Below are 50,505 nucleotides of genomic sequence, written 5' to 3' on the forward strand. Positions count from 1 at the left end.
AATATCCAAAAATCACACATAGGCTTCTATTTATGTGATAGATTAATACTAAGTCCCAGAAGTAATAAGAATGATTTTTTTTTTTAAAAAATCAGGGAAAGATCATAATGTTTTACATATTCAAATGGTAAAACTAAACAAAAAAAAAATCCACGGCACGTTCCCCAAAATGGCTAAAAGAATTTTTTTCTTAGCAACAACACTAAACAACACTATGTGGACCAACTGGAACTCCTATGAATGATCGATGGGAGTTTAAAACATTATAACCATTTATGAAAAAGATCCACCACTTTCTCGTAAAACTAAATATACATTTACCCTTTGACCCAGCAATTCTGCTTCTACTCAGTTACCCAAGAGAAAGGAAAATATATGTCCACAAAAAGACTTGTACAAGAATGTTCACAGTAACTTTATTCATAATAATCCAAAACTAGAAATAGCTTATATGTTCATCAACAGGTAAATGAATAAAAAACGGTGGTATATCTATACAATGAAATACTACTCTATAATAAAATAAGATGTTAATTAATTAATATATGCTACAACATGGATGAATCTCAAAAACATTATGCTGAGTGAAAGAAATCAGCACTAAAAAAGAACATGGTGTATGATCCCATTTATATGAAGTTTTAGAACAGATAAAACTAATCTATGGTGAAAAAATAATACAGTGGTTGCCCCTGGGATTGGTGGTAAGTATGCATGAAAAAGAGGTATGAAACAACCTTCTAGGGCAAGAATAATTTTATATATGTTGGGAAGCTGGGATTACACAAGTATATGCATTTGTCAAAATATATGGAATGATACATTTAAGATTTGTGCATTACATTTATGTAAATAACCTTTAAAAAGAATTTAAGTGCAATAAACAAATATTGAACCATAGTTAATGATATGTAGGTTGAAATGGCTAGAGGTATGGTGTACTCTGTCTGCAATTTATTTTAAAATTTATCCAAAATATGTTGGAATGATAGATGGATGGATTTAGGAGATGAAGACAATAGAATTATATATATTAGTCACAGTATTTAGTGAGTGTATGTGTTTACTGTACAATTGTTTCAATGTTTCTATATTTTGAAAACTTTTATAATAAAATGTTAGAGAAACAAACTAAAGATGAAAAGGAAAGAAATGGACCTAATTATTTGTCAAATTGATATTATAACAGAGAAAAAAACTTATTTCAAGTGATTTTTTAACACAAAAGTTTGTAAAAAGTTGATAACTTTTAATAAAAACTTGGTGGGAGATAGGCTAAGGACAAATAAACTTAAAAAAATGATAAACTACATTTAATGGTTTTATTGTTAGTAGTAATATTACTACTATTATTTTAAAACTATTTTATATATACAATACTGTGAGGTGCATAGATAAAACAAGTAAGTAAGCAAGCAAGTATTTTTGTTGTTGCCGTTATGAAAAAAGATTATCAGCATAACATGAAAGAGATCAAAACTAAAATCCAAGAAGTTAAGTATAAATTCTGTGATATTAAATTTTATTAGAAATCTCAATGTGAACCCATACATGTTAGAAATATATTTCCTAGTTCTTCCCCTCTGGAAGGTATTAGAAGTAGTGACACCTAGTTGCAACGAGTAGCTTAGAACTCAGATGTTGCTTTCCGCATATCACCGCCCTCTACCCCAACAGAATATGGCTTCTTGGGAAAATAGCTGATAGGTCTGACACAAAGTACAAGGTCAACCTGGGACATCTTGTTGCAGAAAACAAGGGATGCTCAAAGACTAGTGGGCACAGGTCAAAAGGGCACAAATTTAGGATCATACGGGCTCCACAAAGAGTAAATGATTATGACACTTTGAATAAATTAAAATCCATACTATATTGAAAGAGGAAGGAAAACACACATTTGCTGTCCTTGGCAGTTACTTATCACACCAAATCCTTACTCTGCAAAATGGTTACATTTTTCTAGCTATGGATAATCCTCAGGGCCTGAGGGAAAGCTCTTCTTTACAGAAGAATTTCAGCTAATAAATGTAGAAGGAACAATAGGAGATTTTTAACCACCAAAGAAATAGTTGACTCAGGGAAATGTCATTCATGGATGAAAAACTATTATACTAGGTAAAATCATGATGGGGAACAGGATATTTGCATGATGTCAAAGTGTCACTCTGAGGATTAGTTACTATTTGCAGTGGGAAGAACCTCCCTTACAACGCAGAGATCCGGCCGTCAGCATCTTACCCAAGTGATCAAATTAGCATCACTAATTATGGGCCAAACTGGCATTATGTGCCTTGTGAGGCAAAGCATAGCATACAATGCAGACCTCGCCTATAAAATTATGTCAGAAAATCTGACTTGAATCTACTCAGCTTTTGGACTTAACTTACAGTTTGAGGAAAATATGGAGAACAGAGAAAAAATTAAATTAAAAAATTAAATTAAATCATCAAATGCAGAATGTGAGATTTGACAAAACAAATACCTCTCCAAAAACGCAATGTCATTAGAAAATAAACAATTAAGGAAGTCTAGTGCAATTTCTAGATTAAAAGAGATGTAACTAACAAGTACATTGGTAAGCCTTTGTTGGGACCTAATTTGGAAGGGAAAAGAAGAGCTAGAAAGACGTGTGGAGCACAGTTTTGGGAATTGTCATATGGATTAGCCATTAGATATATTATAGAAAGATTGTTAGTTTTATTTGACAGCTTGATTGTGGAGGAGAATTTCTTGTCTTTAGGAGACTCAGGCTAAATTCTTAGAGGTGAGGTAACATCATGTCTGCAGCTAACTTTCAACAGTTCAGCTAAATAATCCAGAGAGAGAGCAAGAGTGAGAGACCAATGTGGCAAAAGGTTTGTAAGTATTGGAGCTGGTGGGTGGGTAAACCGTGCTCATTGTACCAGCCTTTCCACTTTTCCGTCTGCTCAAAAATTTTTATAGTAAAACATTTTAACAAAAAAAAGAATGGATAGTAATGGGTAAAATCGTCTTTTGTAAATGCATAATAGAGAGTGTGATTTAAAAATAAGACAGTACCAAACCAAAATGCATTTAAAACAAAATGATAAACAGGACCTTGGTTCCATTCACCATGAGTAACACAAGTGTATCTGGCTTCTAGTCCTTGTCTTCTCTAACCCATCTTATGCCTTACAGCTGAAATAACTTCTCAAAAAAAAGATCAGATCATGTTAGTCGTTCTTCAGTGGTTTAGGATCAAATCCTAACTTCCTTTGGAAGACTCCTGACACACTCCTGTTCACATTCCGCAACAGTTGGACTACTGACTCTGCCCGACTTCATAAAAATGCCCTTCATACCAAAGGTTCCTTTGTTCTCCCGGTGCGATAGATAGTGCAGACAGGCTCACTCAACCTCCATTCTACCTTTCTTCTAACTGGAGAGGTTGCACAGCTAAAAGCAACATTTTGCAAATTGCCTTTCAGCTAGAGTTTGGGATCTGAATCAGGATCTGTCTATTAGATGAACTAGTTCAAGATTTGGAATGCAGAAATGAGGCATGGTCATCATTACATCTCTTTTCTCTGGTTCTTTCTACCTGGCATCCATGCAATATGAGGTTTTTCCACTATCAGTCCACATCCATCTTTAACTTCAAGGGTAACAAGGCATTTGGGCCCCTTGATGAGGCTTTCTGACCCCTGGATCACAGTTATGGGTGTCCAGTCCCCAGTTTTTTGATCGTCTAGGGATGGTTGACATGGTAGTCACAGTGCCACCACTGCAATTGGTGATTCCAATCGGTATTCTTGATTGCACCATAGCTCCCATAGTGGGTCAGTTCTTTATGGACCTAGAATTATTCCTAAGGGCCCTACTTTGAAACAGTTCCTTCAGCACTTCCAACCATTTTCTAAGGCCTGATTTCCTGTATTAAATCCCTTCTTGATTAAAATACCTAGAGTGGTTTTCATTTTCTGCACTGAATGGTCATAAAGTTTTGTGAATCTAACAAACAAATACCTTTAAAAGATGATACTTTGAAATAATAGGAATTTACACTTGGGCGGGGATTCCAAAACCTAGAACATCAAACCACCTTGGAACTTGAGAAAGAAATAGATTGCCTAACTCCACCTCAGACCTATAAGGAAGAGTCTTGAGGTGGAGCCTAGGATACATCTTTTAAAATCCCCAGGTTGTTATGATGCAAGCTGCCTAGCACAGAAATCCACAGACTGGTATGTAAGATTTTAAGGTGTAAAGACCCGCAGACGTCATGAAACTCAACCTGCCACCTGATGCAAGAATCTCAAGGCTGCTATTTTGTTATTTCCCAACTTCCTCTCCTACAGATTACAAATTATTGTCTGCAGTAATCTATCAACCTGGCAGGAATTCTACTAATGACAGCCTCCTTCGCAGAAAGAATGAAATCATTTCTTTCAAACTATACAATGAAGGAAATGCCAAGTTAAATTGTGACTTAAAAATCCACATTTTAATTTACAAAACACATATCAAACTTATTGTAGTATGTGATACACAACTAAGGTCTTTAAAGATATTTGTATTAGCTAAAAGCACATTCCAGCTATTGTTAATATGCGAAAACAGGATCTCAAAGTAGTATATCATGGAAATGTGGTGTTGCAACATTAGAAGCAACCTTAAAGGTAGTTGTTTTACAACGAAGATTTATAGTGGGAGGCACGATCTGAAAATGAGGTGAATCCAGAGCCCTTACCTTGGTCTTTTACACAGTAGCTGGTTGAGCAGCAAGCAATGTACTCAATGGGGCATTCAAGGCTCTTTTCAAATAAATGCTGACATATGCTCACTTTTCTACTTAATTATTCTTTAATTTCGCTGAAATCTGACCTTGAGATGTTCATTAACCTAAGCCTGTCTGTGAATCCCTCTCTAACGTAAACAATTGGAAAGCTGACCAAAGATGGACAAGAAAACAAAGCAAAACAAAATAACAAAAAAGCAATAAAAATCTGTAATTTTGAAAGAGATAGTGATTATGGAAATGGATACAAAGTACTTAAATCAGAAAATGAAGGTGGAGGGGAAAAGTTTCCTCCAAGATCACCTTTGAAAGCCTGAGAAATAAATGAGAATGGAAGCCCATCCACTCCCCCAGATTCTGACTCTGACAGTAACACCATGGGGCATTGCGTTCTGTTACTTACAGGAGTGGACCATGGCTGTGCCCAAATTCCTTTTCATTTCTCATCCCCCCTCTGGTTATCAACTATATTGAGTTCCTTGAAAATTGTAAGACCGTATGGATAAATGTTAGTTCAATATCACAGGAATAGTCTGACCTGACTTTCAGGGTAGAGAATTTACATTAGTAAGTAAATAAACATAAGACACATTTAAAAACCCATCTAGGTCTGTTCAGAAGCAAGTTCATGGTTAATGACTTCATATACATTCTACATCTGATAAATAGGGCATCAGGATCTCAGAGTTTAGGGTTGAAACTGAACCCTGCTTCCTAGAATAGTGGTTGCCAATAAGGACTAAGTGAGCTCACAGAAGAAAACAAAAAACTTAATTTAGTTGTTCAAAATACATAAAGAAAATCACACATGTGTTGTAGTTGAGCAGGTGGACTCAAGATCATTCATTAATTTAGCAGATATTTACTGGGTACGTAGCCTGGGACAGGCACTCTGTCCAGCCTGGGATAGAGTGCTGAACAGGCTCCTGGTTCTTACGGAGCTTGCATTCTGTGTGCATTGCGTGTGCCTGGAATTTTACCAAGCATCTGATGATCTCACTCTGTTCTGAAGCTCTCAAGGCATGGGTTTTGGAGCCAAGCTGACCTGGGCTTGATTCCCGGCATCACTTCTTGCTGAGCATGAGATCCTGGACGCTTGTCCCACCTGCTACCTCACCTCTTCTCCTGGTCCCCAGGGTGGACATGTCCATCAACATGGCACCACCCATGCCCTTCAGATGAGGAAGGCCAGCCTTGGAGGAAGAAAACAAAAATTTCCCTCTTAATCACCTTTCCTGCTTAGGAGGCCGATCCAGATAAAACCTCTTTTGGCTGATCTTGACCTTTGTACAGATAAGCAAACCTGTTCCCTCTCTCATGAACTTTGACCGGAAACCAAACTCACCTAACCGTGAGAATCACCTGAGCACTTGTAGAAGTACAGATTCTTGGACCCTACATCTACTAAGTCAGAATCTTCAAAAATTTCTATTTTTAACAAGCAATATGGAAAAACACTATTTCAGGATCATAGCCCTGGATAAAATCTAATTAAGAGATGAAACCAGGTGGCTTGTTAACCGCAGGAAGGATTTTTCTCCCAAGGTGCTAATAGAAAAGGTAGTCATCTAATTTCTTTTAATGCCACCAGGATTAGCCCATTTTTTTTTTAATTGGAGCAGACAAATAAAGAGGGATGGCATGTGGTACCTTGTTAAAACTGTCCCTGGTGCTTGAGTTTTCTCTGAAATTGAACATTTCTGTCCTCTTAGATTCAAAAATATTTCTCCAGGCATCCTAGAATTTTACTAAATCTAAATATTACATCAAAATTTTAGATAGCATTCTCTTCTTGAAGACTTTTTTCTGATTATGAAATTAATATATGTACACAGAACAGAATTGTATAAAAAGAAAAACATGTTAAGAAGAAAACAAAATTTGTCCATTATCCAAAATCCTAGAAATAAAAAAAATTCTTTGATTGATGTTTCCCTTTCAATTTTTTTCTGTGCCTATACATGTGTATTTTTCTAAAATACTTAAAATCATGCTATAAATACTGGTTATGTAGCTTGTAGATTTTCTCTGTATATATGTACATATATTGTAAATACTTCTTATTAGTATCTTACTGAATAGTTTCGTTTACTTTTTACATATGGAACACCCTCTGTGTGCAGACACTGTCTTAGGTGCTGGGGATAAGTGGTGGGCAAAGAGGAACAGACATGTGTCTTAGTGAACTTACATTATGGTAGAGGGAGATGGTCAGAGGCCAGCTAACCGATAAATAAGTGAATAAAATAATTACAGAAAGCGGAAGTATCCAGAATGATAACATCTGTGTGCCTCCTAGGTGACAAAAATGGTTCCAAATAAAAACTTATTTAATCTTCATAACAACCTTACAGGACAAGTACTAGAATGACCCCCATTTTTCAAAAGTGAAAACAAAGGAACAAATAGATTGCTTACTAAGGTGTCTAACTACTACCAAGGTGTTATGAAATAAATAACTGGGAGGACCACCTGAGATTACGTGGCCAGGAAAGTCCTCTCTGGGGCAATGATAATTTTTAGAGAGCTGCAATTTAGAGGGCAGGAAGGGGGCAGTAGTATATAACCTGAGCAGTGTAAAACCACGGATAACAGAGCTATTTCCTGTCACTATGCACAGAATCCTGTCGCTTGGGTTAATGCCCCCTTTAGTATCAGGATTGTAGAAAAATCTGGGTGTTCAGGGAGGGCATTGGGATGGACATTGTAGGTTCAAGGCTATATAACTTTACTGATCAGTAGAGAAGTATTCCAATAATTTTAACAACCATAGGTGACACCAGCTAAAAAAAAATGCATGTATATGCTGAGTATGCATGGTTATAAAGTCATGTGTATTAAAATAATTCCTCTTGGTTGGATATTTTGATTGTTCTTTTTAAAAAACTGTTACAAACAAGCAACACTGTCGTGAGCATCTTAAGCCATACATATTTACTCTCTTATGCAATTATTTTCTTAGGATAAATTCTCAAGCTCCGGTGTTTGTTGGAAGCCTTCTGCAAGCACCAGGCAGAACTCACGGCCTTTCCCTTAACTTCTACAGCATTTCTATTCCAGACAGTGCTTTTGTGAACCTTTGTTTTTAAAAAAAGTTTCTTCCTCTTTCTCAATTGTAGATTCAAATACGGGACTTAGGATTTTTTGTGATTGAGTTTCTTTATTGTTTTTGGAGGAAGACTTTTACCCACCTTGGTTGTAAGATGGAAAACACCCCTTTATGGTAACAGACATTGCCACCCAGACGGCCTCATTTGCAGGCAGATGTCACCGTGTGGAGAGAGGCGGGCTGGTTTTTACAGCAGGGCAGGAAGGAGGGGCAGCCAGGCAAGCCCAGACAAGGTCAGCACTGCTCCGGAGCAGAGCGGTGGCGGCAGGAAGTGAGGGCAAGCCCTGCCCTGGGAGCCCTGAAGGTAGAAACCGGGGAAATGGAATCCTCTCAACAAGTGAAACACAACATCCCCAATCCAGGGAGCCACGGGAACTGGGTCACTGCAGTTGCCTTAGAGTTGATTTTATTAAAGGGGACAGACACCACGTGACCTTTCTACTTCGACACTCTACTCCACCTGCGTTTGACAAAAGGCCAAGGGCAGGCCACAGGCTTACTGCAGAACAGAAAAAAGAGCATACTGCCTCTCCTGTTAGGGGGATGGAGGAGTGGCATGGGGGGACCCAATGACAGCCTTTACGCTTTTGGGGGAGAATCACGTGTGTCAAGCTTCTGCCTTGAGATGTGAATTAATTGCTACCAAATAAATCAAGTAATATGGGACATTCATTAATTAAGAAGTTTTGCCAGAACTATTCCACTGGATGAACTTAGGTCCATCCCCAAACCAGGGCTAAGATTGATATAAGAAGGCTTCTGTGGCAGAAGAATTCACGTGAAGGAACTGATCTTGTGTAAACATGTAGTGTTGGTGGGCGATGTTAGAAATGAATTTGTGAATACACGCGAGAAATCCCAGAGGACCCGGGATCAGCCTCCACTTGCTTTTCTCGGTCTCTTAAGTCTTTAGGTCCGATGCCTACCTAAGCCTGCCTCTAAATGTCAACACTCAGGAAGGAGCGCTTCTCTTCTTCCCTGGATTTGGGCTCTGAAGCACTAAACTCATTATAGCCTGCGTCTGAATGGGTCTAAATTCAACACTTTCCTCATCACCTGGAATTTAGGTAAATTTAAACTGAATATATTTCTGTTAAGATTATTGTTATTCAGAGGGAGGGGGAGGGGAGCAGGAACAAGAAAAATGAAAAGAAAAAATAAAAACATTTTCACACTAGCCTTTCAAGCTCGTGGCCATTTCCTGCTAGAAATGCCTTGATGCTGATCATGAAAGGATTGGAGACTGTGTTGCGCCATTCTGGAATATGGGCTGTGCTTTCTATAACCACATTATTGTACCAGATTTATTCATAAACATACATTGCTTATCTGTTTTAGTTGAGTCAGAGCCATAAAAAGAACATAAATTTGCCAAACCACCAAACCCGATGGATGTCAATGCTGCTGTGTGCTAATGAAATCATCAAATCACAGTTTGGGGATGCATTTGAGTTTTCCTAACTTGAGTGAGCCCCAGTTGGAGGTTGGACACTTGACAAAAAGTCAACCCAGTGAAGAATATTTTATACTCTTGGGGATTCTAAGTTATGATCTGCCCGTTCAGTCAGAGTACACCAAGCTCTAGTACAACCGTCCTCCACAGACCTATATGATCTCAGAAAACGAAGACCACACTCTCAGGAAGGTTTCATCCGATATGTCTTCCTTGCCGCATCCAGGTTCCTTTCTCAGCCCAGGGGAAAACACGGATTTTGTTTCTGAGCAAACGAGAGTAAGAGCCCTGTGACAGGCTCTACACAGATATGGAGAAGTTCTCCATTCCTACCCCATCCCCACTCCCTGTCCCTTTACCCAACTCTATTTTCCCTTCGTGTCATACGTCTGTTTGGTTACTTGTGTTGTCCACGCCCCTCCCCAGGCGACAGACCACATGAAAGCAGCAGATTTATCCTACTTACCCCCGGTGACTGGAACAGTGCCTGACACATAGCAGCTGCTCAATAAATATCTCTTGGTCGAATGAATGAATGAGCAAATGAGTAGCAAATATAACTTTTATTCAATAAGCCACCAACAGATGTAACAAGGAAGAAAAGTGCAACACTGTGGTATGTGTCCCACGTGCTGGGAAAGAAGGTGGCCACATGGCAACAGAAGGTTACTCCTTAAACAAACTTTTTAAATGGAAGCCTTTTTGATACAAAAAAAAAGAGTCTAAAACGTTCTAAGACTTTGATGATACCTTCTAAAACAGCTGAGCACACAGAGGGCTGCAAAGACTGCAAGAGCCAGTATCCAGGCGCGGCTGCCACCACAGGAGCTGCTGTCTTCGTTGACAGGGAAACACCCCTAAGCCAGAGGCCTGGTCGGATCCTTGAGACCAACGAATTCCACGGTGTCACTAAAGACCGTGTGGCCCTGAGTACGTTTCCTAATTCCCCTGACTCTCAGTTTATTTATCCAAAAAAAAAAAAAAAAAAAAATGGGCATGAAAATGGAGTGCCTACCTCATGTTTGAATGAGGTACATTAGCAACCTTAGCAATGACATCAGCACATAAGTGTTTAAACGGTCTAGGCATTATGAATGGCGGGATGACTACCCAAATCCCAGCGCTCATCTCTGCTTTCTCCTGCCTCTCGTGCTTCCATCCCAGCTCTGTTTGGTGCCTCCCACTCAGCTCCACCATGTCCCCTCCCGCCTGTCCCCCACCTGGGCTGGCAGCTTTTCTCCATTGTAAAGCAACTTCCCTGTCCCTCCACCTTTCACTCCTCCATCTCCTTCTTTCGGTTGAATCCTGAGTTTACAGCCAGAACACTACTTCCCCCGGGGGTCTTCTCAAGACGAAGGGGCTCTTCTCCCTGTCCCTCCCACCGCAGGGCCCGGAGTGGGTGGAGACCAGGCTGCTCTGCGGGCATTTCCCTGCTGGCGCTTCGTTCTTCCTGCTCTCTTTTCTCATCGCCTCCTGTGAAGCACGCAGATGCCATTAGACCCGTACTTCCCTCCCTCTGCCTGTCTAATTGAAGGTCTTGATCAGTTCTTCACAGTCCTGGAGGACTTTGGCACAGGCTCAGTGTGTCCTGTCACTCCTGTTGATGGCGTCAATTCAGGGGACATTGTACTGGTGTGGCACAACGCCAATTACGCAGCAGCCCGTCCCCCCCGGCACCCTAGTCACAATTCAATCCGACCCAGCCTCTACTTCCAGGTAGGGCTCAAAGAACATGCTGAATGACACTCACAGGAATGCAATTGACAAAATCCAGAAGGTGGAAAACTACAGAACAAATTTCCTGGTTTCTCCAAAACAAATTGCAAAGAAAAGGGTGAGGGATGGTGAGGAACTTACAGATTAAAAATAAAACAAATACAGTATGAGGATCTTATTTGGATCTTCAAATAAAAAAAACTACTATTTTTTTTAACAAAGAGGCAAATGTGAACATGGACTGGATATTGGATGATATTAGGAAATTAGTGTTGAATTTTAAATCTATGATAATGAAGTGTGCTTTTAAAAGTTCTTATATATACATAAAATATTAATAGACAAAACAATTTGATGTTTGGGAATAGCGTCAAAGCAATCCAGGGGATATAGGTGGGAAGGAATGAGCTAGGTGGTATGGAGGAAACAAGATTGACCATTACTTGGTTGCAGGTTGGTGGTGAGTAGATGGGGGTTTCTTACATGATTCTCTCTGCATTTGTATTTTCCCTAATAAGAAGTCAGGTGGGGGGAGTCAATAGGGATTACTCAGCCACCCTGGGAGCCTTCCAACCCCTTTGTTAGAGCCGCACACCCACAGCCACACCCCTGGACCTTGGCTCTTGGAGCTGCTCCAGCTCCTCCAGCCACCGACTCCCCTGCTCTTTGACCGCATCAAGGCCTTTTATCCAAGGGCCTTTCCATTTTCTTCCAGTGTCTCAGACACCTCTGGGCTTCATCTCCTGTGTCTGGTGTAGACCACATGGTTCAGCACTGCAGTCCCTCTCTGGACCCCCATCGCTGACTCTCTTGCCTTCTTGTCCTCGCACCACAGCTAGATGTAGAGCTTGAGCCCGAATGAGCCTCACTCAGCACTGCTCTATTCTTACACTCACTGCAGGAGGCACCTGGCTCACGCCAGTGGGAGCCACAGGAGCTTATTCGTCCCCAACCTCAGTGTCCCTGTGTCCTTCACTGACTATCCCAAAGCTTCTCCTTGCATCTCAAAGCCCCAGCCCTCAACATTCACACATCACTCTCAAAAGATAGCGAGTCTTTTGCCAAGAAAAGCAAGACCACCAGAGTCTCCATCAACTTCCTGCATCCCAAATTGTAAAATGTTCCCCATTTTCTCCCATTCTCTCCTCAGCATATCTTGTTCCAAAGGAAGAGATACCTCAATTGACTTGTGTTCTAGAAACCACTTCTCCCACCTCTTGAGGGAAGTTGAGCCACCATTTATCACCCTTTCAGAATCTCCAACTCTCTATAGTATCTTCAGTCTCTAATCTCTCTTGCTCTCTCTGTCTCTCTGCTTTTACGATACGTTTCTATCTAAAAAAAGAAAGAAAAGAAAAAAAAAAAAAAACAGACTCCCCTTCCACTTTTATTTCCACTTCCTTTCATCACCAAGCCAACTCCCACTCTTCATTCTCCAACTCGCTGACATCGGGAGTTTCTCCGCTACTGTTTCACTGAATACTCCTAAAATTGCCCATGACCTACAGATTGCCAGAGTCAAGACCTTATTCCATCCTTATCTTATTTGATCTCCTAAGGACAACTGACACCAATGGAAGGCACAGGGGAGGCCCTGAAGAAATTTAGAGGTCACACTGAGAATACAGAGTTAGAGCCACACGTAGAGGCTATGGCAGTCTTACACGAGAGACTTTTGGGAAAAGCGTGTGACCAAAAACATCAGAAACATTCACATGATCAGAGAGTAATTCCAGGAGACAGGGTAGACTCTGATAATGAATGAGTGGTGGATGGCTGCATTCTCAGGAAGACTATACAAACGGCTACCTGGCCTAAGAGAGCACAAAGGCATCCTGTGCCCCAGAGAGTCAGGGGGCTTGAAGGAAGTTTAAAGGAGACCTTCACTGTTTCACTCTTGCTTGAATCTAAGAAGGAGAATGAGTTCATGAATTACTCATGCAGTTAAAAATAAGTTAAAAGACAGAAGATTCTAGTAAAAGGAGTCAGATACTGAAGCACACATTCTGTACAGTTCCATATATGAGAAATGATGAAGGCAAACTAATCTATTGAGAAACAGGTCAGAACACCTGTTACCCTTGGGTTGTACAGATGGAAAGGGCAGGAGGGAGCCTTCCTCAGGGGTGCTAAAAACCTTTAATATCTTGAAGGAGGCAGGGTTGTTACACAGGTATGTACATATACAAAAATTCACCAAGCTGTACACTTAAGATTTGTGTATTTTGCTGCATGTAAATCACACCTCAATTAAAAATGAAATATATACACTTTCTAAAGTGAAAAAAAAAATGTCTGTGGATTGGGAGTGACATCCCTAATCCAAGAACATGGTTAGTCCAGTGAAACTAGTGCATTAACTATTCAAATTACTCGCTGGGGCTTGGCACTTCAATCCCAGGCTAAACAAACCAGCTTTGTGATTCCAACTGAAGTCCTCAGATGACTTACTCACCTAAGCTACCCATGTGATTATGCCCACGTGTTTGACACTTGCATGCTTTCATTGCAGATTAATAAATTGGCACTCTGGCCTGGAGAGTTCAGTCTCCAGAAACCCACTTAATAGTTATTAGTAGTCCTGGCCTTAAAAGATTCAGACACCTTCAAAGTGCTAACAAAATTTGCTCCTTTTCTGACTGTCCAAGGCTTACCTGGTGGGGCCTTTCAGCAGTCAGCCAAATCTGCTGTCCTGTGACAATGCCTGTCTTTGGCTGTGCTGTTCCAAGAAAGAGTGACTGGTGAAGGTGGCCGGGAGGGGTGTCTAGGATGACTCTCAGGCTGCACACCCTCAGGTCTTCCACACCTTTCCTTTCGCCATGACTCTAACAGAGGTGTCATCATTTCTCACCTTACTTGTTGCAGCTGTCTCTGGTATCTCTGTGTTCCATCTGCCTCACCTCCCCTTCCTCTGCCATGCAGAGACCACACCTGCTTTGACCCTTGAAGTGGTTCTCCAGGGCTCCCATGGTCAAGCTCAAACCACTACACTTAGTTGAGGTAACAGTTTTACTTAATCTGCAGCTACTCCACCCGCACTCCCCTTGCATACTTTCCACTTCATCGGTGTTGCTCAGTGGTGGCGTGATGAGCAGTCTAAGTGGGACAATTCATTGTGCAGACCTATCCTATGCATTCCAGTAGGTTTGGCATCCCTGCCTCCTGCCCACTGAATGCCTGCAGTATGCCACCCTCAGATATTGTGACAACTAAACATGCCCCTAGATATTTCCCAGCACTCCTTGCTGCCCCTTTTCCAACTGGCTACCTAATCCTGGTCCTTCATACCTCAAGTATTGGGCTCAACCTTAAGAAATTGCCATCTTTTTTGGGTCAAGAGGATCAAATATTGGCTAGTTAAAATGATTCAACTAGGTGTTATTTCTTCTGCAAGCCCTCACTAATGATGCCCGATAGCACCCCATGAGTTTCTTTATTAAAGTTCTTACCGCCATGTGTTGTCATTGCTGGTGTACCTGTCATTCCTCCCTCTTGCAGCATCACTCAGCCTTAATTGTCTAGGAGCAAGTGACCAAGTCTTAAATCACTTTATCTGTCTAGCACTTGGCACTATGCCTGACACATATTAGGTAACTTAACCTATGTTTGATGAATCAACGAACAGGATATTGAGCATACTTTCCCTGATGACTCAATGTTACTATTTGTGGGCACAGAGATGCTTTCGGGGCATGTTGAGCCTCTTACTCTTTTTTGGCTCTACGTAAATGACCCGTCACTGCCCTGCTTTATGCATTTACGTGTCCGAACTTTGCGTCTTCTCCTCAGGGTGTCCACCTCCTGAGACGCTTCGGAGAATCTGAGGCAGACTGTCTGGAGTGCGGGATGGAGGCACTCTGGGAACTGTGATGCATGAATGTTGTGACAGTAACTCTGTTGGTTCAGGTTTTTTCATCCTACTGCTGGATTCTTGCTAGATTTCACACGTTTGAAGTCTCCCCTCTGGTTAGAGTGAAGTCAATTTCTAAGAACCCTTTGAGTAGTCATTTTCCTTTTGGAAACTGCTTAAAGATGACTTGGGAGGACTTTAAAGTAGAGAAATGTCCCTATGCTCAGGTTACTGTCCCTGGGACCCTGACAGTGGTGGACTAAGTGATTTCTCAAGGTATTTTCTAAATGTTTATTGTGTCCCTGTAGTGACAAAGTATATTGGGACACTTTTTTTATTTTAAAAAAAGTTTTTTTATCAATAATCACTGGGCTATAGATCTCAGATATAGGACTTTTTTAAAAATTTTTGGTTTGGATGACTTTAAACACACACACACACAAAAAAACCCAACCTTTCCATTATACTTCAGGTAGAATCAAGTTCAGGACCATGAGGGACAGAGATAGAGGGAATAGACAGACAGAAGTAAACAGAGAATGCAATTTTTCAGAAAATTTTTATATTTTCTGTACCTTTAAATGTTTTCAATACACATGACAATAAATGACATATAACTCAATCAACAAACAACTTTTCGGTTCTTTCTTTTATTTTTGATATCTGTTTCATCATCATTTTTCTCTTTTATAAGATAATTACAACAATGTAAGAGACAAAACTATATAAACAGAAGAATGTTAAATAGTTTTTTAAAAAAAATAGCTGTTGCTTGCAAGAAAGCCCATATGATCTTATCCCCCCAAACATAATTCTATACTTGACTAAACCAAATAGCTTATAGGAAATTAGTATTAAATAGCTAAACACAGAAGACGCACAGCTATAAATAATTTAACATAAAATAGAGTTTGACTTTAAGGGGATGCTTAAACAAAGCAAACTATGATGCAATATGAATCAACTTCATTAATTGGACAAGTCCAGTGAGGCACAAATCAGGTAAGTGTTAAACCCTCAACGTTGTACAAATGAAACCTCCAACCCCGGCTAGGTTCTTCTTCCTGGGCTGTGTCCAATTCCATTCCAGAAGAGCATGAGTGTTTACATTCTCTTGACTCTTTGGCTGTAAAAGTGAAAAAGAAGAAAGTGTTAAGCAGAGACAAAGTGACTGGATGGTAGGAATGGCTTTGGTACCTAAAGGTTGCTTCACATGTCCTTAATCTCATCTCTGGAGGCCAAGCAGCTCACTCCATATGAGGAAATTGAGGTTTACAGAGGCTGGGCCTTGCCCAACATAACTCAGCTAGTTAATGACAGACACAGGATGTAAACACTTATCTTGTATTTCCAAGTTCAATGTTTATGGCACACTGGTGTTACCTGCTTTCTGTTCATTGATAAAATGTTACTCTCTCTCATCATCAATGTAATCAGAACCACTGATCTCGCTTTTTAACTAATGTTATTTTTCAGGTTTTGACAAACAACCAAACATCAGGTAATCTTTAAATTATGTGAATAGGAGGCATCTTTGCAATAAGAATCAAGCAGCTGATGACTATCTAATGTGTAGGGAAATCTAATACTTCATGTGAAAAATCACTAAATTAAAATAGTAACGATAATGATCTATAAATAGAAAAATATTCATTTTTTATTTTCATGGTCCAATTCAAATTTCTCCTTTAAAAATTCCACAACACTTAGACAAAAAACAAAAAAAACCTAGCAAGCCTGTGGTCCACCACTTTGCACGCTCTTCTTTCCTCAAACATTTGGAGAGAGGTTAATGGATCATCAGTGTTCCATACCTGACGATACGCACAGCTTGTTTCACCCAAATCTTCTTTGGATCTGCACACACAGCTAATCTTTTCTTTGTGTAAAAGCTGAAAAATCAGAAAATTTGATTTGTGTTTAATGAGCTTTTAAATGTTTTTTTTTTTCACAGAACATGCAATGGAAATTTTATATTCTAGTTAATTGCTCTACATGCTAGACATTTCAGCTAAAGAAGTGAAATAAAATGCAAAAAAAATATTTCTGATAAAGCTTAATGCAAAATGAAAGTGATTCTCCCTGACTTTCTCTGCAGGATAACAAATGACTGTACAATGGCAGGAAGATAAAGTCCCAGAATTATACAATTTTGCTGCTGATGGTTACATGAAATATGTATGCATCTAACCAATAACTTACATAATTCTAAAATATAAGATCCTATATGAATCAAGAATATTATATGTGATAGTACAAATTAGTCTGAGATTTTACTGTCAGCCCCAACAATTTTCTGTAGATGCTCATTTCAAAATATATGTCTTCCTTATGTTCCTGACATAGCATTTTGACAGCCTATAAGTCTATCTTAGAAAGTGGTTTTTGCCTTATGTTACATTCCTTTTTACAAAAATAACTAAGCTTTTGCATTGTCCCAGTGCTATTTAAAGTGAACTTTGAAGTAAATGTGTATTACTAAAACAAAGCTCTCTTTGCCACATCAGTTATTTCTTAATGAAACTCCAAAAATCAAAACATTTTTATACCTGAAATTCCCATGCATTCATGACACAGTTGAATTAAAATCAATTAATAACTCACATGATAGCATTGATGTCACAAGCTTCGTTGGCCAGCTGCTGTGTGAAGCCCACAATTAATTTAGGATGAAGGACACGTTCTGTGTATCGGAGGCAGCAGTCAAAGTTGCTTGCTGCTGAAAGAGAAATGAAAGATATTGAGTCCATATGAATGAACTCATCCTGTGATCGCTATTACAAAACTACCAGAAGTTGTGAAAAATCTAGTAAATTTAACCTACATTGTAAATAAAGTACTTAGTGGAAGAGTTTCAATGTCTTTGAAACCTGTATAAGGTCTTTGAGATCCTTTTTAACATAGTTTCCAGTTCTCTTAAAAAATAGTTTGTGCGCTGGGAAGTTTTGATTCAATAACAGTTCATAAACACGTGACTTCTCATAAGTGGAATATCTTTGGTAGGAAACACAAATTGACAATATTTCATTTCAGTTTACTACAATCACTCAAGAATATGGGCACCCCTCCCTCACCACTTGAAGAAACTCTTACAGAAAACCCTCCAATTCAGAAAATGAATAAATTGGCAGGTTTTAATTTATTATTTGTCTACTGAGTATTGAGAAGTGGGATTACAAAGGAAAATGTCATTTATAGGAACTAAAGCACTTTGAAATTGTAATATTAGTTAACGAGAATGTTTAATTTTGTTTGTAAAAGTTCAACATGTGCATTTTCAGGAATGCACTTGCTCCTAAAAGTAACGTACTCTTCAGTAACAACACAATGGTTGGACACGCCCCTGAGTTAAATTACAACCTGCTGTAAAGCAAGTGATTAATATTATCTCAAAGTTGGCAAGCAATGTCCCCAAGACCTTGTGAGAATGATGAGGTCAGGTGTCAACTAATTAGTTGGGAGGTAAGAAAGTTGGAGAAGTGGGACTATCCTCTACATTTCAGAATGACCCCATTTATTGGTAATGTTACACAATTTACATCCTGCCCAGAAACAGCATTTTGGCTTTATTCTGAAGTTCAGGGGTCTCTAAGAGCTTGAGACCCAAATCTGCTAGGATTGACAGCAGAGCTAAGCCTGATTGGCAGCATTAACCCTTCTCTCCTCCACTCACCAATGAGCTGACAACTCCCATCACTCCCTCTTGTATACTTTCTTACAGGCTTCCATCCCTTACAGACCCCCAGTTGAGATCAAGACTTAGAGGAAAATGAAAATTGTTCTTCCTTCTGTGGTAGCTGAAAGAACACTTACCATCTGATTCACTGCAGAGGTGGAGCAGCAGCACTGTGATCAAAGCAGCCAGGAGCAAACTCTTGCTACTGCACATCATTTTCAGCTCGAAGAGTAGTTCTGCTCAGTGTTGGGTACCCAGTGCTTTGGGAGTGCTGCTGTGTTCTGATAGCAGCCAAGGAGGCTCTACTTATAGCAAAATTGGGAATGTACACAGAAGGCGTGTTCTCACATGGGGTTTTCCCCATTGATCAACCTGCCCCATCATGTCATCACAAATAAAACCCACAAGGAAAACTTCCTGCCTTTCCCTGATGTTGGGAAGGTGTGAAGGTCAAGGCAGGGGCGGGGGCATTTTGAACGGAAGAATCCTATTAAATCCTTTGGATTTGCAAAGAGGAAAAGCAGCTCAGCCCTGTGATCCAGAAAAGGATTCTGTCCAATTTTAATTTAATCTCTTTTCTCTGAAAACAGTGTATTAACAGTGATACAAAGGTCAGCCCCACACAGGAACATTCCAGCACTCCTATCGTTACCCACTATTTGCTTTCCAGAGCCAGTCAGGGAGGGGAAGGATGAGGAGAGACGCCAGGCATACTCAAGCACACATTTACAATTGTGTGGTTGATATTCACCTGTCACAAAGAAGGCCCTGAATTTCTAAACTAGCATTCAGAGCAGGGAACATAACAATGCTATCGTAGTGTGCCCAATTATAGTGAAAAATACCAACTCTGAAGTATGACTTAAGCTTCAGCTTCACCTTGATTTGATGCCAGCTCTTCTAAGATCTTATACATTTACATGGCTGTAATCGATATTGCAGCCCAGAAAATAATCCCAACCTTCCTGTAACTCTTCATAATGATGTACTTACATAATTTAATACAGAGCCTCAGAAGGGTTGAAGAAAAAAAAAACCTATCAGTGGTAGTTAATCAGCAAAACAAATGTCAAATAATGATAATAATGTAATGTAAATCTCTAACCTAAGGTGGTATAATAAGAACTGTTCACTAGACCCAAAGAAGTAGAAAGCAGAAGGATCAAAAAAGATATACCAAAGGTAAACAAAAGAGAACTGAAGTTTCAATGTCTGTACCAGACAAAATGAATTTTAAAACAAAAAACTGTTATTAGAGATAAAGAGAGACTTTTATAATTATAAAGAAACAATCTATTACGAAGATGTAAAACTTGTGACCATATATACACCTAACAGCAGCACCCCAAAATATATAAAGTAAAAACTGACAGAATCAAAGACACAAATATAAAATTCAACAACAGAAATTGAAAGTTTTAATACCACACTTTCAATAACTAATATTAATAGAAAAACTAGACATAAGATTCACAAGAAACAGGAGACTTGAACAATGCTATGAGCTGACTAGATTAACAAGACATCTATAGAATATTCCACCCAACTACAACAGAGTAAGCATTCTTCTCAAGTGCAAATGCAACAATCTCCAGGATAAATCATATGCTAGGCCATAGAACAAGTCTCAATAAATTCAAAAGGATTGAAATCATATAAAGTATCTTTTTAAACTACAATGAAATTAAATCAGAAATAAATAACAGAAGGGAACTTCACAAATATGTGGAAATTAAACAACACACTCCTAAATAACCAATGTGTCAAAGAAAAAAATCACTAGGGAAAGCAGGAAAAATTTGAGATGAATGAAAACAAAAATGCAACATACCAAAACTTATGGGATGTGGCAAAAGCAGTGCTCAGAGGGAAACTTATAGCTATAAACAGAGTTGTAAATACCTTAAAAAAATGAGAAATATCTCAAATCAATAAATAACCTTCTACCCTAAGAAACCAGAAAAAAACAGAGCAAGGTAAACTCAAGGAATGCAGAAGGGAGGAAAATACAAAGATTAGAGCAGGGATAAATGAAATAGAGAATAGCAAAACAATAGAGGAAATCTATGGACCCAAAAGTTGGTCTTTGAAAAGATCAACAAAATTAACAAGCTTTAACCAAACTAACCAAGGGGAAAATAAAAGGAAACAGAAGGCAAAAAAAAAACCCAAAAACCAAATTCCTAAACTCTGGAATGAAAAAGGAGACATTACTGCCAACCTTAAGGAAATAAAAGGAATTATAAGAGAATACTACTAACAACTATATGCCAATAAATTATATGACATGGATGAAAGACACAATTATTGACACTGATTCAAGAAGAAAAATAGAAAATTTAAATACATCTATAATACGTAAAGATATCAAATAGATAACTAAAAAATTTTCCACAAAGAAAATCCCAGCACCAGATCACTTCACTGGTAAATTCTGCCAAATATTCAAAGAAGAATTAATGCCAATCCTTCACAAACTGTTTCTAAAAGTAGAAGAGAGAACACTTTTCAACTCATTCTATAAGGAAAGCATTATACTGATACCAAAATACAATAAAGATATCACATGAAAAGAAAACTACAGACCAATGTCCCTTATAAATACAAACACAAAAATCCACAAGAAAATGCTAGAAAACTGCATCTAACAGCATATAAAAGGAATCATACACCATAATCAGTGGGATTTATTCCAGGAGCTATAATATAACATATTAATAGATTAAAAATCAAAAACCATATGAAAAGCAATTGAAAAAAATCCAACACCTCATGATAAAAACACTCAACAAACTAGGAATAATAGGGAACTTCCTCAACTGGGTAAAGATTATCTAAGAACACTTCACAGCTCATATCATATTAAATGTTGAAAGACTTAATGTGTTCCCCCTGAGATCAAGAACAAGACAAGGATGGCTGCTTTCACCAATTCTATTCAGCATAACTCCTAGTAGAATCCCAGCCAGCTTCTTTGCAGAAATGGAAAAGCCAATACTCAAATTCATATGGAATTGCAAGGGACCCTGAATAGCCAAAACAATCTTGACAAGGAAGAATAAAGTTGGAGGATTTGATTTCAAAACTTACTATCAAACTACACTAATCAAGACATGTGGTACTGGAATAAGTGTAGACTTATAGATCAATGACATAATTGATTGAGAAATAAATCCCCACGTCTATGGCTAACTTAATTTTATTAGAGTGGCAAGACCATTCAAATGATTCCAACATCATTTACCAAAAATGTTGTTGGAATCACTGTATATTCACATGCAAAAGAATGAAGTTAGACCCTTACCTCACACCATATACAAAAATTAATTCAAAATGGATCATAGACCTAAATATAAGAGTTAAAACTATGATACTCTTAAAAGAAAACATGGGAATCAATCATCATGACCTTGGATGGGACAATGATTTTTCAGATACAACACCAAAAGCTCAAGCAACAAAATAAAAAATAAACTAGACTATATCAAAACTGAATAATTTTGTGTTTCAGAAGATACTATAAATAATGTGAAAAGCCAACCCATAGGAAGGAAGACAATACTTGCAAATTATATATCTGATAAGGGACTTTTGTTTATATCTAGAGTATAAAAAGAACTCTTACAACTCAATAATAAGATAAATAACCCAATCAAAAATGAAAAAAATAGCTAAATAGACATTTCTTCAAAGAATATATGCAACTGTCCAACAAACACATGAAAAGATGCTCAATATCTTTAGTCATTAGGTAAATACAAATCAAAACCACCATGACATGCCAATTCACACCCACTAGGATGGCTACAATCGAAAAGACAAATAATAAGTGTTGGCAATGATGTAGATAAATTGAAATCCTCATATGTTATTGATGGGAATCAAAAATGGTGCAGTCACTTTGGAAAACAGTTTAACAAATTTTCTAATGGTTAATCATAGAGCTACCATATGAGACAGCAATTCTACTCCCAGCTATACATCCAAGAGGAATGAAAATGCATGCCCACATAAAAACTTGTACATGAATGTTTATAGCAGCATTATTCATAAGAACGAAAAAGTAGAAACAACCCATATGTTTCCAACTGTTGAACAGATAAATAAAATATGGCAAATGGAATATTATTCAGTGGTAAAAAGTAATGAAGTACTGATAGAGACTATGAATTGGATGAATCTTGAGAAAACTATGCTAAGTGAAAAAAAAAACAAGCACAAGAGGCCATATATTGTATGATTCTATTTATACGAAATGTTTAGAATTGGCAAATCTATAGATAGGAGAAATAGAATAGTGATTGTCCGAGGAAGAAAGGGGGATGGGGTGTGACTGCTAATAGGTGTGTAGCTTCTTTTTTAAATCTAAAAATAGATACTGGTGATAGTCGTACAACCCTGTGAATACACTAAAACATATTGTATTGTGTAAGTTAAAGGGTGAATTTTATGGTATGTCAATTATATTCAATAAAGCTGATAACAACAATAACAAAAGGAACTTTCCATCTACGTAGGCCTAACACTCACCCACCCCAGATCCTTTTTTTTAAATCTATTACTACTCATGGTAGCTTGCAATCTATGTTCATTTCTCCTCCTTCCTCCATTTCTGTCATCTCTCCTCTTCTCCTCCCTCTCTCTCTCATATCTTAATCACATTTTTCTTCTCCCTTTAGAAGCCATAAAAAGGACAGATTTTTTTCAATGTTTTCATATTCATTGAAATTGTATTTCCCTGTGCTTATTTTGATAGATGTATCATTCCCTATTTGTTACTTAAAAACTTTCTAAAATGCAACCTTCAAGTGCTCTTTTTTCTTTTTTTTCTTTTTCCTTTCTTTTTTTGGTCAGTCAATAGTCAGTGAATGTACTGATAAGAAGGTTAACATAAAAAATTATTTAAAACCTAATCTAATAAAGATTGCTATTCATTGAACAAGTAATTTAAACTGAATCTCAGATCCTTTTCTCATAAATGGAGATAGTAAAACATTTTACAGCACATAGTAGGTTTTTAACAAATCTTATTCTTCTCTTCTACCCTTCCCCCTTTCAAGTCTCAGACTCAACACATTCTTTATGCTTACTTTCAACTATATAAACAGTATTTCCTTTCATTCATCTTAAAACAACTGACTTCAGCTTCAAGAGATGTCCTTTAAAAATAGTGTTCCAGTACCTTCTGGAATCTTTCCCTGTCTGCTTTGAAACAAAACAAATGTGGCTAGAATAATATACACTATAGTTTATGCCTAAAAGGTATATACTGAACAGCAACGCTGAAACACATTGTTACCTCACAGAATTGTGCATATATTAATAGTTTTTATATTTTTTGTCTCTAAAATAATGATGTCACTGAACAATATTCATGTGTTTTCTGTCTCTGAAAATGCAGCCTTTTGCCAATGTGGATGTTTTACCATCTCTCCCCCTTTTGCCACAGTAGTCTTCATGTGTTAATACTTTCTCTCCTTTAGCAGTGAAATCATTCATATGTACACTGTTATTTTTTATATACATATATTTTCCAATTAGTAGAGAGATATACATTTGCTGTAGAAAATACAAAACAAACAAAAGAATAAGAAAAAATGGGCCAGGCGCAGTGGCTCACGCCTGTAATCCTAGCCCTCTGGGAGGCGGAGGCGGGTGGATCGCTCGAGGTCAGGAGTTCGAGACCAGCTTGAGTGAGACCCCGTCTCTACTAAAAATAGAAATAAAAATTATCTGGACAACTAAAAATATATGTAGAAAAAATTAGGCGGGCATGGTGGCGCTTGCCTGTAGTCCCAGCTACTCGGGAGGCTGAGGCAGGAGGATCGCTTCAGCCCAGGAGTTTGAGGTTGCTGTGAGCTAGGCTGACGCCACGGCACTCACTCTAGCCAGGGCAACAAAGTGAGACTCTGTCTCAAAAAAAAAAAAGAGAAAAGAAAAACTGTCCACCAATCCCACCCCACTCCAGGACTTCTCAACCTTGGCACTATTAGCATTTTATTCTGGATAATTCTGTTGTCAGAGCTGTACCGTGCGAGTACAGGATGTTTAGCAGCATTCCTGGTCTCTATTCTCTAGATGGCAATAGCAACCACTGCCTCTCTGACCCCTAGCAGTGACAAACAAAAATGTCTCCAGACATTGTCAAATGTCCAATGGAGGACAGAATTGAGAACCACTGTCTCAAAAGAATCACAATTGATACTTTGTTGCACTGCTAGCTAATTATTTTCAAAGATACAGCTTCTTTAAAAACAAAAAAACCTGTATATCCTATTTGTTTATTAACAATATATTGTGAGCATTTTATCAAACATTAAATATTCTTTAAATCAAGGGTCCACAAACCACAGCCAACACGCAAGCCAGATGCAGTTTTATTGGAACACAACCACACTCTCTTGCCACATGTTGTCTGTGGCCACTTCAGCACAACATGATGAAACTAAATAGTTGCGACAGACTGTGTGGCCTAAAATGTCTAAAATACTATTAATATATAGTCTTTTACCAAAAATGTTTCCCAACCCCTCTTCTAGAATGTGATTATTAATGATTACACAGCATTCCCTTGTTTAGAGAAACTACAGTTTATTCAATTTGTAACATTTTAAATTGTTTCTAGTTTTTGCTATCACGAAACAGTTTTTTGATGAGCATGTACCTTTGTGTGCCTTTCATCATTCACACTTTGGGACACATGTATGTTCTCTTTCATTCATGTCAAATACATACTGTTTTGAAAATACTCGAGGGTTTCTCTTGTTCAGAATCTCAAACGTAATTTCCTTGACACACATCATTATTTGTTTATACACAAATATCTCATACCTGCTTTCAGCAGCAACATCCATACCTGTGTGTATGTATATGAGACGGTTAAAAATCACATCATGATAGGACCCAGGTGTATTTCAAAGAAATGTGGGTGCTGTAAGCAGTCCCAGAATAAAAGAGGTCTTATAGCTAGAATACCTCTTTAAATCCCTACCAAAGGTATTTGAAAGCTAATTTCTGCCCTCAGTGTCAGGTGGGGAAAAGACATTTTCCGTGCAGAGGGAAGACGACGACGCTATCAGATGCTATACCGAGATAGCATAACTTATTGTCCTGATGGTGAAAACTTATGAAAGATGAAGTTATGTACTACATCCTGCACAAGCTGAAATTCAATGATTTTCAAGTCATTAGTGAGGAGTGGTTATCAGTTTGACCTGGGCAAATTCAGAGGCAACAAATCTGTAAGCTCACACCCTAGAAAAACTTAAAGTAAGCGTCTCGGAGAGTATCAGGACACAGAAACCAACAAGGTTAAAATCTTTAGAATATATAAGGTATTGTACCTGAGATTATATCAGAAACATGAACTTCATCATTAACTCTAAAAAATTCTCCAGATTCTTCAATAAAACTATGCTTACATATAATTATAATTTTTTAAAAATTTTAATTCAGTAGGGATTCCATATAATAAACATATTTTTAAAGCCACCTTCAATTTCAAATATCCATCCATTACACACTGGAAACAAACGTTCAATGAGTGTCTTTAATTAAATTTTTAAAAGCCTGGGGTGAGAGTTTACATAAACTAGCACACTGCTACTATTCTCACAGGATTATTTTTTCTATTACTTTAATAAATGTAGAAACAGGGTATCTCTGGCCTATTATCATGGCTGTTTCCATATATCATTTATTCCAATAACTCTCCAATACATTTTTTGTTATATTCCTAACCCAACATTAATGCATTTTATTGTCTTTCCCATGTTTTTTGTAGAGTGACAAATTATACAATTCCTAAAATAGAAAAGCTTGGAAACCATCTAGTTCAATTTCTTAATTTTAAAGACACTGAAGCCAGAGAGACGTAGCCAGTATCAAACCATGAGGACTGGAGTGAAATCAGGCCTCCTCCCTACGTCACTGTATTCTTCCTCGTTTCCTCCTCAAGAGTTTATTGTCTAATTATTGAATGGATTGCATCACATATCAGCAGCCTACACTCTTTAGTGTCTTTCAGATAGTAATGCAAGCTGTAGGTTCCATACAGGTTTAATCATACTGAGGTTATAGAGATTCACTAAATAATAATAATAATAAACCACAACTTTGATGGAGGATAGCAACAGTATGGATTCTCACAAAACTACTCAAATCAAGCATCTTGTTTCTTAGCATCTTAGTTTGGTTCCTCTGAAAGCAGATCCTCAAATGTAGATAGTTTATTCATGAGATAATCTCAGGAGCCAGGAATGAGGCCGGGAGGTGGAGGGAGGGATAGTTTTAAAGGTCACTCCGTGGGTAATGGGAAATTGATTCCACTAGCACCGCCTGAGAAACCAACAGTTATGTTCCAGAATTTTCCACCCAAAGGGTGAGACAGAGAGCATGTATCAGCTGGCTTACATCTCTCATTAGTTGAAGACTATCCCCAGGGACATTAATCCCCTCTAGCTTTAAGCTGTGCTTGGGTGATGGGAGCGGCCCAACATCCTCCTGCAGTTCCGAGAAGGCCCTGAGCAGAAAGACGAGCAGAGCGTGCAAGTGTGTCATTGCCAGTGTGACGCAACCTAAGCTTGCTTGGAACTGTCCACTACAGCTAGGGCTGATATCCAGGGATGGAAAGGGGGTGAAAGAAGGTGACATGGGTTTCCAGAGATACCTGCTACAGATGGCTTAAGGAGGCTATTTTAGAAACAGCAGTTTTAAGTAGACAATTAAGAAAATAACCACCATGTGTGCTAAGGCCAGATGACCCTCCCACGTACCCAAGGAACACAACTCAATTCTTTGGTTTTGTAAAAAGTCTTCTCCAGAACACACTGCATATCCATAGGACTTGCTTTGTGTGTGTGTGTGTGTGTGTGTGTGTGTGTGTGTGTGTGTGTGTGTGTGTGTGTGTGTCTAATTCTCTCCAGGCAGACACTTGGCACCATATCCCCCCCAGGATAGGTACCCCATACTAGGTATGCTGGTCTTCTTTCTCTCTCCTCCAGACACACCTTAAAGGAGCTGGTTTCCCACAGTGGAGTCTGCCATTATGCTCAAGCCCAATTCCTGAATGGTTTTGTTAATGTGTGTTTTCTTTTTCTTTTTCTTTTGCCTAACTGTTCATATTAGTTAGCAGGCAAAAGGCTGCTAAAAATTGTGAGTTTTCTCTTACCGTCAAAGTTCCCATCACTATATTATCTTGCACTACATAACCTGAGATACTTTTGAAGTTGGCAGGTTGAAGGGTCCCATTTAGCACAACATCTGCAGAGAGACCACTGGGATCCTTCCTTGCAGCCAAGATGCCCAGCAAGGTGGATTTGCCTCCACCAGAGGTCACAGGACAGCATTAAGACCAGGTTTATCACTCACTGACATTCTTCAGTATCTCCTTCTCAGCTGTTTTAACCAACTAGGAAATCAGTCTTCACCTTCACTTGATGGTGAATATTATGAAAACTTAACACAAGTCCACCAGATAATGTTTCTAAGTCTTTGCGGGGGGGGCCCATCAGGTAAACTACTGGCCCTTGTTTTTGACATTGGGAAAATGGAAACATTCTTTGGGACATCTAGAAAATGTTTTTTTCTCCACTATGCTACCATGGGGTGAAAGTAATCTTTCACATGAAATTCTAAATGGAACTCTGATTTATGAAACTGCTCAAGCCACTTCTTTTCTGCTGTGGAAAATCTCTGCCTAGTCTTGAGTTTTGAAACATGTACATGCATACACTCCCACACAAATACACACACGTATGTATACAAGGGACAAAATAAGGAGAGGACAGATAAAGGACATGAATTATTATCACCCAAATGATGATTCATTTACATGGACTCTACTGTTCACTGAAGAGGAAGGATAGACATTCACTCATTAATTTAACAAAGATTTATTGTGCAACTAATTTGTACTTGAGACTGTTTTGGGCACCAAAAATAAAGTGGTAAGTACAAAAAAGTCTCTACCCTCATGCAACATAGGTTGTAGTAGATGAGACAAAAATAAGGACAGTAAGGCCAGTGTGCTGGAGTAGATGGGGTGAGGGGAGGAGTGGTAGGAAATGAATGAAGCCAAGGACAGCAGGTTAGGTAGGGTCCATGCACCTTGGTAGGGAGTTTGCTTACTCTTCTAAGTGACAGGGGATAGGCTAGCACTGGACGAATATGTGCAGGGGAACAATGTGCCTTGATTTCAGATTTTAAAAGGATCCCTAACTGCTATGAGAGGAGCAGAAGAGAAGCAGGGAGAGCAGTGAGGAGGCTTGTTTAGCCTAGAGTGGAGCTGATGGTGATGGTCAGAAGTAGTGGAATTGGGAATGTATTATGTTAATATTTTAAAGTTAAAAACAGTAATTTCATATGAATTGGATATTGGCTATAAAAAAAGAAGAGTTGGGAATAACTCAGATGTTTGGTTTGAATAACTGAGGGAATGGTGGTGCAACTGAATCAGCTGGAGAGTACTCAAGGAGGAGAAGATTATCTGGGGAAGAAGACAACCAAAGTCCCGTGTAAAGCCCGCCATGTCTACAACGCCTAAGGCACGTCCCAATGAAGAGATTCCTCTCTCCCCCAGATGCCAGTCTAAACTTGATTCTGATCTTCATCGCTCAGGTACAGCTGAAACCAGACACAATCTTAAGGACCACCAATATTTGTTTGAAATCCCATATAAAATCACTTCAGAGACCACTCAGCCATTTTTTAACATTACGTTATAATTAGTTCAGCTAAAAATCAAACATACTAACAAAAACCTGACCTTAAATGTAAGTGGGACAGATGATTTTGTTTCATGTTTTTCTATTAACACACATAACAGAATCTTCACTGTTAGCATCACACAGTTTATTACTAGGATAGGAAAAAGAATAGAAAAAAAATGAAAAACATTCCAGTGGTAAATGTTTTATATAATTCAAAACTATTTTTTGAAATCCCAGTTTTTTCAAGATATAAAAGAGTCAGAGTCATTGCTTAATTCCTTCTTTATGCCTGAAATAAAATATGACATATCTACGAGAAACAGAAACTACAAAAAGTCTTATTGGAAAGGTTATGCTACCCTGGGGGAGATGTGTTACAGCCATATAATATAACATAAAATTTCTCTTACACGTGTGAAAGTAAGCCACGTTATTTTAAAATACTTTAAAATGCAAATTCATCTTTCTTTTATTTTAATTTTCAGGTTCAACGGTTTTGTTTATTATTAGATACTATAAAATAAAAAGAGATTATTCCTGATTATTCCAGATTACCGCTTCTATTGCATGAGGAAGTCAGGCACTTGGCTGCCTCTCAAAGAACCTTTCATCATGGTGAAAGCAATCCTAATTAACAATATACATAAGAGCTCAAAGGTTTTAGTAGGAATTTCCCAAGATAAATTTGTAAGCCAATTAGTCTTCCTTACCACCTCAAAATAATTTGCATAATGAAGCCAGTCAATTCCCTATCACTAAATTTCCCTTGGAATAGAAAAAATTGGCCCCGCTGAGACGACATTATCCCTTCAAGATAACTGATTGTTTTTTTTTAATTTTCAAGTCTTAGGAAATATGAGCTTTTCAAATTTTAGTATTATCCAACCAACTCTGCGTTTCTTTGCTCAATCATATTTGAGAGTACCCCAAGCCCAGCTGGTTCAACCAAGATCTGTGCCTTGAAATCTAGGCACAGATGGGTTGAAGAAGGGTTAAAATTCTAAACAAAACATCATGGGATTAAAATTCCCCTAAGAAACAAGATAAGTGCTATAGAAGATCCTGAAACATTCATTGGCCACGCTGGATGTCTGTATGTGTGCATGGTATAACCAGGAGAAGACATCTAGATTTTCTAGGTGTACACTGTTAACACTTGTACACTGACAGATTTGTTGTACCTCAGAAACATTCTTGATGTTCTCTATTTGCAACATTGAGTTTAAAATTCTTTACACTAAAATTAGGTTTTACTTTTTTCTTTAAATATTTTGAAGCATTCATTATATTTTTCTTAAAGGGAAACACTATGCTCCTTGGTTTAGAAGAGCTTCCTTATACAGTATTCCATGGAAAATGCAAAAAATACTCTTTAACAGTTTTCTAATTGATTTTAGTATGATAATTTCCTGTGGTGGCAAAGAGATACCGACTTTTTACGAAATGTTGCGTTGAGAAGGATTCTGAGGCAAAGCATAGGACATTGAGGAAAGAGTGGAATGGCTGCTTTGAGGCAGGGAGAATGATATCATGAGGGTCTCATGTTTGTAGACCCTAGAATCATATCTGCTCCTGAATATTTTCAATGGTTTTAATATAATTATTGATATTTAGTCTTTTCCTTACAAGGAGATTTTATCACAAAGTCAAAATGTGGAGCATAAATCTTCTCTTGAAGTTTGAAGAAACCCCATGAGGCACACAACAGAAAGAACAGAATTTTAAATCTCCTTCTGCACTTTTTAAAAAAATTACCATAATACATACTCTATTGAAAGAATAAAATAAGTCAAAAGAGGAACACAAAGATTAATCATAAACTCACCATCTAGAGAATTAGTGTTAAATTTTTGATAACTTCAAGACTTATTTCTATTCACACATTTAACATACATAAGATCATAGTGTACATTTTTTAAACTTGCCCTTTTCATTTAAGGATGTGGATGCAGTCTTTTGTCCATCTAAAAAAATGCACTTTCTGTGCGGTTGTACAGTTTTCTATTGCATGGTTATTCATCATTTAATTCCCTAGGTTGTTTCCAACTTTTCAACTATTATAAATAGTACTATGAAGAACACTTATGAATGAATCTTTGTACATATTCCTAATTTCTTTCTTAAGATAAATTCAAGAAATGAAATTTTGAGTATTTTTTGTATATTTTTAATAGTTTTGAAATTATAAAACTACTTTCCAGAAATCTCTGATTGGGCAGACCCATTTCTCTGCACATTACACAATGATCAAAAATAGATGAATTTACTTAGGAATTTGTGAAAGCACTTATACCTTCTCATAAATATCAGTCTAAAATGTGACAAATGCCTCAGCATTATCAGTTAGTGTGCCTGGTCCTAGCCTCTACTTCAATAACCACTAGAGAATTTTATCTTTTTTCCTGGCACAAAGAGAATATGCCCTGTAAAGTATATACGCCACACCCTGAACTCTTAAAGTAAATATTTTGCCAGGGAAATCGAAGAACTGGAAGAAGAGAACTAGCAGAAGGGGGAGGGCAGTTCCCATCACTCCCGTACTTTCCAAAGGAGCCTCTGAGTACTGAGTATATTTGTTTAACAGACCAAAGGTTTTAAATATGTAACTGAGTTATTGCTCTGGTGATGAAATCTTGGTAGCTCCCTATTGTAAGTCTGAAAATTCCCCTGCATGTTTTCTCAAAGTTGGCATGAAGAAGCCAGCTATAATAACCATCTGACTAGGTGGAGAGTAATTTGCTAAGGAATGCTGCTCGGCCAAGGCACAGATCCTGAGTGAGGCCCGTGTTCCTTCTGGGCATACAACTTCGGGTTAGAGCCAAGAATTCCCCTTTGGCCCTTAAGAATGGCATCAGCTAAAGAGCCAGAATGTTGGCATGTTCCAAGCTCCACTGTGTGATGCGTGAATACTCCAATTTTATGTACATTTAAGTTGACTGTGCTTCTGTAGAAAAGGGTTCAACTGTCTATTGTTGTATGTTTCCACAGTTATTCTAGGACAGTCTAAGCCTAATCATTCATTTAAAGCAATCTGTATCTATTAAGAATATAATCAGAAATGTATGCAAAAATTACATACAAAACTGTTCATTGCATCACGACTGGAATAGGAAAGAAACTGAAAAATACCCAAATATTTAATAATAGAGTAGTGATTAAAATTATTGTAGGATATCCACAGGGTTAAATAGTATGCTGCCATTTCATAATTTTTTAAGTATTTTATGCAAGAGATAAATACTAATGACATAATGAGAGTGAGACTATTAGGACATGAAATTATAAAAGGTGTATTAACTCATTATGGAAAATTGTGTATATTTAAATTCATGCACTTTTTAAAAGACTAGAAGGAAATTCACCAAAATGAAAATAAAAATGATCTCTGATAGTGGGAGGCTCCCCCTTTTTTCACATTTTTTTATCAATTTTTTACAATAAACACATATTGCTTATAATAAGAAAAGAACAAACTATTTCTAAAACCACATATAGAAAGAATCCCAGTTCCTAGCATATGAAGTAAACTGAATTTGGAAATATGACTTTAAAGAGTGACTTTTATTTATAGATTTCATACTATCCGGTAAAAATTTCCACTGGGAGAGAAAGAAGGACCATATTTCTTGTAATACCCCATGCCAGGCTTCCAAAAGAATGTTACAGTAAGACTTGTGAAATTTCCACTCTCCTCCTAACTTTGTGGATGGCTCTAGAAAAACCATAACTCTGCCAGGAAAACATCAATAAGATATTATATCTTGTATTGGGAAATTTATGGAATAAAATAAGTGAAAGCTAACTGGAAACAATTCACATGGCAAGTAAGCTTTTTGGGAATTTAATTGTGAAGTTTCTTTATCAGATTAGAAAACTCTGTCCATAGGACAGTTGTAGAAGCACAGAGCATGTGTCTCACGAGGGCTAATGTACGACTAATTAACCAAACCTATAACTAGCTGTGTGAGGGGGCAGGCTATGGTGTTCTCTGGGCCTAGGCATCTCCATCATAAAATGAACAGTGTGTAGATACCTTTGCTCTCTGAATTTTTTTCAGAAAGTAATATTATATGATTCAATGATATAAAAGAATTCTTTCACAGACCTTATCAATTAGCAGCTTCATTTCCACTCAGTAAGAAAAAATGACTGTAAACTCTTGCAGTATTATAGCTTTATGATTTTAATCAGCTTATAACAAGCCAGTTTTAAAAGGAGGCTTATAAGCACTTTCTTGACTTTCACCATTGTCTGGCCCTAAGCAAGCATTCCTTTTGGACCTTGTTACATCATCTTAGTTATCCTTTCCTCTCACAGTAGATGTTAGACAAATCCTGAGCCACTTTGTCACTTCCAAACACATACCTTACCATTTATGGCACATTTCTTTAGGGCTTACAGGTGCCCATTGGGAGTGAACCCAACGACAGAGCCAGATAAGCAACTGGAATGTTCCACCATGACTTCCAGCTCAAGCCAAGAACCACCAATCTGCTTGAAGGCTATATGACAGTTCAGGAAGATTAAATGAATCATTGGCTCGGTTCCAAAGATGTTTCAACTGTTACCAGAACTAGGTGGACTGATACAGTGACTAGCCGGGGAATGACACTAATAAGACCAAAGCTTTGGAACCATTACTGAATAGAATCATTGATTTGTCTCTGTCCTACGGTCTTGATCCAAGCTTTCCATATGTAAGGGGGCTTGAGTGAGTGATGAGTCCGAACCAAATGTGGTCTCTGCTGCAATAAAAAGCAGTACAGCACCTCCAGAACAAATCTAAAAACTTTTATGAAGATCAACCAACAGGATATACCTGCATGGTTGAGTGTAAGCATCTTCTGAAATGTTTCCGCCCTTTTTGAGGACTATTGATTTCCCTCAGTAGACTCTCAAGTGGAAACTCTCAAATCATTTCAAACATTTGTGTCCTACAGACTAAGTTTTCCAGGAAGGAACCTGTTCCCAATTATCCAGGTGATAATTTTTAACCAAGCTGAAGGATGAGCAGGACAATTAGAGGAACAAAACTTTAAGAAAAGCTATGATATGATTCCACGAAATTGTGTTTCTCTCCATGAAAGTCATTGGAGACATTTCCACCCTAAAACTACTTACTATTAATGAATACTTATTCAGAATCACTTTTATAAAGATAATTACAATAATGAGAAGAGGTAACTCAAAACACCATTGGGCCTGGGTCACACATGAAGCACCTCCATATAGGTCTCCTTCATTCACTTCTCTTATTCTCAACGTATTTTATTTCAGTATAACTTCTGCTTTCCTTGGGAATTTAAGTTTTTTTTTTCACCTTCCTCCTCTTCCTTTTCTCTTTTTCTTCCCTCCTCTCTCTTTCCACTTGCTCTTTCTTATTCTTTTTAAATAGGCCCTCAGTTTGTACATATAAAATACAACACATATTTTCCATCCCTTTTACCACTCTTTTTTCTTCTTCCTTGATTTCTGTGCCAAATAATGGTTTCTGAGAGTAGAATTTTTCTTAGCCAGCTCTAGAAAAATGTGCTGGTCCCTTTACTTATTGATAAAAATATATATATTTACTTCCAAACTCTACCCCCAATAGAAAAAACATTAATGACTTCTTCCATGGAATTTTGGGAATCTGGAGTAAGTCTGTAGTATGAACACATAATTCTAGTCATTACAAATGAGAAAGCCTTTGTTTTAGCATGAAGGCAACTAAGAAAATCATTCAGGCACAAGGGTATTCCTCTCTCCAACTCCAAGGAAGTGTGACCCTTGCTGAATGTCACAATAAATAACTGAAGTAAGAAACTAAGTCCAGGAATGCAGAGAATTATTTTGAGCACCTGGAAAGCTAAATCTAATAAGAACTTTCACTGAAGGAGGAGAGAGGAGGACGGAGAGATTGACTGTGTTGCTTCCTATAATTTATAGCAATGAAACACATTAGAAAGACTGAGGAATTTCATCTTGTAGCAATTTTAATCATGCCAAAATATATCAATAAGAAATGAACACCAAAGGTAACCAGGGCCAAATTGCTCTATGGAATGTGAAAGAAGCACGTTGGAGAAACACAGGCACACACACAAACATTTGTTGAACATCTGCCATGTGGTTGCATTGCCTGGGAAGAAATAGCTCTGCACCAGGAATCAGAAGGACTAGGTTCTAGTGTCACCTGGGTCACATACTAGCCATGTGGCTCTGACCAAGCCACTAAGTTTTAGCCTCAGTTTCTGCATCTGGAAAGTGGGAATAAACATGTATCATAGAATCCTCAAGAGGATTGGTAAGGCAATCTAAGTGAAAGCATTTCTTACGGTGTAAAGTATAAATCAAATGCAAACTATCATCATTGATATTGTTTCTACTGCACTAAGCAATGTGGTCAAGACAAAGACATAAAAGAGACAGTCTTGTGATTGAGAAGATTATGATTTAGTTAGAAAGACAGAACATAAAGCCATGAACAAGTCGTAACAACAGCAAGCACTTATACAGCACCTTATGGCAGGCACTTTTATAACTACTTTATGTATATTAATTTGTTTAATCATTACTATATAGCATAAGGTAAATATTATTACTACATATTATCTATTGTATATATTATGACTATTATAAATCCCATTTAACAAATGAGGAATCTGCAACAATGAAATATGAAGTAACTTGCCCAGAGTCATAGGTATTAAGTGACAGAAAGGAGATTTGAACCCAGTAGCAGAAAGGGAGACAAGGAGAGAGAGGGAGGAGGAGTAATGGACAAAGAAGAATAAGGCGAAGAAAAATAAATAGTAAGAAGAAAATAAGGTTCTAAATTCTGTGTTTCACTTTTTATGTTATTAAAGGAGACTTATTATTCAAGTAACCAACAACCTATTGAAAACCTACTCAGATGAATATTCTCAGGGAAACAAAGAGGTATAAAAACTACTGCTCTCTGCCCTTAGAGAATGTGGCGGATTATGAAGATATTAAAGATAAGGTGGCAGAGTAGGGGACTCTGACACAGGACATTTTATATAAAAGACAAAATGAAGTTGTTCATTTTTTTCCACTCACCATTATCTCGAGACTTCTCTGAGACATAACCATGATCTAAGGTTTCTTTGACTAAGAGGGTAAAATATATTCTAGAAATGGAAAGGGGGACAATGTTATCAATAAATAAATAATATTCTCAAGTGATATTAGTGCAAAAAACCTTGAAAGTGCCTTGATGTGGTAATATCACCTCCTGCCACCTGTAGACATGTCTCATGTGCAATGCAAAAAAAAAAAAAAAGTCACACCCACTTCTATTTTATCATTACAAAAAAATTTGCAATCCACCCACAGTGTGCATGACACCAGCCTGCAAAATTTTCCAGGGCATGTGTGCCATTTGCCCTAGAGAGCTGACAAGCATTCTACCGGCTTCCTCCTTTGCCTCAATTCCTGCAGTTTGATGACTGCTGACTTCTCAAGTCTTGCCTTTCTTGTGACCTATTTACAATTTCCGGTGTACAGGAAGAGACTTGACTTTGGAGTAGAAAGTAACCTGTCAGCATCGAGTCTCAGTAAATGATTTACAACCTGAACCAAATCCAGTTCCTGGGAGTGACTAACTGCAGCTTAGCAGGATCACATATGAGCCATCTGATCACCTTCTCCAGGGCCATGAGAATGATGCTCACAGAAAAATTCAAACAGGCATTCAAAATGAGCTTCTGAAAACCAATAATCCACCAGAGGTATGATCGATGCAGGAGGGACAGTTGGTGTGATTCAAAATGAAGATTCAGAGATGAGGCAGGTGGGAAGACGTTGCTTAGGAAAGTAAATGCAGAACACATGTCAGCTCAGACATAAGACAAAGCCAAGAGTGGAGGGGAAAGGGACTGATTGAGTTTTTCTCTTGGGGATTCCTAAATCCACACTTCTTGGAGCCAGGCCTTCGGATTCTAACCACCATGAAGGCAACTGGAGTGGACAACATTCACTGTACATATCCACAGGCTTGGGGAAAACCCTCAGAAGATAGGAGGGTCCTCACTCTTTGGAGCTCTGTTCATGCCTCCTGATGAACATTTCTATCACCCCAAGAAGTCTTTGGAAAAACCTAAGAACCCCTCTTGTCTTATCTCTCACCCAGCATGATGGACAAACCGATCCAAGTGTCTTTATTTAATATCTTCTCTCATTCCTGGGGTAACTCTGACCCATCATTGTTATAGATATCCACGTCCTTCTTATCTTTCAAGATCTAATTTAAAGGCTACTTTTCCAAGGCAATTTCCATAATTGGATGAAATAATTCTTTACTTCTAATTCCCAGGGGGCTTTGTTCTTCACACCACACGATCACCTGTGCCATCCTGTCCTTGTCTGCTTAGCACCTTACGGAAGGTGCTTAGAGGTTCAAGAATGTGCAGCAGATGAATGAAACATGAGAAGTCACCTTTGATTACTCCCACTGTCATTGCCCACATCTACTACTCACTAATTCTTTTCCACACTTTGCCTCCAGCTCATTTTCTTCTCTCCCACATCGGCTGGTCTCCGGTCTCGGGTCTCAGAACTCGACATCTGCGTTCATGCAGTACTTTGCAGAAGCAGCCCTTTCAGCCCAGTCACAGAATCAAAGACTAATAGGATAACAATATCAAGCAAAGTTCTCTGTTGTTTTAGTCAGTTGGTCCCCAGGGGAGGAAAAACAAATGTTGGTAAACCAGTCCAACTTCCCAAGAGGCTGTTTTTGACACAGGTAAGATCATTTTGTAGGAGCTAGATCTGAACAGAAGGAGTAAATAGGAAAGAAGAGTAATGATGAAGGGATTTCATAAGGAGAATGAAGTAAAGAGAATTTTTTTTTTTTGGCAGCAACCATGAGTTTGAAATTTTAGAGACAGGAAAAAGTGTCTAAAGGGAGTCATTTTGAAAGTTTTTGCTAAATGATGCACTATGGGAAAAACTTGCACTTGCCTCTACAAGAAATCCTTCAGTAAAATGAAATTTATTTATGAGGATTTTGTATTTGGAGTAGTGAATTTTTCAATGTCATGTTCAACAAAAACTAGATCACAAAATATCCTGGCCTTATGCTGACTACCGTGAAACTTCAGGATCATGGATTCTTCATATACAGAAAAGAAATTACCTGGCATACCCTCCCAAATATAAATAAGAAAACTGAAGTCCACAAAGCTTAAGTGACTTATGCAAAGGTATATCACAAATCATTCACAGAGCCTAGCAACTCAGAAATTACCCTGCCCGACCAATTAATCTTGCTTGACTATCTGAAGAATCTCCTAAAATTCAGGCTTTTCCTATTACTCCCATTTTTAACCCATTATCTACCAAAAGAAATTCTAACATCTTAAATAGGAAGTCACGTAACAAGACAAAAATATTAATTGAAGAAAGTTTACCAAAAATGGACAGAGCTTAATACTCTTTGATATTTATAATTTAGCATTAGGTCCTTCATAGATCTGCTGGTTTCTCTCAAGATATACCTTCCATTGAAGTTAAACTGGCTTCCTTTGTCACAATAAAGCATATTAATTATTGAGAGTTCTCTATGTAACATTTTATTTATATGTTCATCATTCTCTGGGTATATATTTCTACACCTCTCTTAGAGATGAGAGACTTAGAAAATTGAGTAACTTGCCCAAAGTCATCCAACTATTATAATAATGTCAGAGCTGGGATTTGAACCCACATCAGTCCAGACCCACAATCCACGCTGGTTCTCCTCCATCACCTGCTTCCTCTATATTGGCCATCAAAGGAGAAAGATGAAGGCTACCACTGGAACCACTGGATTTCAAGCATCATGGTAAGTGCCCAAGTTTTACATGGTTAGACTGTAGCAAAATTGGAAATTCAATACTGACCAACCTTCTTCCAGAACCCAGGCTTCTTCAACTGTTTAGCTTTGATTTCCAGCTGTGCAAGCCTGTTTCCATCTGTTGCCCTATAACTTTTCCAAATCTTCCATGGCATTGCTAGAGGTAACTCTGTCTTCCATGAAGCCTTTCCTCACTATCCTTGCTTCGTAATTATTTATCACTTACTGCAGTTTGGTATAATACTTCCAAACTGAAGGGTTATTAACCTCAGATTTTTAGGGCCCCTAGATACTGCTATGGGTGAGTTTCAAGATGTTTACCAAACTTCAGAAATTGTACATAAAATATTGTGTCTATGAGTGTAGGTATATTTTTCTTAGGAGGCAGCCGACAGTTTTCATCAGAGCCACAGAGGAATTCATAACTCCAAAAAGCTGAAGAATCGCTACTTTGTAGCACTTCTGCAAATCCTTGGGTTTGCTCTGGAAAAAAAATCTGTGTTTCTTCCTTTGAATCCATTTCCCTGAGCCCACCATGCAAAGGCATTTCAACTACCCAGTCATTTCTGTAACACAAAATGGGCTCCAAATTGCCCTAGTTGTTTCCTGTGGTCAGAATTACAGGATTCCTATCTCTTGGGATGGTAATTTCCCAGCCTTGGTACTTCCCTCCTTCTTTCCTTTTCCTTGTTCAGCTAATCATACTGTGTATTTCTGTGCTACTTGATTAATTCTCCTTTGAAAATCTAACTGATAAACAAACTGTTCCCAGGCCCTTTATCTCACGCTTTCCCAACTCTGCACGACTGAGCAGGTAGTTTCCTGATGCTGGGACCACAGCCAATCAGTTCTCTTTTTTAAAAAAATTGCCTGAAAGAAAATCCCAAGCCCATTGAGAAACATAAAGAATGCAGAATCATTTTATCCCTGCAATCTATTTTTATCCATTCAGAGCAAGTTAGAAATGTAAAATTGGTTTGGAGGGAGAAGAGCAAAATGTTGGATTCCATAGTAAGATTTCAGTGCTGTGAGTGGCTTTAGAATTCACTCACCCAAATCAACAAATAAGTCAACAAAACACCCAAGAATTTCGTCAAAGTCTTAAAACTAGTTAGTTGCAGAGTCAAGAGTGTTTTTTTTTTTTCCCAAATCATTCTCTGTCACTAACTCCAAGACACACACGCATGCTCTTTACTTCCTTGAACCAGCATTTTTCTAATTTTACATACCAAAGCTTCCTAGCCACAAAAACAGGAACATGTGGACCCACATGGCATGGGGGCAATTTTCCTGAATATAAGACTAAACTAAACTGGATAATACAGATCAGATATACAGACTTGACTATGTAGCACTCAATCTGAAAATATTTTTGCTTATACAAAAGAAAAAAGTAAATAATAACCAAAGATGTGGTCACATTTAACCAGCACAAAACTGAAGGTTTGGCAACTGGCTTAATGATACAAGCTCTAGTAACTGACTACTTCCTGGCCTCAGCAATAGGATCCTAGCCCCTTGCTAAAATATTAAATCTGCAATGCGAGCTCTCTTGCAGAAGGCTGGCAGCAGCTGGTACTCGTTATGATGTTCAGCAGCCCTGCAAAGGCAGGGCAGAGGCTCTTTGTTCGGCAGCTCACTATCAAGTCATTTTCTTTCCAGTCAGAAGCAATTCATCTCGGTCCTAGCAATTCCACCAAACCTCTCCACCGCCCAGCTGCAGCTCTCCCCGGAGAAATGAAAAGGAGAAACTGCTTTTAGTCTTTGGAGGGCACCATGGAGTCCATGTTTGGGAAAATGCAGACACCATTAGAATACTTCTTAGGTTTTGGAGGTTATCTCTCGTGTTACGTGAATCTGGGAAAGTGAAGTGAGGGACAGGAGATAAGGAAAACGTCACAATGCTGCGATTGAAGTTGAGTGGACAAGGGGGATAGTCTAGTGAGACAGGCAGGGGTCTTCAAGATAGCACTCATGATAATGCTTACTCTAACTGAATGTGTGAGGAAATCACTACATGGTTTGAGAACCAGAACTGAGCTTGATATCCACTTAGTTTTTCTTTGCTTTGGGTGAGGGAATTCCTCTAAAAGCACAATGAAACTTCACCTCTCAGCCAGCATAGTGACCAACTCTTCATTTTGTCTGGCATTCTGGTTATCTTTTGGGGTCCAGTGTTACCATGGTGGAACCCAAAGTGGGGCATTGTGCCCAACTCCTGGTATGGCTAACAGCCTCATATAAGTGGTTTTTCTAATTTCTTCTTTTTGAGACCTCAACCAATGGCTCATAGATCCTTACTACCTAGAAAAAAGAAGAAAGGGAACTTTCTTTCTTGAACAAACACTTACATAACACTGACATGCCTTAAATACTAAGTAATTTTCAAATATTAACTTATAACGTACAAAAATTCCATGCTAGGGGCCTTTTGTATCTATTGTTTACTCCCCTGTCTCTGAAAATGATATTTGGAAACTATTCATACTGGAATCACAGGATTCTTGTTAACAGTGAAAGTGTCTAAACCAATTCTAAATCAATCCTTACAACAACTGTGAGAGGGAAATGTATTAATACCCATTGTACTTTACAGATGAGGAAACAAAGTCTCAGAGAAATTTATATCCTGTATATTGGCCACATAGCTATTTCAATCCCAGAGCCAAGACGGAAACTTGAATCTGCCCGACTCCAAAGCTCATGCTCCATCAGCAACAACATGGCACAGGATTAAACAACAAACACATGGATGCTGCCCTGCTACAATCGTAGCAAAGAGTCATGAGCATGTCATGTACATAAGACACTCTCGAGGCATACTGCTGTGTCTCGGTGTATACCACCTTAGCCTCAGTAAACTACCTTGGAACAGGGAAGCCTGGGGGACTGAGACCAGGACCTCCTGTGGGTCAGGAACTACAGAAGTTGGGAGTTGTGCAAGTTCAGCTATGGATAGATCATCCGGAAGGAAGAGCATGGTGTCAGGACACTTAACAGGAAAGAAACTGGAGTGTCCCAAGAGATGACAAGCAATCTACGAAGAAGCCTATTCAACAAAGTGTGCAAGGATGCAGAGAACAACAGAGACACAGAACAGAACGTAACAGAGCCCCCAGTCCCTGGGCCGAGTTCTCAAGGCAGACTGGAGTCCCCAAGGTGAGACGAAAATGACTTCAAGAATAAGCCAGTGCAGCCTTCAGGACTGAGGTCTGGCCTTAGCCCCAGCAGCCAGGGCCAAAGTCCAGAAATCACATGGTCAGGCCGAGCCAGGGGCAAGGGGGCAGAGTCCTAGAGTACAGCCCATAAGAAGCATTTTGTCCCTATAGACAGTGGAATGTAATCTTGAGGGGCCCTGGTCTAAGCACAGGTCACCAAATACTTCACTGATGTTTTTGTGGAGGCATTCGTGTACTCAAATTCATTTTGATAGCTCCAAAAGGGGAACATCAGTCATTTCCCAAACATATCTGATCCCAGAACTCCTTTTCTATTTATTAGATAATAATAAATCATCTACTGTTATCTGTTATCTTCTGGAATATCAAAATGCTATTTAGTTAACAGTGAGGTAGAATACACTCTCTACCCCCAAAATTGAAAATAGGTTCTTAAAATGGAGCAAAGTTGGGCCGGCAGGTGAGAATCCAGGTGTGTCAGCCTCGCAGGGGAGGCTGCCGAGCCGGAGACCAGACAGGACGGGACAGACACGAGGAGAGTGACACAGGGAAACGCGATTCCTGCTTTCAGACATTTGCAAGCTGTGGCAATCCTGTGTTTTCAAAGAGGCTGCTGTATCTTCCCTCCCACTTCACCCAGGCCACAACCGTCATTTATGTGACAGCTCTGCCGTATTCTCCTCCCCTTTCCATGGGGGGCAGTCATTAAAAATAAAGTGTGGTATACGCATACAATGGAATATTGACTGGCAAAAAAACCCAGAAAGTACCGACACATAATACAACATAGATGGACCTCAAGAACTCCACGCTGAGTGAAAGAAGCCAGGCACAAAAGACCACCTATTGTATGATTCCCATTTGTACGAAATGTCCAGAACAGGCAAATTCACAGAAACATAAGTTAGACTGGTGGTTGCAGGGGCCAGAGGTGGGGAAGGGAGGGGGGATGACTGCGAATGCACATGGGATTTCTTCTGGGAGGCACGAAAATGCTCTAAAACTAGATTGTGATGACAGGCGCACAATCCTGTGAATTTACTAACCAATGTTGAATTGTACACTTTAAACTGTTAATAAGGCTGTTTTTTTTAAAAGGGTGACCGGGAAGCTCCTGCATGCCTGGCTTACCCTGGGAGAAGAGGCTTCTGCCCCCCCCCACGCCAGAGGCAAGGAGCCCTCCTCCTTTTGGACGTCACCTCTTTCTCCTGGTGGCACAAATCCCCTGTGGGAGGCAAACCCTTTTCTGTCACTTACTTCCCTCCTGACACATGCACAGCACCCCAGTTAGTTCACAAAAGGATTCCCGGATCTCCCCAAGTCCCTTAGCCCAGGGTTTGAAGAAATTGTCACCTCTTGTTTGTCTAGATTACCAAAACTCTGAATTGGGGAAAATCATCCCCCTTCCAGGTCTTCCCTGGTAACATTACTCTTGATCAAATAATGTGATTTGTGACCCATTCTCCTAGAACTCAGCCGTCTTCTCTGAGGCACATCCTGCCACGTTTGCCTTGGGACAATGTTGGCCCAATTGGTGTGACATCACGGCAAGTGATGACAGATACCACTGTTCGCCAGGTATTCACTGGACCATTTCTTAAAAAACAAAAAATGACTTTTGAAAAGTAATAATTAAATAATAGAATGCAAACAATTAAAAGCTTTGACTTCCCAAAACAATCAAGCTCATAACACTAAGGAAAGACTGAGACACTGTCACGGACCAGAGGGGACTAAGGAGGCACGGCAACTAAACGCAACACGGTCTCCTCGAGGGATCCTCAAAGAGAGAAAGGACGTTAGTAGAAAAGTAGTGAAATCCAAATAAGGGCTGGAGTTTTGTTCACAGGAATGAGCCCAGGTGATCCCTCCGCTTTGGTAAATGTGTCACAGTTAGGTCACTTGCCCCCATGAGCGGCAGCTGGGAGAAGGGCACATGGGAACCCTCCCTGCCATCTCTGTAACGTTCCTGTAAGTCTCAAACTGTTCCAGAATAAAAGTGCAAAATTTAAAATAAATAAAATGTCTATGCACAAACGTGAGTCCAGTTAAGGAAGACTGTGATTATTATCTTTGTAGCTGAATCTTGTCATTTCTCCTGTTTTTCATGCATTAATTTGGTTCCCATAAGGCCTTCTCCACAGTCAGATGCAAGAACCTGTTCTTCCTCCTGCCTCTTTGCAGCCTTGTCCTGCTCTTTTTCTCTCTATTTAGTGAAAGAAGATTTCATTTCTTCCCCTCTTCCTTGCAGATTTTTCACTGAAAGAATCCAGAGAAAACTGAGACGCAGTGAGACTGTGGGCTTTAGTTTTCCTTTGAGTCAGGATCTGATTACCAGGTGACTTCTTTTCACTTCTAACTTTACCACTTACTCCTACACACACACACACACACACACACACACACACACACACCTTCATGCAAGAATTATATAATACTGCAAACATTGTAGAATCCCATCTGCTTTTTACCAGACTTGTCTTAAAGGTCAAACCACCCCCTAGCAACCTAAAACCTTGGGGCAGAAACCATGGGTTTTCAGTGGCATATTCTTGCACTTTTTTCTTCTTAAGCAAATGGCTCATTTGCAGTGAGCAAATGAGTAGAAAATGAATCACATGGATTGAGACTGCACCTGTCAGCACATAGGCAGGAAGAAAAAGTTGAACCCAAACAAGCAAATGTCAGCATTTGTCTTTTCATTACAAGAAAGACCTTTATTTACAGTTAGCCTCACTTTTCATACCAGTTCTCAAAGTGTGGGAGAGAATTTTTTTCCAGTTTTTATGAGAGCAGGCAAAACACTACAGCACTGAAGATAATAACTTAGCATTGATATTTCCGGGAAATCAGTGTGGACGGCATTTGTACATCTTCACCAGACCATAAGAAAGGTTAAGAACATACAAAATGCCTCTAATTCCAGGTGGAATAGAAATGTAAGATTGTAAATCACTGAGAGACATGGATGGGAGGCCCAATGCCCTTTTCATGATTAATGGGAATTCTGATAGATGATACCAGGACTTTTATTTTAAAATATTCTCTTTCTATATTGTTTAGGAGAGGGACTGACAAGTGTACTGTTAAAACGGGCTTGCCTAGATTTGAAGACAGTCTTTCTAAGGTCAATTTAAGTGTGGAAAAATCTACCATGAAAGGTGACCCACTTAGAATTCAGTGATATTTTCATAGAAGCTTTAGATGTTGTCTCTTGCAGCCTCTCATGTTTTATATAATAAAATGGGACCCAGATCTGCTGAGTGACTTCACCAGGGTGAGCTATCTAGTGGGTGAAGAACCAGGACTCCAATCCAGGTCTCCTCCCAACACTAGATCTGATAATCTGTCGTCTAACCCACAAACTTGTTTTTTGCCTATTTCACTTTGGGTGAAAAAGGTAAAATGTTAGAATATGGAGAAAGGGTAAAGTAATTCATTATTATTTTCAAAGCAAAGGCATTCAGGAACACAAGAAGAAGGTCAAAAGAGAAACTAGAGATAACAGTTACCTGTTATTGAAAAGCTACTATTCACTTATTATATTAAACACTATTTAGTTTGCACTACTTGGTTCTGAGAAAAGCCACGCTTTCGAAGCAAGATTGTATTCGAGCCCAAGATCCTCTTCCCCTTAGCAACACCCTCTCCCTGTCCCTTTAGGATTATAGGACACCTAAGTATGCAGAGAATAAGTATGTCATTATTGTAACATTGGATGCCAGAAACACTCAGAGAAGGAACTGTTTTTATAAGAAACACGTCACAATAAGTGGTTAAAAGCACCACCAGCGAGGATAAGGAAATAAAAAAGAGAGCTAAGCTGCACTGCATTGTTCAGCAACAGAAATGTGGGTATTAGGAGAGAGTCCGGGAAGGAGAGAAAGGTGACCATATAAATGCACCCCAGCCAGTGGCACCGCTGACACTGCCAGAGCCCTTGGGGAAGGAGGACAGTAGAACCAGTAGAGCCCCACTTAACATACTGTTTGAGTGAGAGCCTGAGGCACAAAGCGACCCCGGCTCACGCCATCCGTGCCATACACACCATACACACATGCACCACGGCACGTGGGCAGTGAAAGGTGGCTCGGTGTTTGGCTGACGGGAAGGACTGTGTGGTTTCCAGCACTTGAGCAGCTGACTGACAAGTATGAGCTTCATTTACACACTGTGAGCTGCCCCCTCTTGTCACATGAACCAAGGAGCCAATAGATAGGATGCCTACAGCTTTCAAATTCTCTCTTCCTTTGTCTTCCAGTTTCGTGTGTTTGCTTCCCACTTTGAGTGTTATTGCCGTATGGAGACCTCAAGGAGGAAACTACCGAGAGGGGGGCCTCAAGAATGACCCCAAAGGCCCCACAAAGGCCTTCGCCAAATAGTGGAGAAACTTTTAAAGGTAGACTTCCGGCGTGGGCGAGAAGGAAGGGAACTTACAGATAACCTAGCGTAATTCTTCACTTTATAATGAGGATCCAAAGGCCAGTGTCCAGCTCCGCGTAAGTCAGGGGGTTCACATTTGAGCCAGATCTTCTGCTACTCACGTCAGGGCTGGAGAAAATCAAATTTACACATTTTAAAACATGCCTCTGCTGCATTAGATATTCAACCACATTCTCTGGGACATTAACTGTTCGCAACATGGAGGAAGTGAAATACTGCTCAAAATCCTGCGATATTTTTCCTCAGCAGAATCAGGTTCCCTATAGTAACACTTGTGGACAAAGCAGAACTTTGACACAGCCCAAAACCCAATGGATACATGATCGGTTAAAGAGAGGAAAGGAAGTCCCAGCAATGAGGGAACTCTAAGGAAAACACCTCTAATACAATCCTGGGGAAAATTAGAGGAAGTCATCATGACAATGTTCATTGTAATAACACATAAAATTAAAATATGAATTATAATAAAAAGCTGCTATTCAAATAAGATGTATTTTTAGCAAATAAAAGGTTTATTTCCTAACAGATTGAATTCCCCAAGAATTCTAAAAGGTAGCATTTGCTTTCACCAAATAACACTCCCTAAATCTAAAACATTTGCTTTTCGGGTAGTTATGTCAGCCTTATGTTTTGCAAATATTTTCTGATCTTATAAGGTTTTGCCCCAGACTAAACACGATCCTCTGAGTCATCTAGTTACTGTCAAATGAAAAGGTGCTGTGGTTGGCTGAATAATGGACCCCAAAGATATCTAGGTCCAAATTCCTGGAACCATTGAATGTTACCTTACATGGCAAAAAGGACTTTGCAGATGAGATTAAGGATTTTGAGATGGGAAGATTATCCTAGATTATCAGAGTGAGCCCTAAATATAATCTCATAAGAGTCCTTATAAGACAGAGACAGATGAAGATTTGACTGCAGAAGAGGAAGTAGCCGATGTAACAATGGAAGCAAAGGTTGGAATGATTTGGGGAAAGGGTTGTGAGTCAAGGAATGCACAGGGCTTCCAGAAACTAGAAACGGCAAGGAAGTGGATTCTTCCCTCAGGATCCAGAGGGAACCAGCCCTGCTGACACCTTGACTGTAGCCCGGGAGACTGATGATTCTGGACTTCTGGCCTCTGGAACTGTGAGAAAACAAATGTGTGTTGTTTTAAGCCACTGAGCTTGTGGTTGTTTGATACAGCAGCAAGATGAAACCAATACAGGTGGTAAATGTGACTAATTTCCACATGCCAAGCCAAGGCATGTTTTCATTTAAAGACAAAGGAGCGAAGACAAACTTTTATCATGTATAAACCATCAGAGTAGGTACAGCACACAGGGCGAGCCCCTCACCTCTAGTTTGCCCCCTGAAGCTTCACTTGGAATCTGTTTGCACACGATCCAGAACAGACGTCTCACATTGCTTTTCTAGGTGCCCTGCAAATGCTTCTGGGGCCTAAAGAATTTCCAGATTAATACATGAGCCTAGAGGATAATGTTATTGATAAACAATAAATCATATAAGAACAATTTTCAAGCAGCTTCTTTTAGATACTCTATTTATGGTTTTATTTATTTTTAATTGACAAGTAAAAATTATATAATTTATGGTGTACAATGTGATGGTTTGATATACATATATACACACATTGTGAAATGACTAAATCAGCTATTAAATGCATGCATTACCTCACATACTTGTTTTTTTGTAGTGAGAACACTTAAAATATACTCTTTTAGCAATTTTCAAATATACAATGTATTATTAACTGTAGTCGCCATGATACACAATAGATCTCTTGAACTTACTCCTCCTGCCTAACTGAAATGTTGTATCTTTTAACCAACATAGATACTCTTTTAAATCATGAACAAATTAAAAACTCACAGTGGATAATAGACTTAAACCTAAGGCATGAAACTATAAAAATTCTAAAAGAAAATGTTGGAAAAACTCTTATAGACATTGGCCTGGGCAAAGAATTTATGAAGAAGACCCCAAAGATAATCACAGCAACAACAAAATAAATAGATGTGACCTGATCAAATTAAAATGCTTCTGCACAGCTAAAGAAACTATCACGAGAGCAGAGAGACAACCTACAGAATGGGAGAAAATGTTTGCATGCTACACAACCAATAAAGGGCTGATAACTAGAATCTATACAGATCTCAGGAAAATCAGCAAGAAAAAAAAATCAAACAAGCCTATCAAAAAGTGGGCAAAGGACATGAACAGAAACTTTTCAAAAGAAGATAGACTAATGGCCAACAAACCTATGAAAAAATGCTCAATATCTCTAATCATCAAGGAAATGCAAATCAAAACCACAGTGAGATATCACTTATCTCCAGTGAGAATTGCCTTTATCAAAAAGTCCCAAAATAATAAATGTTGGCATGGATGTGGAGAGACAGGAACATTCATACACTGCTGGTGGGACTGCAGACTAGTACAACCTCTGTGGAAAGCAATATGGAGATACCTCAAAGAGCTACAAGTAGAACTACCATTTGATCCAGCAATCCCATTACTGGGCATCTACCCAAAGGAAAAAAAGTCATTCTATAAAAAAGACATTTGCACTAGAATGTTAATAGCAGCACAATTCATAATTGGAAAGATGTGGAAACAACCCAAGTGTCCATCAATACATGAGTGGATTAATAAAATGTGGTATATGTATGCCATGGAGTTCTCAGCCACAAAAAACAATGATGATCTAACACCTCTGGTATTATCCTAGATAGAGCTGGAGCCCATTCTACTAAGTGAAGTATCCCAAGAATGGAAAAACAAGCACCACATGTACTCACCATCAAATTGGTATTAACTGATCAACACTTAAATGCACGTATAGTAATAACATTCATCAACCCCGTCGTTCAGGCCGCGAGCCAGGCCAGCTCGCGCCACCTCACATCCACTCACCACGTCCTGACAACTTTGCCCTTAAATATCCCTTGAATCCACGTTCCTTCCCTGCGCATCTGTCCCCTCGACTCACTCTCCATCAGCCACTAGGAAATGTATTAATATGTAAAACGCAAATCTCCTCCACGTCACAGCTGTGACAACGAACAGCTTTTCGGTAGCTTCCCATCAGCCCCAGAATAACGTCCCAGCCCCTTACCAGGTGCACGAGGTCCACCATAGGCTGGTCCCCCACTGACCTCGCCACTTAATCTTCTGTCACGTTCCAATTTCCTCTTGTTCGCCAAACGCATGTTGCAGTAACTGTTGTCTTCTTGCCCTGACACGTGCTGGGCCTCTGCCTGGAATGTCTTCCAGACCAACGTTGCTAATTTCTGCTTCCAGTTCACATCCTCCAGGGAGCCACGTCTAGACTCCCCACGCTGGCCTGGGCACGCCTGCATTGTGGCGCTTACCACATTTGGGCACCAGGTGGCAGCAGAGGGCAGTGTTTAAGAGCGTCAGCGCAGGAGCCCAGCTGCCCAAATGCAAAGGCCAGCTCTGCCAACAGCTAGTCAAACGCCCCTGGGGGTGGGACCCCTAATGCCTCTGTGTGCCTCGTTCTCTTTATCTGTGCAAAATGGAGACAGTTCCAGAACCTACTTCATAGAATTTTTGTGTGGCTTATACAAGCTGATGTATGAAAAATTCTCAGAAGTCATAAAAGCTCATTACAAGTTACCTGTTGTTTTACTTGATTTTCTAAGTATTTGTCTCTTCCAGCAGACTGATTCATCTTTCATGTTTAAACATAAATAACAGAGTTCACTTCGCAAGAGTCTCCTAATGCTATCCTTAAGGGTTCACATTTT

At 38.9% G+C, this 50,505-nt stretch overlaps 1 protein-coding gene across 2 annotated transcripts; it reads right to left on the reverse strand.

The window, feature by feature from the left end:
* Window positions 1-15,518: 15,518 nt before the first annotated feature.
* On the reverse strand, window positions 15,519-18,918 carry CCL20 (C-C motif chemokine ligand 20). Of its 2 annotated transcripts, none has more exons than XM_045558754.1 (4): window positions 18,701-18,918; window positions 17,492-17,603; window positions 16,702-16,779; window positions 15,519-16,013 (listed from the first exon to the last, which is right to left on the reverse strand). In XM_045558754.1, exons 1-4 carry the CDS (start codon window positions 18,777-18,779, stop codon window positions 15,992-15,994), a joined length of 291 nt encoding a protein of 96 aa, XP_045414710.1. In that variant the 5' UTR covers window positions 18,780-18,918; the 3' UTR covers window positions 15,519-15,991. The 2 variants fall into 2 exon arrangements, with proteins under 2 accessions (XP_045414710.1, XP_045414709.1); XM_045558753.1 differs by having other exon boundaries at window positions 17,492-17,606.
* Between the last annotated feature and the right edge of the window lie 31,587 nt (window positions 18,919-50,505).

Source organism: Lemur catta, chromosome 8, assembly GCF_020740605.2.
Source record: "Lemur catta isolate mLemCat1 chromosome 8, mLemCat1.pri, whole genome shotgun sequence".
In the NCBI taxonomy this organism is placed as follows: domain Eukaryota; kingdom Metazoa; phylum Chordata; class Mammalia; order Primates; family Lemuridae; genus Lemur; species Lemur catta.

What these genes read in the sequence shown, in the direction of transcription:
- CCL20 (XM_045558753.1), bottom strand. Translation starts at nt 18,779, where the DNA reads ATGATGTGCAGTAGCAAGAGTTTGCTCCTGGCTGCTTTGATCACAGTG. An exon ending in CCTCTGCAGTGAATCAGATG is followed by an intron (nt 17,607 to 18,700) that starts GTAAGTGTTCTT and finishes TTTCTCTTTCAG; the next exon opens with CAGCAAGCAACTTTGACTGC. An exon ending in TGTGACATCAATGCTATCAT is followed by an intron (nt 16,780 to 17,491) that starts GTGAGTTATTAA and finishes CTGATTTTTCAG; the next exon opens with CTTTTACACAAAGAAAAGAT.